Source organism: Arachis ipaensis, chromosome B01 (genome assembly GCF_000816755.2).
Source record: "Arachis ipaensis cultivar K30076 chromosome B01, Araip1.1, whole genome shotgun sequence".
Classification (NCBI taxonomy): Eukaryota; Viridiplantae; Streptophyta; class Magnoliopsida; order Fabales; family Fabaceae; genus Arachis; species Arachis ipaensis.
This window is the reverse complement of record NC_029785.2, coordinates 132,697,017-132,768,562: the sequence shown is the minus strand read 5'-3', so window position 1 is coordinate 132,768,562 and position 71,546 is coordinate 132,697,017. Positions and strand designations below refer to the sequence as shown.

General features: G+C 39.8%; 6 protein-coding genes, 1 long non-coding RNA gene and 1 other non-coding gene across 10 annotated transcripts in view; 1 reads left to right on the top strand and 7 right to left on the bottom strand.

Annotated features, from left to right (window-relative positions):
• Positions 1-7,439, bottom strand: part of LOC107615155 (abnormal spindle-like microcephaly-associated protein homolog) — an 8,661-nt gene extending 1,222 nt beyond the window's left edge. The window contains 20 exon segments of the mRNA XM_016317263.2: positions 91-329; positions 446-509; positions 595-833; positions 927-1,092; positions 1,094-1,105; positions 1,310-1,926; positions 2,013-2,189; positions 2,589-2,720; positions 3,108-3,243; positions 3,338-3,445; positions 3,765-3,881; positions 3,960-4,082; positions 4,555-4,611; positions 4,723-4,788; positions 4,908-5,096; positions 5,228-5,341; positions 5,590-5,675; positions 5,777-6,245; positions 6,410-6,594; positions 7,370-7,439. Coding sequence (XP_016172749.1) covers positions 91-329; positions 446-509; positions 595-833; positions 927-1,092; positions 1,094-1,105; positions 1,310-1,926; positions 2,013-2,189; positions 2,589-2,720; positions 3,108-3,243; positions 3,338-3,445; positions 3,765-3,881; positions 3,960-4,082; positions 4,555-4,611; positions 4,723-4,788; positions 4,908-5,096; positions 5,228-5,341; positions 5,590-5,675; positions 5,777-6,245; positions 6,410-6,594; positions 7,370-7,439 — 3,366 coding nt within the window.
• LOC110263785 lies at positions 13,806-24,950 on the bottom strand. The gene is made up of 4 exons (XR_002349588.1): positions 24,721-24,950; positions 24,367-24,640; positions 14,810-14,923; positions 13,806-13,843 (listed from the first exon to the last, which is right to left on the bottom strand). It is a non-coding gene; the product is annotated as an uncharacterized LOC110263785 (long non-coding RNA).
• LOC110263781 lies at positions 32,687-33,996 on the bottom strand. The gene is made up of 2 exons (XM_021105562.1): positions 33,114-33,996; positions 32,687-33,025 (listed from the first exon to the last, which is right to left on the bottom strand). Exons 1-2 carry the CDS (start codon positions 33,958-33,960, stop codon positions 32,703-32,705), a joined length of 1,170 nt encoding a protein of 389 aa, XP_020961221.1. The 5' UTR covers positions 33,961-33,996; the 3' UTR covers positions 32,687-32,702.
• On the bottom strand, positions 35,093-39,254 carry LOC107620226 (tobamovirus multiplication protein 1-like). Of its 3 annotated transcripts, XM_021105565.1 has the most exons (12): positions 37,252-39,252; positions 37,069-37,126; positions 36,908-36,998; positions 36,799-36,851; positions 36,610-36,702; positions 36,405-36,476; positions 36,209-36,281; positions 36,089-36,134; positions 35,916-35,979; positions 35,531-35,584; positions 35,349-35,426; positions 35,093-35,247 (listed from the first exon to the last, which is right to left on the bottom strand). In XM_021105565.1, exons 1-12 carry the CDS (start codon positions 37,257-37,259, stop codon positions 35,155-35,157), a joined length of 783 nt encoding a protein of 260 aa, XP_020961224.1. In that variant the 5' UTR covers positions 37,260-39,252; the 3' UTR covers positions 35,093-35,154. The 3 variants fall into 3 exon arrangements, with proteins under 3 accessions (XP_020961224.1, XP_020961226.1, XP_020961227.1); XM_021105567.1 differs by having other exon boundaries at positions 36,990-36,998; positions 37,069-39,254; XM_021105568.1 differs by lacking the exon at positions 36,908-36,998 and having other exon boundaries at positions 37,069-39,254.
• Positions 37,574-37,645, top strand: TRNAW-CCA. The gene has a single exon. It is a non-coding gene; the product is annotated as a tRNA-Trp (tRNA).
• Positions 39,559-42,482, bottom strand: LOC107639779 (cardiolipin synthase (CMP-forming), mitochondrial). The gene is made up of 8 exons (XM_016343384.2): positions 41,754-42,482; positions 41,607-41,673; positions 41,449-41,523; positions 41,318-41,369; positions 40,690-40,775; positions 40,530-40,604; positions 40,145-40,239; positions 39,559-40,060 (listed from the first exon to the last, which is right to left on the bottom strand). The coding sequence occupies exons 1-8, from the start codon at positions 42,239-42,241 to the stop codon at positions 39,970-39,972; spliced, it is 1,029 nt and encodes a 342-aa protein (XP_016198870.1). The 5' UTR covers positions 42,242-42,482; the 3' UTR covers positions 39,559-39,969.
• On the bottom strand, positions 42,845-43,852 carry LOC107620216. Its single transcript, XM_016322417.2, has one exon. It carries the CDS (start codon positions 43,485-43,487, stop codon positions 43,146-43,148), a length of 342 nt encoding a protein of 113 aa, XP_016177903.1. The 5' UTR covers positions 43,488-43,852; the 3' UTR covers positions 42,845-43,145.
• LOC107615140 (phospholipase A I) lies at positions 44,793-49,295 on the bottom strand. The gene is given in 9 exon segments (XM_021112421.1): positions 44,793-45,587; positions 46,314-46,403; positions 46,494-46,710; positions 46,806-47,140; positions 47,143-47,400; positions 47,535-48,011; positions 48,079-48,173; positions 48,265-48,435; positions 48,478-49,295. Coding segments are annotated over 9 exon segments (2,703 nt in total). The 5' UTR covers positions 49,097-49,295; the 3' UTR covers positions 44,793-45,146.

The window sequence follows — 71,546 nt, the reverse complement described above, 5'->3', positions numbered from 1 at the left end:
TTTAAAAAGAGGAAAGAAACATGAATAAATCAGAACAAATTAATTGAAAAATGATAAACATTGTTGGTAACAATTAAGATGCTACCATACTTGGATGACAACAATTTGGTGTCTATGAAGAACGGCCTTTCGCATGGCTATCCATCCACGAATGCAAGATTGAATGGTAATGGCAGAGTTGGTCATATTTTTTTGTGTCAAGAACCTTTTCCACCATCGTTGCAATTTCACAACAGAAAACAAGAACAGTTTAAGTTGAATACTGCAACAGCCAACTGGACTTGAAATGGAATCAACAGGAATAGCTGCACGTAGACTGGAAGCACACCCTGCATTGTAATAACAAGAGAAGAGAAGTATGAAAATGTTAAACAACTCTATCAAGTAACTACTAGCTTTAACTAGAGAGAGAGTAAAAAACACTAGTAATTTGTCAACTGATTACCTAACAGCCGATTTCTAGTTATATGCCCCCTAACAAATCTCTGGATCTCCACTGCAGCATCTTCCTGGAAAACTCAAGCACGTAGTAACACACATTAAACACATACAAAAGGAAACCAAACACATAAATAAACAGACAGAATACCATACTTGGACAACAACAATTTGGTATCTGTAAATATTGGCTTTTCTCCTGGCCATCCACCCACGAGCACAGGACTGGATAATCATGGCATACTTATTTGCCAATTTATGGAACAAGAGACGCTTCCACCACCGCTGCAATTTCACAACTGAAGACAACAGTAGTTCAAGTTGAAAACTACAAACTCCAACCGGTCTTGAAATGCAACTAATAGGAATGAGAGCACGTAATGTAGAAGCACCACCTATATCATCAGAAGAGAGATAGTACAGTAAGTAAATGCCAAACTACAACTAAATCCAGCAAAAATTAGCTACACAAAACATGCATTAGTAACCTAATAGCCGATTTCAAGCTAAATCCCCCCTGATAAAACGCTGGATCTCCAACACAGCATCTTTTTGACAATTGAGAACCTTTTGGCATGCCATGCTTCGTATAATACACTGGATCTTCACTGCAGCATCTCTTTTGAGCAAGAAGTCCCGTTTCACCAGCCAACAACCGGCAATGCCTCTATAATTATTCAAAGAAAGTAGAAGTTAATAAAATATTCAACACCACCACCACAAAACACATGACATTTATCCAAAATTCAGAAAAATCACAAGAATAGCAATTTCACACAATAATGCTATGCATTCTCTGCCCTGCACCAAACTAGAAAGCCGTTCAAATTAAAACCAGGCATAATCAAAAGAATATGAGCCAATGTCTTACTTGAATGTCAACAATGTGATTCTTGCGTGCACAAGCTTCTTTCCGTGCAATCCATCCACGCAAGAATGCCTGAATGAAAGTAGCTGCTCTTGATGTGACTTTTAAGTGCTGTAAAGCCTTCACACATCTCCACATTCGGAAATAAGATTGAACTTTTATGGTAGCTTTAACATGATTTAAAAATCTTTTTCTTAAAAACCACCTACGGAAATTACTTTGAATTTTAGTTGCAAGAAGATGCTGCTTCTGGCAGGTTGACTTGCAGCATCTGTAATTCTTCCAAGCAAGCTGAATAGTAACAGCTGCATTTGTATGAAGATCAAGTGTAATGTTCTGTTGGGCTAAATTCATAGCTTTCTCTTTTAGATCAAGCTCAAAAATATATCTATATCGTGCCATCCAACCACGGACAAATTTCTGAATAGTAATGGCAGCAGTCACAGGATCTAGTGTCCTGACAGAAGGACATCTACTGCATCCTTGCTGCTGCCTGCAATAGAGCCAACTCCTCACAGCTTGCTGTATTAGCTTTGCAGATCTCTTCAGCCTCACTAAAGAATGCCTATGAACAAAAAGCATGGCATATCTCCTATACGTTTGAGAATGCCTCAATACGTCTGCCAGAGTGAACAAGGATAAAACACCAATAAGTGACTGGCCAAAATACAAATAAATGTTTGATACTAGTTGATAAAGCATATACCACATGAAAAGTCACAGGCTTGACTGGTGGTGTATGCCACACAGACCAACTCCTGCCTTGCCCTCATCCATGCTCTGAAAACCGATTGCAAAAAGGTGACAGCATTTATCATCGTGTGAAACTTACTACGAGTGATAAATCCCCGGAAACGTGATTGTATTACTTTTGCAGCATATTCTGAAAATATTGAGTAGCGATTGTCACCAAGAGAAAAGACACATCAAGAAGACATGCGTTGCAAGAAAATAGAACAGGTGAACAAGCAACAATGTGCAAAAGTGGAAATGAACTAACTATGCTTTCCATGTCAAACACTCAAATCAAAGAAGTCTATACTTTCCCAGTCCAAAAAAAGGTTTTAGCCTAAGTTTCTAAGCCTTCTTCAATTCCAACGAAATTGAATCAGCATTTAAGGAAAGGATGATGAATGAACTACCATTACCATTTCTGAGAAATTTCAGGAACAAGTATCTATGAAGTAACGAACTAATGAACCTTTTGAGTGTTACAATAGCAGTAAACGTATGAATGGTGACATAGTAGCAACGTAAAGAACCGTGTAGTCATGTTCGTTACCCCTTTTAGTATCAGTGCCAGATTCAATGGTCCTGGATCTCTGCAAATTAGAAAAATCTGGTTTCCTGATACAGTTTCTTTCAGCCATATCCTGCCACCAAGCCTGGATGGCCTTGAATTTTCTTGCAGCATCTATCATGATAATCACAATAATTTGATCAAAAATTTATATAAAATACAATAAACAACCACCACAGAATAAAGAAAGATAAGTAAATATTAATATCTTCAATAAGGTTCTAAAATTGCTTTGGACACTGTTTCTTACTCAGCCAACTAACATGCAATGAAAGAACTACAAATCGGAGGATCATCTATACTTTAAAGATGAAGCCTATTTAACATTAGTTGATCTTATTTTCTTACCTCTATTCTTGATACTAGAGTTGTGTGAATCCAACTTATACATCTATCCTATGGATTGTTCCATTAGTAGTTTATTTATACAAAACAAGAAATATAAATAAATCCAAAGCATACAAACAAAAAGGTCACACAATTAGAGAGAAAACAAGAAACCTTCATTGCCTTGTACATATGAATCATCTGGATTTTGTACTGATTCAGAACTTGAAAGGCACTGCACCATCCTCAAATGTCTGCGGTTTGCACTTTGGCAATCATAGCCTAGGAGCTTATGGAAATTTAATTGATCCTGGAAAGAAACAAAGAAAGGGAAAAGGAATACATCACTTTGACAAATCCCAGAGAACAACAATAATAAGATCCATAATCGTTGTCCATTTTACCACATTTTTCTTGACAAATAATTGGCTTGCTAGGAAGACCAACAATATCACCACACTTCGATCACTGCGAGCACCATTATATTGAAGTAGCTCACTTATCTGAAGTACCTGTAGAATAAAATTCCCAAATTGCTTATATCACCTTCTGGTCTACAGTTAATATTCATGCATGAATAAGTAAACTTTTTCCCCTTGAGGTTAGACTATCACAATATTTGTGGATTTTTAGATACCAAAGTTATCCATCTAATGTTAGATATGCAAAAGCTGAATCTTTGACCCTCACAAAAGGGAGTCCTTTGGGCAAATTTTTATTACATGAACTTGCAAAGTAAATGTAAGACAATTATAGAATAAGAATATATAAGTTTTTATTGATGCCAGCTGAATGGGGTTTTCAATGTGTTATAAATTAGGGTACTATTACCTCTGGAAAATTCCCAAGTATTGTAGTCAACTTCTGGGATAATATAAAATTGTACAATGCATCTGAGTATTCATCAACTGACATTACTGATGCCTTGTTACTTTTCATATTAACTTCCTGCAAAAAGCATAAAATATCAACTTAATGAAGAAAAGATCACACCATGTTCCGCAGCAACCTAAACATGTTCAAGACCTTCAATGAGCAGGAATTATGGAATTTCTTCTGGAAGTAATAATCAAGTAAGCACCAGATAGCTTTGCCATCAACAAGGGAATGAAAACTGTCAATTCCACAACCATAATTTTCACAAACGGCCTGCAGAAAAAAAATTGAGACAAGGTGAATTCGAATATATCAAAATTAAACATTATTATTTAAGTGTATATCACCATCTCACAAAGTTCAATTGCATGATCTGATTCTCATGCAAGGGGATAGAAATATATATGAAACATAGTGTGGCAGACCAAGTATCACAAAATAAATTTCTTTAAAGCATACACACCAAACCAACACAATGTCATTTATCAGTCTATATCCACTGATGAAATATTACCGGATGAACTTGTGAACAAGATAACCAAAATGTAATGAATCTAGAAAATTGCCGCCCCTTTCTCTAATCAGTCCCTACGAGTTCTCATATGATACTGTAGTTTTGAATGGTGTAATAATTAGTAGAAAAAAGCATGAAGCCAAGAAAAATGGTTAAATAGAGAGTAGGAGTCTCCCATTCGGTTTCCAAACAAAATTATATAGGATATATGAAGGTATCCTATGATGGTACCTGAATCCAATTCAATAGCATCTCCAGAGAAGTCGAATTTGCACTGTTTATGAGATCCTGGGACATGAAGTAATAATAAAATCTTAAGAATAATTAAACATCAGCTTAAAAGATAAATGCAGCAAAGAAATGCTAGTTGATAACAAATTCAAAACATGAAACTGATACCATGCCGATTCCTCGAATTTTGGAAATTTCCCCCACCAAACTTGTTTTGTCAACCAAAAGCGGTAGCTGCATGCCATATGACATGGAAAATTACATTGCTGTTTTAGTTTAGACTTTCATAGTTGTAAATTCTCAGCAAATAAAATTATGGAAATTTAATGAACCAGGTATAATAGAACTGCTACCTGCAAGTGAACAAACATATTCCAGAGCAAGGAAAGTGTAAGTTCTTTATCACCACTAACAATGTCATCGGCTAAAATCATCATGCCATCTTCATCATGTAGGGACACACTAGCTTGTTTAAGATATTGAAGGGCAAGAACACAGTTTGCTAAATTTTTCTTACGAGTATCTGAGGGAACTACAATTTTCTGTCAATACAATGATGATGCATCATTATTCATAACCAATGGCATTATCCATAGAGCAACGGCATTGGAAGTTTCAAATAAGCCAATACAATTTCCAACATATAGAGTGAGTAAAATTAAATCTGACTAACCATCAGGATAGAGGGATTATGTTGCAAGAGCTGAATAGCCCGACACAGTTTCACTCCATCTTGGAGATCAACGAATAAATCTCTGACACTGAAATCATATCCAACAAGATGACCCTACAAAATCACAGAGCAGTCAGATAAAACAAAATAACACATCTTGAAGTCAATATAACAACCATAATCACACTAATCAGTTGTGGTCCCAAAAGATTAAAGTGCTGCATCTATTATAATCATATAATGCACCCAAATGATGTTGCCCCCATGCAGGTGGAAGTGCAAGTGCCCGCACATACACAATCCCAGTAGCAGACAACTTCACAATCAGACAAAAAAGCATAGCACTTGGAAGAATATCTCACCTGTTGATGAGATACTTTGTAACCTAAAATCAACAAGTGTGCTAAAAGGTTTCCTTCTCCATGCATTACATCAGATGATAGAAATTCTAATTTCCAACCAAAAAGAGAGAAAGGTCAACCTACAATGAAAACACCCGTTACAGATATATCAATAGAAAATGCAACCAAAGCATCCAAGAGGACTTGCCATGAATCAGTTGACTACTCGATCTAATCCAAGACTCTGCTCTGAATAATAAAGGGGAACCCCCATCTAATCCGTCAATGCCATACTCAAGCGGGAGGCAACTTTGACATTTAGCTTTATCCAAGACAAGCACAAGGAGTAGTATCCGCTTCAAAATGACATTCCCCAAATTCTCATAGTACCTTGCCCTATACACGCCTTCAACCATTTTGTTATAAGAGAATGCTTTAGCTAGACCCTCATGTGAAAAGAATAGCTTGTCAATGAGCATTTTCAGATACTTGACATCTTGATCAGAATCAACATCTTCACTTGACAGCAAGGAATCACCACCGAAAATTATATACAGTCCAATTCGCAGCCAAATTGGATTATAACACATAAGGATTCCTATGGCCTTATTTTTCAACCCAACATCCGTTACTATAGGGCAATGTGCCTTCATGCTCAGCCTTTCGCCATCAATTGTCTGAGAAACAAAGAAGCAGAGGAAATTCAGACAAAGCTCATTTGCTTTTCATTCAGAGCCTACTTCATTTGAAGTTCAGTTAATTATCCCCTTTCTAGTGTGTTTCTATTAGTTTATTTGAAGTTCACAACAACTATAATCAAGAGCTAGCTGATAAAACAAACCTTTGTGACTAGACTCATGACTTCAAAAATCTCCTTACAACTCCCAAGGCTCAGATAAACCCTCATTCGCTGCTTCAAATACGTTTGGGGGTTCTGAAGTTGGTGATGTCGTTCAGCAGTGAGGATGAAGATTGGCGAGGGAACGGAGATGGAAAAGGAGCTTCGTCGCCATCCATTGTCGGAAACTGGAAAATGTGAAAATGAAAGAAGGTTCCGTTAGGTTCGATCTTTTATTGCTTTTTGAGTTTTGAATTTAAAATCGCGACTGAAGGCGGGTAAATTCTGGTGGTAGCCGTTGGAGGAGGAGGATTCTGGTGGTAGCCGTTCATCTTTTAAGCCCAGTAATGATGTGGATAAATTGGGCCTATCTGGGCTGAATTGGAGATAGAGTCGGCCCAATAAATATTTTGTGGCATGCTAATGGAGTCAAATGCTGTAAAAATAGTAGTGCATATAAACTAAATTGAGTTGGTCTAGTGGTTAATTCACTAATCTGTTTAAATAAGTATTAGAGTTTGAATTTCGCCTTGTACATACAGCAAGTAATGCATATAGAGCTATAGGCTAATAATAGTGTGGTAGAGAGAAGCATCAATTTGCGCGTTCTGTTATTTCTATTTCATAATTAGTTAAACAAACAGTAATTAATAGACAGACCTAATACGATTTTTATTTTATAAAATAACTTCATTTTTTTTGTTTTACCTTTGGATTAGTTGAAAAAACCAATAAGAAATTTTCGCAGCTCATTAATTTTTAACTGTTTTTTATATTCGTTAAAATATTTTGATTAAAAGTAAATGATAATTAATTTAAAGATATAAATATGATTATTAAATAGAAAATACGAAGAAAAAAACTAGATAAAGAATATTGTAACGTAGTTAAAAGGGTAAAAAATTTGATTATGGATTTATTATTAGTGTTTTAGTTAGAAATGGGTGCAGTAACTATATTTACAAATTGGTGGGGTGTCACATGAAAGCTTCAACACGCGGGAGACGTGTTGAATGCAGCACGTGAGGAACATGATTGTCACGTGGCGAAGTCTGGTTGCATGAGATTGCAGCACATGGGGGGGAGGCGTATTACACGCAGCAAACTGTCATTGGCTGATGAATCAACACGTGGGGGGCGTGTTGAGTGCTCCCCTCTATATAAGGCAAAGCTGGTATTATTTTCATTGCGAGGAAGAGTGTTCTTTGATTGTGTTGCTAGTATAATTGAGGGTACCACAAACTTGGCAGTGTATCACAACGGTGAGATTATACAAAATACTCATGAAGGAGTGAGGTTTGTGTGTCAAAATCCATTTTCGTTTGTGGTTCCATGCACCATGACGTTGATGGAGTTTCAGAACGATCTCTGTCAAAGTATGGAGAACGGTATGTTGAGGAGAGTGAGCAGTATTTTGTACCAGAATTCAGTTATAGTTTTTGGTGATCTAATACAGTTCGATATTATGCCGATCATTGACAAAGCGAGTATGCAGAATATGTTCTAAATTCACTGGCAGACTCAGATGCGACAGTCACAAATTGAGCTGTATGTTGAGTTTGAAAACGTAGAGGTAGATGGGATTCAAAATGATTTAGATATAAAGGAATGAATAGTGATAGCAAAGAGGACTTCGAAATCACTTATGAAGCCGGCGACGAAGATGAGGATGGTGATGTGGGAGTCGAGGCAGCAGCAGAGAATGTAGTGGTTCATCCTGCAGTTAGTCAACCGATGAACGTCCCACCTTTTATGCGTAACTTGGATTTTAACGCCATGAATGCACCGGAATTTTTGGAATACGCAAACATAGGTACGTGATGAGTGAATAATACGTTTTTGTGTTTTTATATTTTGGATGGATCAATGAATAATGATTTCTGCTTTCTGTAGGTGTTGCTGACCCTGAGGACGAAGAGTTCAAGATCGGAATGGAGTATAGTTCTAGAAAGTCTGTCGTCGCAGCAATCAGAAGTTACACTATCTTTAGAGGAGTCAACTACAATGTTTTTGAGTCCGAACCACAGACATTCTATGCAAAATACAAGACGTATGGACGTGGGTGCGACTGGCTTATCCGAGCCAGCTTGATACGGAAAAAAGATTGTTGGGAGATACCGAGATACAACGATAGGCACACGTGCACCATGGAAATGATTTTACAAGATCATTCCATGTTAGACTCAAACACAGTTGCTGAGGCTATAAGGCTATTGGTAGAGACTAACCTATCCATCAACGTTAAATCTATAATTGCGGAAGTTCAATCAAGGTTCAACTACACCATTAGTTACCAAAAGTCTTGGTTGGCAAAGCAGAAGTCCATAGCCAAAGTTTTTGGTGGTTGGGAGAATTCTTACCAAGCTTTGCCATGGTGACTCTCGGTCATGGTTCAGAAGATGTCTAGCTCAATTGTCCAAATAAAAACACGACCCCTGTATAACGAGAGTGAGGAGGCAGACGATGTCAGAATACTTCACCGCGTATTTTGGAGTTTCAATCCATGCATTAAGGCGTTCAAGCATTACAAGCCTCTAGTTCAGGTTGATGGCACATACCTATATGAAAAATACAAAGGTACACTTCTGATTGTTGTTGCACAAGATGGAAACCAAAACATTGTGCCTATCACCTTTTCCCTAGTGGAGGGGGAGACAGCTAATGCATGGCACTTCTTTCTCAAAAATCTACAAAGGCATGTTGTTAGAAAAGACGGTGTGGATATGATCTTAGACCGACATGAGTCAATCCGGGCAGCAGTAAATCGTTCCAGTAGTGACTGGCAACCTCCAAGACCATGGTGGATGTTCTGTATAAGGCACATCGGTAGCAACTTCTTAAGGGCATTCAAAGTCCCGTACTTGTAAAAACTTGTTGTCAACATAGGGTATTCAAGGACGGTGGAGGAGTACAACATCAACTATAAGAGGTTGGAAGAGCGAGGCGAGGCATATGTCCGGTGCTGCGATGCCATTGGACTTAGACACTGGTATTGGCATTTGATTAGGGTCATTGATGGGGCCATATGATGACGAACCGTGTGGAGTACATTAATTCAGTGTTGACGGGTGCCCGAAACCTCTGTGTGTTGGCACTCGTTCGAGCAACGTATTATCAGTTAAACGAAATATTTATGAGGAAGAGTGCCGAGAGTCACAAGCGCAAGCGTACTAGATTTACTTACTCTGTATTTTCACAACAGCAGATAGAAGCAAATATGCAACGTGTTGGAAATATAGTTGTGCACCGGTTTGATAGACGAAACAAGGTGTTTGAGGTGCGTGAAATGCCTAATGGAAAGGTGTTGGTAGTTGATCTTACGCGGCGGACGTGTGACTATGGGCACTTTCAAGTGGAATGACTACCATGTCGACATGTTATTGCTTGTTGTGCCAACAGCGACTCGACGGGCAACTGTATATGCATGATGTTTACAAGATGACAGAGGTTCGTAAGGTCTACAGATTTGAGTTCGTACCATTAGGCGATGCAGAGACATAGCCTGCTTATCAGGGACCCGTGTTGGTTGTTAATTCCGCCTTGAAGCGCACGTCGAAAGGTCGTCCCAAATTGACCCGATACCTGAATGAAATGAATTTACGCGACATGCATGGTCCCCGGATATGCCGCCTCTGTGGTAGACAGGGTCATAGTCAGAGTTGATGTCCTGAGCGTGCTGGACCGAGTGGTGCTGGTGACGATGGTGGACCGAGTGGTGCTGGTGACGATGATGGTCCTCGATCTTTGTTGGTCTTTGTGTTTTTATGTTTAGGTTAATTTTATGATTTTGATGTTCATCGTGTTTGTATTTTTATATTTAGGCTTATCCATTCATGTTTTTCTCGTTCGTCGTGTTTATATTGTTAGGTTAATATTATCATCTAATACCTTGTGAGTTAAACATACAAAAGATTAACTAAGAATTACATTCACTTAAATCTAAAACCATACTAGATTCTAAAACCATACACAGGATTAATTAAGAGTTACATTCACGGAATTCTAAAACCATACTAAACATACTAAACCACTGCTCACTTTTTTCGAACCAACCAGTTCAGTCCCTTACTCATCTTGCCCTGACCAAACCGTGACAAAGTAAGCCTATCAGGTGGATTTTGTTTCGTTTGTAGGTCATACGGATGACCTCGGACTGGGTCATCGATAGCCGGAGTGGCCGACCCACCTGACTCTGCCGGAGCAGATGCACCGGGGTTGTACTCGTCAACAACCTCAAAAGTCGCATGCGGCTCGATGAAACCACTATCACAGGACGCCCGCCCTAACGTGTGATCAGAAGCAGGACCCCGCATACCAGTGGCCATATCTACTGATGCCCAATGTGGATCATCCAACTCTGACGGTGAAGGCATAGTGCTAAGATCTGGATGACCACCCAAACCAGCGTTGTCTCATTGCTGTATTTGTTCATCTCCATGACCGTCAACGGAAATCTGCAATGGGATCAACGGAAACTCAACACATTCTTGTCAAGGCGAAATGTACGGTGTGGGCTAATTATGTTGAGAGTGCCGACTGTGCTGAGAGTGCTGATTCTGCCTACTGTGCTGACTATAGACAGCAAGAAGCACGACGATGGTGAGCAAAGGTGAGAGACAGAGAGCGTTGGAGTTGGGGTGCCATTTTGAAAAGTGAGAAGGTGAGAGTGAGAGAATTGGGGAGGGGCGGGTGGGTTTAGATAGCCTATAAAGTTTTTGGTCATTTTCAAATGGTTAAATTACACGGTTGGTCCCTATACCTTCACTAAAATTACAAATTGGTCCCTATTGTCAAACATGTGCAGTTCATATGTTTAAAATAGAGAATATGTTGAGAATATTCTGTTAAATCAAACACTTTTTGAACTGTGGGACTAAATTGCAAATTTTAATTCTCTTTAGGAACCAAATTACAAACGACCAATTTGCAATTTCACTAAAAGCATAGGGATTGTTAGTATAATATCCACAACTTAATTAGCCCCAAGATCACTCACTCACATAAATAGCACTACCATATTTTTCATCACTCAAACTTACTAACAATCATAAGAATATAAGGGAAGATTTTTGAAACAAACATTAAGTATTTTGATTCATGGAGAGATGATTAACAACATACATATGAAGCCTTTTTATAGACAAACCTTCATAATAAAATAGTAATTTTTATAACAGCTAAACACTAGTTGTAGTGATTCAAGAAACAAGTAGAAACTTTGACTAATCAAATTTCTTGTTTAATTTTGCTTCAAATTCTTAGTCATCAATCTTGAAACTTTCAATTCATGATTCATCATTCTTCTAGTATGGAGGTGATGAGTGCAACTTGTTCATGATTCTTCCAACGTGATTTGTAGCCTCTAATTTTGACTAGAAGATAAAGTCTGACTTGTAATTCTTCTAGCTTCTAGTTTCATCACTTATAATTTTTGTAACTTGTAATTTCATGATAATTATAGTATGGTGTAGTTGTACTACTCTCTCGAATATTCTTGATTTAATTATCTAACAGGGATCAACTGTGTAATTTAATATTTTATAAATTATTATTTTATTATTTATTTATTATGTTTATTAACAATTAAAAACAAAAAATAATAACAAAATAGATCTTCTATCAATTGTGATTTTTATGAATATTTTGACAATGCGAATCAATAAATTTTTTAATCCTTTAATGTTACAATGTAACTTGTAATTTCATGATAATTATAGTATGGTGTAGTTGTACTACTCTCTCGAATATTCTTGATTTAATTATCTAACAGGGATCAATTGTGTAATTTAATATTTTATAAATTATTATTTTATTATTTATTTATTATGTTTATTAACAATTAAAAACAAAAAATAATAACAAAATAGATCTTCTATCAATTGTGATTTTTATGAATATTTTGACAATGCGAATCAATAAATTTTTTAATCCTTTAATGTTACAATTGTAAAACTTAAAAAAATCGTGTTAATTAATTATTCAATCAATTGAAAGTAATTGAATTTCGATGACAATATGAATTTTTCAAAATTCAACAGGTTCTTGTTAGGGACGGAAACAAGGTGAGTTTCGATGAGCCTAATCCTTTTGCTAACGAGGGCGAGGAAGTTGCTTCTGTGGCGTATAGGTATAGAAGGTGGAAGCTCGATTTGATATGCATCTCGTGGCGAGATGTGAAGTGCATGGTCTTCTTGAGCTGAATAAGAACAAGTCTTTCCTTACTTTGAATGCTTTGGATGATTTTGATCCAAGTATTCCGGTGTCGATTGGAGGCAGAAGTTGGAGACTCAAAGGGTAGCTGTGTTGGCCACTAAGCTCAAGAACAATGCTAATAAGCTGCCTAAATGGACTGCACAGGCTTTGTTGGCCGGTGCCGATATAATGAAATTGGGATATGTGTCTAAAATCCATCCCCGTGACTATTTCAACCATGTGATTTTTTCATCCTTATATCCGTAGGAGCTCCGCTATCCAGAAATTAGAAATTAGTAAAAAGCTTGATGAAAGATTCGAACATGGGGCCTACAATATACAAGGTCCCCTCTTAGAGTAACTCCAATGCATGAGTGCCAATTTCACTTTTTCTGACGGAGAGAAGTCTTAACCGTTGGAGGAAAAGAGGAGAAAGTTCCCACACGATTTTCAAGAGGAACCAGGCCCTCTGAATGGGAACTTTGTCGTCAACTATAGAGTTTAATTATGTTTTTTTTGTATTAATTAATTTTACAAATTAGTGTAATCCCAAATTATATATTGTGTATTATTGTTATATATGAATTTATTTAATATTAATATCTTTTAATAGTGAATTATTTTTAAATTTATAAATTTAAATTATATTATTGAAAAAAATTAATTACATTAATTTTAAGTATTTTAATTGATTAATTAAGTGGGACCACAACAGGGTCTAACGTTAGTTCCTCCTAATGGAGAAGAGAGGGATGCTTTGAGTTCCTATTTACTGTTTATGACGTAAAAGCTGATGTGGAGTTACTTTTTATGACAGATGGGCCACAAATAGGAACTGGAATGAGTTCCCTACAGGAGATGGTCTTAAACCACTCGGCCAATGTAACACCCTCACTATCAGAAGTCACGCTTCCGGCTGCGCTACTCTGATAGCAAGAAGTATTACGACTACTTTACATACTAAATATTAAAATAGGAGCATGTGACTCGATACTGTATCGCTGATTTCTATGAAAACTGAAAATAAATACTTTATCTTAAGAAAAATACAAGCAGGCATAGATTCATATACAAGACTCCTTACATAATATCTCATAATATAATGAAAAATATAAAATATACAACTCCTATCCCTCTTACAGACTTGTAATAACAAAGACGAGGGAAAATAAAATAATCTAATTAACAAAACAACATATAAATCAAACGCAGTATAACTTCTCTTAATGCTTCTTCATCTGGTTCCTGAAAAAGTAAAGCTATAGGGGGTGAGAACCTAATCACACGGTCTCACTACGGAATTTCAAAGTTGTCATAAGAAGATATTTAATAAGAAAACTATTTTCAAACTCAGTGACTATCATTGCCTTATGAATCTTTTAAAAACCAATAGGTAATCGTTCAAAACCTTTTCAAAGAAATAATGTTAAATCTTTCAGAAATCCGAAACCTTTCATTTCTTATAAGAAAATCTCAATCAGAAACCAACCACGCAATCAAACAACACAATCATTAATTCAGCACCAAAGTTCATTCTCAAATGTAGCATGCCAGGACAATCATATTTCAAAGAAAATCCTCATCAATCCTCATCATCCTTCTTTCCATCCCGTCCATTAACAATCCCAATTCAAAACATAATTCTTTCTTTGATAAATAAAGAAATCTTAAAACATATAATGTTTAAAAACAAATCTTTTTAATTAATTACTTCAAATAAAACTTCCAATTTTATAAAATTTCGGCAGCATCTCCTCTAAAACTTGGACACTGCCACCCTTTTTGGGTCCCATCCAAATATTTCTCAAACCTTTTTTTCAACTATTTCCAAATCTCAAACATTTTCCAGAGTTGAACCAGTTCCAATATCAAATTATTTTCAAATCAAACCAATTCTAACAATAGAACTCTTTTTAAAATCAAATCAGTTCAAATATTAAATCATTTATAAAATCAGACCAACTCACAATCAAACCGCTTTAACTCCAAACCAAGGAAAATCACTTCTCATAATAATCAAGTAATTAACTTTTCAAACCCATTTTCTTATCAATAGCCGTACATTACTCAAGCAATCAAACAACCAATAATCCAGTCCAACAAACCATCACATCCACAAGACAAATATAATCAAATAAGTATATCTCTTTGCATCAATATCTATTTATCACAACTCTGTAATGTAAAATATATTTTAAGGAAAATCCCTACCTCGAATAATCGAAACCCATAAACCAAACGCATCAAGAGGCCCTTTCTTTTCGGCCCGCAATCAGTGGCAGCTGCAGCCTCAGCTCCAAACCGCTTATGCAGCAACCACAACTCCTCTAATCATAGCAGAAAATCATTTTAAACACAGAAATTAATTCACTTGCATTAATCCACTAAACTCATCAGGTTCTCAATCTCAAAATACTTTAACTTTAAAACAATCTCCTACCTCAATTACTCAAGTTCGCATAAACCTATTGTAACAACTCACTTTCCTTTTAATTCATGGCATCCACTTCGACTGCCTCTTCAAACAACAGCGACGATAGAACAACACCGCGAGGCAGCTACAAAACGACAATAGCGGTAAATCTAATAATCTACTGTGGTTTAAGGCTGAGTAAGGATACAAGGGAACATTTATGTGAAGTTTGACAGTTAATTAATGAAACATTATAGCGAGACAAGGCGCGACAGAATAACCTTATCAGAGGAACATGAGACTGGAATTGCAGCAGCTCCGACGACCCTCACCGGCAAGAACAGAACTGGCGGTAACTTCAAGGGGCTGAGATAGCAAACCCTAAGAAACAGAAGTGGAATTTTGGAGTAGCAGCAATGGCACTGGTGGCCCAAAGCAGCAAGAACGCGACGCCGGCTCACCTCCCGTGACGGCAAGCTCCACCGACGGCAGAGGCGCAGCCAGAAGCTTCGGTAGCGACGGATCTAGTGGTGGTTCAGACGAAGACGATGCCGGCGACTGGGCGAAACTGCCTCCGACGGCGCACTGGTCTCCTTCCTCCTCCTCTCTTTAATCGCGTCACTTCCTCTCTCCGCGGCGGTGGCACGGCAGCAGTGACGAGCTTCAGCGGCGGCGAATCGCTGGCAACGGAGGTTTCGCAGTGGTGAACGGCTTCTCCTCCTCTGTGCGCGTTCTGCTCCTCTCTTCCACCAATCAGCGACAGCAATGCGGATAGGGTACGGCGGTGCAGACGGCAGCAGCTCCCTCTCTCTCTAACGCGTCGCTCTCTCTCCCCTTGGTTCTCTCGCGATGGTGGTGCGGCGCGACGGCAACGGAGCGGCGGCGCGGCGGTGACGACTGCACGCGGTCCCCCTCCTTCCCGGTCTCCCTTTTTCCCCATATCTCTTCCTCTCTGCCCTAACCATTTCTTTCTTTCTTTTTCTTTCTTGCTTTCTACTGTTGCTGCCGTATGTTTGATTAAAAAAGGGAAACAAGGGCGGCTAGGAGTAGCTTAGAAGGAATTAGGGATTTTTGTTTCAATTAGGGTTTTATTTTGGGAAATTAGAGTTAGGGTAAAATTCATATGAGTAATATAACAATTTTATAAAATTAAGAGTAATAGGATAATTAAAAATTTATTTTAACCCAACACTAATATTTATTATCTCAAAGTTGAATTTTGATTTGCTTGTTCATGCATCCACATCCCAACATGTTCTGACTAGTCTAGTGTGTCGACAAGTAGAGTTTGATATAGGCAGTAGAACCATGCTTTTCTTGACTATTTTGAGAAAATTGCTATTATTTGTCTAATAATTTGCATACTAGATCTGTGTCATCCCATTCTTTTTACTTAAAATTTTGTGAGAGTTATTTATAACGGGAATGAGTGTGAGGGGTATGTTTTGTTATCGGCTAGCTCAAGTGGCAGCGAACAAAATTTGGAATGGATCCGAACAGTGAAGGAACTTCCTAACATTTTTCCTGAAGACATACTAGAGTTTTCTCCTCGGCGAGAGATAAAGTTGGGTATTAATTTGATACCTAGAGTTGAACCGATCTCGATGGCACTTTATCAGATGTCACCATTGGAACTAGCAGAACTAAAGACGCTATTAGATGATCTACTTGAGGAAAAGTTTTATTCATCCAAGTGTGTCACCATGGGGAGCTCTTTAGGAAGCATTTGGAACAGAGCTGCACATGAGTATAATGTATCATTCTCAAACAGATGGACAATTAGAGCAGACAATCCAAATCTTGGAAGATATGTTGAGATCTTACTTAAAAAAACTGGAACAAGTATTTACCTTTGATTGAGTTCGTCTACAACAACATCTTTTAGCAATTGAAATGGCACCATATAAAGCACATTACGGACAAAGGTGTCAATCGCCATTAAGTTGGTATGATGGAGGGAAGGCTAGTATATTGGGACCAGACTTGGTACAGGAACAACTGAGCAGATTAAGAAGATTCATGGGAGGATTCAACCAACTCAAAGCCAATAGAAGAGCTATGGTGATAATAGAAGTAAAATTTTAGAGTTTAATGATAGTGACCATGTTTTTCTGAGAGTAACCCCTATCGCAGGAATAGGTCGAGCTCCTAGAACCAAAAAAAAAATTTAATCCTTGATATATAGGACCTTTTCAAATACTCAAAAGATTCGGTCCAATAGTTTACTAGATATTTGTTCTCCCTTTTTTGTCAAATCTTCATAATGTCTTCTATATCTCGCAACTAAAGAGGTATAATCCCGACGAAAGCTATATTTTGTAACCAAAAATGATGCAATTTCGAAGTAACTTGATACATCTTGCCAAACCGGTTTGAAAATTAGTCATGAGCGACAAGCATCTACAAGGCAAAATAGTTTCTTTAGTCAAAGTAGCTTAGAGACGAGATGAGGAAACAGAACACACCTGAGAACTAGCAGATTAGATAAGGGCCGATTATTCGCACCTGTTTACAGGTAAAGGAAATTTTGAGGACAAATTTTTTTTTAGGAGGGTAGAATGTAACACCCCGAATTTTTATACCAACACGATGTTTTTTTGAAAATTGTTATTTTCAACAATCAATTTTAGTTCGATGAGTCAATTCCGAGTTTCATAGTAAAATAAATGATAATATAATTTTATTATTATGTTATTAATTTATTTTACATGCTATAGTTATAATAGAGCCTAGATAATAATATTGCTATTATTATCAAGTCCGATATTTGCTAATATAAATAATTATCGGTATTTCTTGATGAATTTAGAGTTGCTAATGCTTCATTAGATATCTTTTATCTTTAAGTTACTAATGTTATTTATGTTAGTAACTCATATATATTTAACCCTATATATATTATCACTTGTATTTTAATATATTCAGTTTTCATAATTATTCGTTTAAGATATTTATAACTTGAATCGTTGATTCAGCAGCTCCAGAACTTGACAACTAGCCACTAAATCATTATTAATTATTGTCATTACCTTAGTTCTATTCACTTTGCCCGAAGCCATTAAGGGAACAAAAGAAAGAAATGAAATGTGGCTTATATGCATGTATACATATATATAATCATGACACATGCCTCTTTCATTTATTAACTATAAGAGCTAATGATACTTTATCACCACAAATTCTCATTCATCACCATAAGTCTTAATCATCTTCCTTTTTCCTCATGCATCACCGAATTGAACATGAAAAAAGAGAGAGAGAGAGACCGAGAGTGTTCCTTGAGAGAACTGTGACCTCCTATGAGTTTTCAGCTTAAATTTCTTGTGATCTGTAACTTTAATAAAAAATATAATCTAATTAAAGTGTTTGTATCTTTCTTCTTTACATGTTGACGTTACTTTTGTTTGATAAAAGTTGACGGTGACGTAGCTCCCCTTCCTCTTGAGTTTAGCCAATTGAACTTTTAGGAAGCACAGACGATTACAGCTCGGTCAAAAAAATTTTCTATAATTTTTGTTGTTTTGATTTTGTACGAAGTAGGGTTTTGATAATTTCTTACCAGTTAAATATGTATTGGATAAGTGAATTGATATTGTGATTAATTGTTGATTTATTTTAATTTAATTTATGTTGAATTTTTGTGATATATTGTATTTGTTATAAGCTTGAGGTTCGATCGGTTTAAGTGCAGCTAAGAATCAAATTATTTTGATGAATCCAGAGCTAGGATTATTTTGAAAATCAAGTAAAATTTTGTGTGATTAAAAGGCCGAGAGATTAAATTATAAGCTGTGAAGAATCGGCAACCGTAAAACTCGGAAGCGGATTTAAAGTTATATATATATATATATATTTTCAAATTCCGGTCAAGCCACAATACTTATATATAAGAAAAGTAAAGCAAAAATTGCAAAAATTATAAGATAGACTCAAAACAGAGAGGTTACATGGTGACAACATTAAGGGCTTAACATAGCTCACCATCGCGACTCCCAACTGTACTTTATCGCAGAATTCATCTGAGAGTTTTCAACTTCAAAAACCCACACATATATATATATATATTTTCAAATTCCGGTCAAGCCACAATACTTATATATAAGAAAAGAGTGTGGTGTAAAGCAAAAATTATAAGATAGACTCAAAACAGAGAGGTTACATGGTGACAACATTAAGGGCTTAACATAGCTCACCATCGCGACTCCCAACTGTACTTTATCGCAGAATTCATCTGAGAGTTTTCAACTTCAATTATTTCTCAAACCCACACTCGGTCACAAGCATAACATCGACAAAACTCTTTCGCATAGAACACAGCTCCATAACATTTTGTGGTATCGCACATTTACAAGTTTTACCGTTCGCATTCACAAACCGTGTCCTACGAATTAACGTATTACTTGCCGTATCTAAGATCGCACGTGACATTGAGACAAATTTTGAGTTTACTCATAAGGATACAAGACCTCAGAAAGGAAGGATAAGTGACAAGGACAGCACTCACAAGGATTTGAAAAACTGCTGAGATCACAAGTACACAAGGATATACAAGCAATGAAGGATGTTGGGACGAAAATCAAATTACAAGTTTAAGAAAAGATCTCAAATCAAAAAAATTCAACAGAAACATTAAGGAGAAAACAGTGCAGCAGTTTGAAACAAAACTAAACCGAGTCAAAGAAGTATGAGATCGTAGGAGAAAAATAACTAAATCCAATGATAATGCTCACAAAATTTTAAAAGTATGGTTAGAAACGTCTTCGAATACATTGTTCATAACAAATGAAAAACTTAAGGAAAAATCATTTCATGTTCTAAAAGAGAAAATGAGTAACAAACATCCTTCAAAAGATTAATAAAAACGTAAATGTGGCATTATTTCAATATAAATTCAAGTGGAAATAGATTACACAAAGTTTGTAAATGGAAAGATTAATTTGGGTAAAAGAAAAATTGTATTTTCTCTTCTTTTTCAAGTATGCATGAAAACTATGATCTTGTTGGAAGAAAACCTGAGATAAAGTTTTGCTTATAAGAGGAAAAGAAGATGCATTACAATGAAACAAATTTAAATCACATACAAAAATTTTCAAAGTAAGGGAGTGTAAACTAAGTTAAAAGCGATTTTATTAAAACTTCAAGAGATGGTTGTGTCGCTCCAAAACAAATTCAAGTTACAGCAAAGAGAGGCACTGCTCAAGTAAAGGAATGCAAAGTCAAGAACAACCTTGCATAAAAATAAATCAAACCTTGTTTAAAAAGGTTTTAAAAAAAAAGTTTAAAACAATCCAAGAATATACTAGAAATCACACTTTATAAGGATATTCAATAATATTAAGGTGCATTATGTATGTTCAAAGAGATACAAATTGCAGGAAGAGAAGAATAAGAGACAAGGATAAGATTCATCTGAATTTGGAAGGAGGTGTAGGATTACAACTAAGCAACAATGTATAGACATAAGAAAATGTTGCAGAAAGTGTTATTGCTCATCCTAACAGGAAGTATTGAATCTAAGAACTCCAAAGAAAACAAGAGAAGGGTAGTGGTAAATTAGATCAAAACAAACTGAAACCAAATTAGAGAAGCACAAAGTTCACATAAATATGAAGGAATGATTCTAGTCACCAACAAACTAGAATGGTCAAAAGTCGTGAAGTATGTCAGAAGAAAGAATTGAAATACAAATAGGAAAGAATTTCGATTTCAAAGAACTTCAATAGAAATCCTAAAAGAGAACAGAACGATTATTTAAAAATTCAAAAGAATTGGTAAAAATATAAATATTGCGTCATATTAAAACAATTTCAAGTCGAACTAGATTATGCAAGATTTGTGAAATGAAAATTAGTTAGGCTAAGGATAAAATATTTTCTGAAAAACCTTAAAAGACATTTTACATAATCAAATAAGAATTTGCATTTGCATAAAAATAAATGCGAGGTTGGTAGGAAATCAAGCTGTAATTCTAGGGAGGAATTTGAATTTAAGAACTTCAAAAGGAACAATCAAGAGGAAGAACGGTGCACTTTTTTTAACCAAATCTAAGCTGGGTTGAAAAGAATACTAAAAATCAATGGTAGCGTCCACAAGGAATGGATAAACTCAAAAAGAAATGAATTCACTTTTTCAAAAAAAAAATATAAAAGGTATTGTATCAAAACAACTTAGATTAAAATTAGATAAGCAAAATTTATAAAATAGAACTTAATCAAGTTATGACCAGAGATATTTTTTTCAAAAATCTTGAAAAAAATACTTAGATGCAAAATCTCATAAGAATATGTATAAAAATTGTGATAAAATTAGAAGTAAATCAAGTTCTAGTCAATGAAGAAAATCCAAAATAGAAATTGTTTTCACATATCTATAGAAAAAATAGATGGAGTATTGCAGATAAACATAAAAGAGTCAATTCAAAACTTTTTCAATCTAAAACAAGAACCTTAGGAATAGACTGTACGGGATGATGCATTTCACCAACACAAGCTCAGTTTACGTCAAGGAGATACACAGATCACAAAGCAGTCAAGGTTAGGAACTATGATGTCGAAAATTTAAGAGATAATCAAGAATATGATCAAATCAAAGTATACATTAAGTATAACGCAAAAGAAGCAAGTTACATAATTAGCTTAGTTTGAACCGTAACTTTCAAGGTTCAAACCGCTCAAGACTTAAGGATCATACATCACACCAAAACAGGTTTAAGATCTGATCAATGAGAACAAGATTTCATGAAGATGAACATAGTCAATAATAAAGATGGATATGTTTTGAAAGTCTCAGGTAGATCCTCAGGAATACAACGAAAAAAGGTTATAGACGAATAATAAAATATGGTTAGAGAATGGTCAAATCATGGTTCAAAAAAGAAACCCGAGTCAAGGAACTTCCATGAGAATAGTAAAGAAGAAACAATATGCCAACCTAAGCAACGTGAACAAGAATCATTAGTTGAAACCAAGCACAAAAAGCGCAAATTCTAGTATTCCCGAACCACGTGACTCGTATTATCTATTACTTATCAATTCCAATTCGCCTATAATTACTTATTAACTTTCCCGTTCACATAAGTCATCAACATTAAGTTGGCCAGACTTAACATTAACAGATATGCAACGGTAAGCTAACAGTGTTAATTGATAGGCAATCATGTGCATAAAACTTTAATTCTCGTTATCTAAACGAGACCTATTACATGACAGATGCTCAGAGTATCCAATTGAAGCATAGTCGGTCCATTCCTCAAGCTCTACAAGAAGGACCGCTTTGATACCATAATGTAACACCCTCACTATCAGAAGTCATGCTTCCGGCTACGCTACTCTGATAGCAAGAAGTATTACGACTACTTTACATACTAAATATTAAAATAGGAGCCTGTGACTCGATACTGTATCGCTGATTTCTTTGAAAACCGGAAATAAATACTTTATCTTAAGAAAAATACAAGCAGGCATAGATTCATATACAAGACTCCTTACATAATATCTCATAATATAATGAAAAATATAAAATATACAACTCCTATCCCTCTTACAGACTTGTAATAACAAAGACGAGGGAAAACAAAATAATCAAATTAACACAACAACATATAAATCAAACGCAGTATAACTTCTCTTAATGCTTCTTCATCCGGTTCCTGAAAAGGTAAAGCTGTAGGGGGGTGATAATCTAACCACACGGTCTCACCACGGAGTTTCAAAGTTGTCATAAGAAGATATTTAAAAAGAAAACTGTTTTCAAGCTCAGTGACTATCATTGCCTTATGAATCTTTTAAAAACCAATAGGTAATCGTTCAAAACCTTTTCAAAGAAATAATGTTAAATATTTCAGAAATCCAAAACCTTTCCTTTCTTATAAGAAAATCTCAATCAGAAACCAACCACGCAATCAAACAACACAATCATTAATTTAGCACCAAAGTTCATTCTCAAATATAGCACGCCAGGACAAACACAGGCAAGACAGACAAGGAAAGCACAAGTAGGTAGCAGTTACAGCAAATAGTTCAAGTAGTAGTTAAGAACAGTTTAACAATTAGGCAAACCAAAACAAGTTCAAACCCAAGCAAAGCATACAAATGCATATGATGCATGCCTGTCCTATGACTGATGAGGCTCATCTGTCGGTTATCTAGCCAACCCGACAAGTCTGAATTGTCCTTAGACTGTCCCCCGACGTGCATCCCCAAGAGTCTATGCATAGCTTTTTCTCAAATAATCAATATTGCTCAATGGGGGTAACATTCCCGAGAATTTATATAGTGCCCGGTCACACTTACGTCGTAGAGTCAACAGAGTATCGAGTTTTCAATCTGGTACACGTGGTGGCAAGCCACGGCACTTAATCCAGGGAACCTCGTATCTCAGATATTTCAAATTTATAAGCCATATGAATAATTCAAAGATCATATCTCAACATTCTCAACATCATAATCATTCATCAATCCAAATCTCATTTCCAAATTCATTCAAAAATCATATTTCAAAGAAAATCCTCATCAATCCTCATCATCCTTCTTTCCATCCCGTCCATTAACAATCCCAATTCAAAACATAATTCTTTCTTTGATAAATAAAGCAATCTTAAAACATATAATGTTTAAAAACAAATCTTTTTAATTAATTACTTCAAATAAAACTTCCAATTTTATAAAATTTCGGCAGCATCTCCTCTAAAACTCGGACACTGCCACCCTTTTTAGGTCCCATCCAAACATTTCTCAAACATTTCCAAATCTCAAACATTTTCTAGAGTTGAACCAGTTCCAATATCAAATTATTTTCAAATCAAACCAATTCTAACAATAGAACTCTTTTTAAAATCAAATCAATTCAAATATTAAATCATTTATAAAATCAGACCAACTCACAATCAAACCGCTTTAACTCCAAACCAAGGAAAACCATTTCTCATAATAATCAAGTAATTAACTTTTCAAACCCATTTTCTTATCAACAGCCGTCCATTACTCAAGCAATCAAACAACCAATAATCCAGTCCAACAAACCATCACATCCACAAGACAAATATAATCACAGAAGTATATCTCTTTGCATCAATATCTATTTATCACAACTCTGTAATGTAAAATATATTTTAAGGAAAACCCCTACCTCGAATAATCGAAACCCATAAACCAAACGCATCAAGAGGCCCTTTCTTTTCGGCCCGCAATCAGTGGCAGCTGCAGCCTCAGCTCCAAACTGCTTACGCAGCAACCACAACTCTTCTAATCATAGCAGAAAATCATTTTAAACACAGAAATTAATTCACTTGCATTAATCCACTAAACTCATCAGGTACTCAATCTCAAAATACTTTAACTTTAAAACAATCTCCTACCTCAATTACTCAAGTTCGCATAAACCTATTGTAACAACTCCCTTTCCTTTTAATTCATGGCAGCCACTTCGACTGCCTCTTCCAACAACAGCGACCATGGAACAACACCGCGAGGCTGCTACAAAACGACAATAGCGGTAAATCTAATAATCTACTGTGGTTTGACAGAATAACCTTATCAGAGGAACAAGAGACTGGAATTGCGGCAGCTCCGACGACCCTCACCGGCAAGAACAGAACCGGCGGTAACTTCAAGGGACTGAGATAGCAAACCCTAAGAAAAAGAAGTGGAATTTTGGAGTAGCAGCAGTGGCACTGGTGGCCCAAAGCAGCAAGAACGCGATGCCGGCTCACCTCCCATGACGGCAAGCTCCGCCGATGGCAGAGGCGCAGCTAGAAGCTTCGGTAGCGATGGATCTGGTGGTGGTTCAGACGAAGACGACGCCGGCGACTGGGCAAAACTGCCTCCGACGGTGCACGGGTCTCCTTCCTCCTCCTCTCTTTAATCGCGTCACTTCCTCTCTCCGCGGCGGTGGCACGGCAGCAGTGACGAGCTTCAGCGGCGGCGAATCACTGGCAACGGAGGTTTCGCAGTGGTGAACGGCTTCTCCTCCTCGGTGCGCGTTCTGCTCCTCCCTTCCACCAATCAGCGACGACAACGCAGATAAGGTACGGCAGTGCAGACGGCAGCAGCTCCCTCTCTCTCTAACGCGTCGCTCTCTCTCCCCTTGGTTCTCTCGCGATGGTGGTGCGGTGCGACAGCGGCGGCGCGGCGGTGACGACTGCACGCGGTCCCCCTCCTTCCCGGTCTCCCTTTTTCCCCATATCTCTTCCTCTCTGCCCTAACCATTTCTTTCTTTCTTTTTCTTTCTTGCTTTCTACTGTTGCTGCCGTATGTTTGATTAAAAAAGGGAAACAAGGGCGGCTAGGAGTAGCTTAGAAGGAATTAGGGATTTTTGTTTCAATTAGGGTTTTATTTTAGGAAATTAGAGTTAGGGTAAAATTCATATGAGTAATATAACAATTTTATAAAATTAAGAGTAATAGGATAATTAAAAATTTATTTTAACCCAACACTAATATTTATTAAAAAAATACTATTTAATTATCAACTTACAAATTATTTTTAAATAAATATTCTATTCGATTTTAGAGATAATATAATTAATTTCCTTTATTCATAAAATTAAAGTATTAAGTTCTCAAATCACAATTATTTAAATCAAACCATGTAAATTCTTATTATTCTACAATTTCTAAATTTTATAATTTAAATATGAAAATTATCCAATAATTATAAAATTAGATAAAATTAATTATCAAAACTTGATTTAGTTAGCTTTAATAAAATAATTTCTAAAATTAAAATCTTTAATAAATAAATAAACTGAAATTGACTCATAACAAGATCTTTCAAAAGTTTTGGATCTTACAGCCAACACGTTCCTCATTAACATGTACAACAAAAGATAATTATATACTAACTTTCAATGAATTTTATTTTTTATTTTTTTTAAACATGAATTCTCATTGATACCAAATTTAATATATTAATTGTGTTATGTTTTTTTTTCTCTCTTATTCTTTTAAATTAAACAAGTATTTTATACTAATAATTAATTTATTATCTTTTTTACATCATAAATTATATCTAAGAATTGATATTTAATTGTTATTAATATATTTATTAAAACATATATTTTAAGTTTTAATTTTTAATTTTATTTTTATAATTTTATTTAATTATGACCGGGTCAACCGAGTGAACTAGCGACTCACCGGTTGACCCAGTGACCTAGTCATATGACCGAGTTAATTACCGGTTCGATTCTGATAACTATGGTTATAATTTCAATTAATTGAATCTTAAAAAAAGTAATGTGAAATTCAATTACTTCTAATTGATTGAATTATTAATAAATATGATTTTTTTTATTTTTACGGATATCAAACTCATTGATTATCATTGCCAAAATATTTATGAAGGTCATTACTACTAATAAATATTTTATTTCGTTATTTTTGTTTTTAATTATTAATAAATATGATAAATAAATAATAAAATAATAATTTATAAAATAAATAACAAATTTTATAATTAAAAAATAAATAAAAATTAATTTATAATTAAAATTAAATAAAAAATTATTTAAAAATTATTTAAAAATTTAAAAAATATATTTTATTATTAAGACTATTTAATAGTCTAAATATTATGGGATCCTCCAATTCTTTGCGGACAATCTAATACGCGGATGTCCAACATTAGCTTTCTTAGTTATTCTTTGATTAACTAATTATGAAAAAGAAACGACAAAACATACAAACTTGATGCTTCTCTCTGACACACCGTTATTACTCCATGCACTACCATTTTTGGCAACATTATGTCACTCCAGCAACTTGCAACAAGTCCTCACATGTAGATAATGTTTGTGCCGATAAAAATGCATTCTAATTATTTTTGTGTTGATTAAAATATTTTTAAATTTTATTATTGATAAAAATATTTTTAAATTATCTTAGAATATGACAAAAATATTCATGTGACAAAAAAAATAGAGTAGGTCTCTAATCACAAGTTCACAACATAACAGTTTTTTAGATTTTTAAATTATTTGAAGACATTTTGATCAATAATAAAATTTAAGTATTTTTTTTAATAAAAAAATAATTCAATTGCATTTTGTTGGTTTACCTAAGTATTATTATTTTATTTTGACTGAAAATCATTCTTTTTGACAATGATATTGCAGCATTCTTACAAGAAAATTGCCATTTAAAAATGGATTTCTACTATAAATTGGACTAGCGATTGCTATATATTCTCGTTCAAATAAAGATACTACAATTGGAACTTGTTACGGCCTGGCCCAAGATCCCCGCGGGTCAACCCGACCCGAGTTCCACCCGGTCCGGCCACGCATCCTGTAACCGACCCGGACACGCGTTCTGTACGGCTCGCACTCAGCTATGGGACAGCATCTTTTAGGGTATGGGCTTGTCCCCATGGGGCCCACCACTGACATGTATATAAGGGGAAGACTGGCTCTTCCCCCGAGGTACGTCACGTTCCTACACCACCCTCTTTCCGCCTGCACATATTCTGACAAAAGCGTCGGAGTGCCTTTGCAGGTGGCATCCCCCCCTTTTTCCACACGAAGTGCTCGGTACCTCGCACCTCCCGGACCTGAAGACCGTGACCAGACGAGCCCCTTCCATCACTCCGAATCCTGACCCGAACCGTCCGGTAACCGACCTACCGAACATTGGCGCCGTCTGTGGGGATCTCGTCCATGGACTTCGTGCTAGTCCAAACTGGGACAGGCTGCGAGGCAGCGCCTCCCGTGCCTGGGGGAGGCGCCGTTGCGGTGGAAACTCGGCAACAACAGAGGTCGGCCCCAAGGGACGCGACGCAAACTCACGAGAGACGCCCCTTCGGGGGGACAGGCGACAACCACGCCAGGATAATGCAAGAGCTGCGCCATAGGATGCAAGACTTAGAACGCAGGCTAGCAGAAAGAGAACGCGACCAACGCTTCCCGGAGCAGAGCCCCACCCGCTCCCATTCAAGGAGCCGCTCGAGGCGCACACCCAGCCCCCAATACGAGTCGGAGAGCACTGGGGGACGGGGGCGCGCCAGAAGAAGAACTCGGGACCCCATCATTTACGCCCGACACTAAAGGCGGCGTGCGTCAAACAGGGGCGAAGAGGACGCCCGTCGGGAGAACGACGAGTCGAGAAGAACTACCCGGGGACCCGTGATAATAGGAGCGACCCCTTTCCACCATTCCGTACTCGAGGTCCGGCTGCCGAAACACTTTGACAAGCCAACGGACATGAAGTATGATGGAACACAAGATCCCCTGGAACACTTAACGGCCTTTGAGGCCAGGATGAACCTAGAAGGGGTGGGAGACGAGGTCAGATGTCGCGCCTTCCCGGTCACCTTGGCGGGCCCAGCGATACGGTGGTTCAAAAACCTCCCGCAGGGCTCGGTGACCCAATTCTCCGACATCAGCCACGCCTTCTTGGCTCAATTCACGACCAGGATTGTCAAAGCCAAACACCCAATCAATTTGCTAGGGGTGACACAGAGACCCGGGGAGCCGACCAGGAAGTACCTGGACCGTTTCAATGACGAGTGCTTGGAAATTGACGGTCTGACGGACTCGGTGACAAGTTTGTGCTTGACGAACGGGCTCTTGAATGAGGACTTCAGGAAACACCTTACCACAAAGCCCGTTTGGACAATGCAAGAGATCCAGTGCGTGGCCAAAGAGTACATCAACGACGAAGAAGTCAGCCGGGTCGTGGCTGCCAATAAACGGCAGCCCGCCTACAACCAAGCCTGGCACTATGAAGGCAGAGAAAAACCAAAGGAACACGTCAGGGACGGCGGTCCGAGTAAAGCACCCAAACCGTTCCCCCGAGTTGGGAAGTTCACCAACTATACGCCCCTCACGGCATCAATCACCGAAGTTTACCAACAGATAGCGGAAAAGGGGATACTGTCAAAGCCCCGACCTCTGAAGGACAGGACGGGAGGAAACAAGAACCTCTACTGCGAGTATCACAAGGGTTACGGGCACAAGACCCAAGACTGCTTTGACCTAAAAAACGCCCTGGAACAAGCTATCAGGGATGGGAAACTTGCCGACTTCTCCCACCTTATAAGGGAGCCAAGGAGACGCAACCGGGACCACGATAGCGAAGACAGATCCCGGTCAACAAGGCGACGACAGGAACCAGAGGGTGACGACCACGGCCTTACGGTGGTAAACGTGGTAACGGCCAGGAATACCGCCCCAAGGTCAAAGTCGGCGCAGAAAAAAGACGCTAAGGTCCTAGCGGTCTCCACCTCGTCTGTTAGAAGTTTCCGAGGTCTCCCACCCATCTCCTTCGGCCCAGAGGACCAATGGTTTGACGAGGCGCCGGAAAGTCCGCCCATGGTCATCACGGCCAGGGTCGGAACGGGCCTCGTCAAACGAATCCTGGTAGATACGGGGGCAGACTCAAACATCATGTTTCGAAACGTTTTCGATGCCCTGGGACTCAGAGACGCCGACCTGATGACCCACCAGCACGGTGTGGTAGGGTTGGGGGACCACTTCATCAAGCCGGATGGAATCATCTCACTCCCGACCTCTGTGGGACAGGGGCAGAAGCGACGAACAGTCATGGCGGACTTTGTAATATTACGAGATTCCACGGCTTATAACATCATCCTGGGGAGAAAAACCATCAACGACGACGGATCCATAGGATCCATCAAAGGCGACTTGGAAACGGCGGTCGCTTGCGACCACGCCAGCCTTTCTCTCAGGAAAAAGTCCAAAGAAGCATCTGGGGTCTTCCTTGCCGACATGGACGCCAGGATAGACGACAAACCCAGACCAGAGCCAGAAGGAGACTTGGAAAAGTTCAGGGTCGGCGAGGAGGACGATAAATTCACATTCATAAACAGAAACCTCCCCCATGAGATGAAGGAGCCTTTGATGGAAATGATCAGGACTAATGCCGACCTCTTTGCCTGGACGCCTGCCGATATGCCCGGGATAGATCCCCAGCTCATATCGCATCATCTGGCCGTCAAGGCGGGAACCAAGCCAGTGGCCCAGAGGAGGAGAAAAATGTCGCAGGAAAGGGCAGAAGAGGTAGCCAGGCAGATGGCCAGCCTCCTAGAAGCATGGTTCATCCGGGAACTGGACTATTCGACCTGGTTGTCGAACGTGGTCCTGGTTAAAAAGCACAATGGGAGATGGAGAATGTGCGTGGACTACTCTGACCTCAACAAGGCGTGTCCCAAGGACTGCTACCCCCTGCCTAACATTGACGCACTCGTCGATGCAGCGGCGGGGTACCGGTATCTGAGCTTCATGGATGCCTACTCAGGATACAATCAGATACCGATGCACCGACCCGACGAGGAAAAAACGGCGTTCATAACGCCAGGGGGAATCTATTGTTACAGGGTAATGCCTTTTGGTTTGAAAAACGCTGGGGCCATGTACCAAAGGCTGATGAATAAGATATTCAGTGAACTCATAGGCAAAACAGTAGAAGTCTACGTGAATGACATACTCGCGAAGACCAGATATGCGATCATACAAGGACAACTGTTCAAAAAGGGACTCAGCCAGCCCCTATTGAAATGTTTACACCCCGACCAGACGGACTATGTACTTAGAGAAGTCCACGAGGGGTGTTGCGGGCACCACATCGGGGGTAAAGCCCTAGCGAGGAAGCTCATCTGAGCCGGGTACTATTGGCCGACAATGATGAAAGACTCAAAGAAATTTGTCAAAAGGTGCATAAAGTGTCAACAAAACGCCAACTTCCACAAGGCACCGGCCTCCGAGCTGAGTTCACTAACGACCACTCGACCTTTCAGTCAATGGGGAGTGGACCTCCTGGGACCTTTCCCAGTCGGCCCAGGACAAGTCAAATACCTCATTGTCGCCATTGATTACTACACCAAATGGGTAGGGGCTGAACCACTGGCCACAATATCGTCCTCCAACTGCCGGAAGTTCATGTGGAGGCAGGTGATAACCCGTTTCGGTATCCCAGAGGTCGTCATCTCGGATAATGGGACACAGTTCACGGACAAGAAGTTCACGGAATTCCTCTCTGGCCTGGGGATAAAACAGAGGTTCTCCTCGGTAGAGCATCCCCAGACGAATGGGCAAGTAGAAGCCGCAAACAAAGTCATCCTACTTGGCTTAAAGAAGCGCCTAGATAACAAGAAAGGAGCATGGGCCGACGAGCTCGCTTCTGTCCTATGGTCCTACCGAACAACCGAGCAAAGCGCCACGGGCGAAACCCCTTTCCGCCTAACATACGGGGTCGACGCGGTGATACCCGTCGAAATCGACGAGCCAAGCCCCCGGCTACTACTCGCAGGTGTGAACGAAGCGGTGGAAAAGGACCTGGTGGAGGAGACAAGAGAGATGGCTCACTTATCAGAAACGGCGTTAAAACAAAGAATAGCCCTGCGTTACAACACTAAAGTCCTCAGAAGAGATTTCGAGGAAAGAGACCTCGTCCTACGACGCAACGACGTCGGCGTGCCGACCTAGGGAGAAGGGAAGCTGGCAGCAAATTGGGAAGGTCCCTACAGGATTAAAGAGGTGCTCGGAAAAGGTGCCTACAAGCTCGAAAGACTCGACGGCAAGGAAATACCTAGAACATGGAACGCGGGTAACCTAAGAAGGTTCTACTCATGACCAGACGACTCACCGACCTGAGAACCTAAACAGATAGTAAATACTTGCTCTGTTCGCATGATAATTTACCTTTTTATTTTATCAAATACTCGCCATATTGATTAATTTGCCTATCTAACGATTAACTCTTACTTGTCAAAAATTTTCGTACTTGTCTACCACTTCCCTACGTGTGCCGCGGACGAGCGCACCTTAAAACGGCAAACCGGGACTGATCACCCCGGGGGCCATCTTCCTTACGGCCAAAGCCAATGACGGCGACAACACGACCACGGCGGTCCAAGCCATAACAAACATAAAACGGGAAAACGGGCGTGAGCCCACCCCCGAGAGAAATAACGGCAACAAATATAGTAAACGGCAGCCCGGGCAAACGACTGAATAAGCATAATTTATAAAGTGTCAAAACAAAAAACGAGCAATAAGTTGTTCAGTAAATGCGCGACAAAATATCCCAAGTTACAAGATCTCACTTCCTCGGCATGTCAACAATCTTTCCGTCCTGGATAGTCTTGAAAATGCCAATTGCCGACGTGTCGAAATCAGGAGCTACGATCTTTAGCTAAGCCTTCAGGGCATCTTCGGTCATGGAGATCGCGTTCTTCCCTTGCTCCTTGGTCACTTTGAGCTTCTTCTTAAGCTCTGCGGCTTCAGCTTTAGCGGTTTTTGCCTCTGAGACGGCTTGTTCCCGCTCTTTCTCCAAGGCGGCAACCCGACCCTGAGCGGCATTCAGCTGACCCTCCAAGGTCATCTCACGTTCGACCAGTCGGGCCACGGTCTCATCGGACGCCTTCAACTTCTCCGCAACGGACGACGCTTTCTCCTCAGAAGCACTGAGCTTTTCCCCCATCTCGGACAGCTGGCCCTGGAGCAGTTCAACTTGGACCTTGAAGTCATTGTTCGCTTTGACAGAGGACTCGAGCTTCCTCCGGAGCGCCTCCATTCCCGACAACTCGAATTCAGCCTTTCGAGCTATCACGACTCCACAAAGCAAGGTCCGGTACATCCACCTCGCCTGCCCGGACAGCTCAGTCCCATGAAAATGCTCCTCCGTCCCGGGTATCAGCTGCGAGTCAATAAATTTGGTAGCATCAAAGTTCCTTTCCATTATAGTGAGGGCCCCTTCCGGGCTGGAAGACATCCTCCGCCTCTTGGGAGTATAGATGAGCTCCACATCACTGTCCGGCAGGGGGTAAAGGACGCATGCCCTTCAACGAACACCTCCTCACGAATAGGAGAAGCCTGGGCCCCTGTAGTCTGTTTCTCCAACACGCCGGTATCCTGGGGAGAAGGCACAGCCTGATTCTCCTTCTCCCCAGAAGGACCCTCCGACCTCCCGGCATCCTTTTCTTCGGCATTCTCGTCGTCCCTCGCTTCAAAAAAAGTCTTCATCAAATTCTCAAGTCCGGTCACGGTAGCGGACATTTCCACTGCAGCAAACAACAGACGCATTAGTCGTTAGATCGGGTAAAGAAAACAACAATAAACAAATGAAGGCAAGCAAACAAGACAACTCACGGATATAGCTCCTAGCGACCTCCCGTTCACCCATGAGGAGATGGGGGTTCACGGGGTTCTTCTCAAAAATAGCAGAAAGTACATCAGCTATTTGCTTATCTACGGGCGACAACCTTTTATACGTCACCTTAATGAAAGAGTTCGACCCCGCCCCAAAACTCCAATAAGTTGGGATAAGGCGCTCCCCCTCTAACGACAACCAAAAGGGGTGGCGACCTTTGACGAGGCGAACTTTGAAGTACTTATCTTTGAATCCATGGTAGGAGTCCTCGAAGAGGCCGAATATTCTCCTACCCTGGGCAGATCGGAAAGAAAAGAACCCTTTCCTAGCTTTCCCTTGTTTGGAAGGATTAGTAAGATTGAAGAAGAAGAGGAAGACGTCCACCGACACCGGTAGCTCGAGGTATTCGCAAACCAATTCGAAACAGCGGATTGAGGCCCAGATGTTTGGATGGAGCTGTGAGGGGGAGACGGATATCCGGTTGAGGAGCGCCATTTGGAAATCAAAAAGCGGTATCCGAACGCCGACTTGTGTGAACATGGATTTGTAGAACCAAATCCAATCGGGGACACGAGGAGAGTGGAAATTGATCTCATAAATACGCTCGTTGGGGGCAGGAACAGCGGCCTCATAGTTGACCTCCTCGTCTGTTCCCCCACACAAGTAACCGGCTTGCCGGAACTCGGTCAACTCCGCCAGATCCATTTGGTTGGGCGAGTCATTTATATCGGAAGTTACCCAGGCATACGGGTCGTAGGCCGCGCCAGATGCAGAAGCCCGGGAGACAATGCGAGGCATACCTACAGCGGGGTACCACTCCGTCAGTCTATGAGGTCGGGAGCCCATAAAAACCCAAAAACTACACCTTTTCAAACTCAAATCATGGCCAAATACGGTTAAAAGCTACGCCTATCACGCAAATCACCTAAAAACCTACCCAGGAATGGTACCCCTCCCTTAATTCATCTACCCCAGCATTGGAAAGTCATTCGGCAAAAGTAAACCAAGCATGCAACAATCACAAACAGCAACTACGCAGCAGCAAAACATAGTGTGAACACAAGAGAATAGGAACCAAGAATTACCTGAATTGGTTGCAAGAACTTGAGAACCAAAAAAGAGGTACGAGAGGGCTCGAACAAGAGATTTTGGATATCAGGGAGAGAGGAAGGTGAAAATAGCAGGAGTAGGAGAAAAAGAGAAAGAAACTGTTTAAAAACCACCACTAGGAGCGCGAAAAGAAGCAGGGGCAAAATGGTCTTTGCGCACGGAATTTTTTAACTTATTATGAGCATTTAATGCTCAGCGCGAAGAACGAAGCGACAAACGGACGCCTCAGCAAACCAAAAGACACGCGCGCAAGAGACGCGTCTTCTCCACGGTCAGCCGATTCGACAACAACACACGAAACGGGAACATCACGCGCCACCAATAGCCCTCACGACCATCACTGGCGCGTCGGGGGCACTGTTACGGCCTGGCCCAAGATCCCCGCGGGTCAACCCGACCCGAGCTCCACCCCGTCCGGCCACGCATCCTGTAACCGACCCGGACACGCGTTCTGTACGGCTCGCACTCAGCTATGGGACAGCATCTTTTAGGGTATGGGCCTGTCCCCATGGGGCCCACCACTGACATGTATATAAGGGAAAGACTGGCTCTTCCCCCGAGGTACGTCACGTTCCTACACCACCCTCTTTCCGCCTGCACATATTCTGACAAAAGCGTCGGAGTGCCTTTGCAGGTGGCATCCCCCCTTTTTCCACACGAAGTGCTCGGTACCTCGCACCTCCCGGACCGGAAGACCGTGACCAGACGAGCCCCTTCCATCACTCCGAATCCTGACCCGAACCGTCCGGTAACCGACCTACCGAACAGAACTTTACTATCCAATTCCCCTCCAATATTTTGCAGCATATACTATAAAACGTCCACTCTACTCTCTACATTAAAAATTTGTGATTGGCCTGAACCACAACAATGAAACTTATCCTTCTCCTGATGAAGCTGAATCTCACAAGTGTCTTAACTCTTATACCATTACTGAATAGGATGATACTGAGCTGATATCCTCCTTGGTGACAATTTGCGCAGTATGTAGAGGACTAAAGCTGAAGGTAGCACCTCAACCACCTATATTTTCAAATATGAACAAGCTAAGTGAGTTCCCAATTCTTAGAAACTAAAATTCTGGCAGCTATCAATAAAAAATGGGATCATGCTCAGCAGTGTACCAAGTAGTAGATCAAGTCCAAAAGAGGATGATAGAAAACATCAAGAGATGCATCTGAATCGAATGCAGATAGAAAACCCTGCGTGTGCATGCATAAGTGTCATTAAGAAACAAAATCGTATACTATATATACTGCATTATTCTATATGGTCCATGTATGTCAAGAAAACGGTTATCACTTACCATAACACATCTTATCAGAAAACAGGTGAAACAAATAGCTGTGACAGATCCAACCTGCAATATAATGTCACAACTTAATTGATATGAACAAATCTTCTTAGATTCATTTGTTAAATGAGTAATTTATATATCACAAACTACAGAATTCGATATTGTATCGATCAAAATGTCTATCCTTAAAAAGGCTCAAGTCTTAATTTGTTGTCATTTAAGAAATAATTACTTTGAAGCACAATACAAAACAACTGCATGAAAATGCACAGGTAAAACTCATTCCTCCACATCATTTGCTTGAAAAGATTTTGAAGTGAAGTACCATTTGAATTTTAGAAGTGAAAGCTAGACATGACAAACAGAAATTGTTAAAGGAATAAGGTAAGGATACCTCATGAAGTTTCTTCCTTCTCCCTCTAGATTCGATAGGGAAATGCTTCAGCATGATAAATAATCTAGCAAACATTTCACATATTCCAGCGTCCCATGTCAACCACAAATCACCAGTGACTAAATGAAACTGAGGTGTACAAGTATTCAAATAAGACAATGCAGAAACCTCACCTTCCTCCATATAGCAAGAAGCCTAATGCAGCCATAAATGACACAACTGAGGAAAAGAAAAATCTCACTTTAGAAAATGTATATGCATAAACCAACCAACCATTCATACAGAAAGCTAACCTGCAATAAATATCTTTCCGATGAATATCACAACAGTGTTGTCATCTATCCAAAGGTATATCCAAATACAAATCTGAACACAGAATCACATTTTAGTATACATTCCTTTCAGCTAAAAAACTGGAAAAAGATTTTACTAGCTTCACATAATTATGCAGAAAATACTTGAAAACAATAGAATAAGATAGGTATCTACCTGAATAAAATACAAGGCACCATTTATTGAAATATAAACTATCTTGAGCTTATCGGTAGGTAAGCTCCTTGCCTGTTTAATCATTGAAACAAACTCAGACACTCTTTTCTTTTTTCTTTTTGTTTCAGCATAACTTAATTCTGTTAATTGTTAATTGAACTAAAATGCCTGATCAAATTGAAGTAGAAGAAGAAGCTAGAGTTGCCTGGTGATAAATTTCTGCCCAGAAAAGAACAAGAAGTGTATAGGTAGAGAAGAACAGTAGGCCCGGCAGATCTAACAGCACCAAAACCAATACCTAATTATTCAACATTGAACAGTAAACATGTAAGTATAAAAGGCAGCATTGGAGCAGAATAGACCTAAAGTTGAAGCAAGCATAAAAAGAAGAAACCTTGGGACGCAAAAGAAAAACCAGCTTGTGTAATCCAAAGACGAGTGCGCGAACTGTGCATTGTGAAAATGGCAAGAGAAAGCAAAAGATTAAATGCGAGAAGAAAGACCTCCGTTGACAATGAAGTTCATAAGATGGAAAATCTTTTGGGTAGTCCAGCCATATTGAGGAACTCTGAGTTCAATTCTTACCAATTGAATCTGCAGACTGCAGTGTATGAGTGTTGGTCAAAGAAATGGAGGAAGAAGGAGGGCGGAGAGGGGAACTTACGAGGGCGAGGGAGGAGACGAGAGCATAAGCAGCGCAGAGTATGTAGAAAAACAGCGTCCTGCCAGAGAGTTGAGTTGCTGTTGTTAGCATGGTGATGGTGCCATTGCCACTGGCGCCACCGCAAATACAAAAAGGATGCAGTGTCCATGGCAGCTTAATTGGAAAGGGAAAAGGAGGGATTACGGTTTCATGAATAATGAATTAATGATGATGCAATCTCTCTACCAAACAGTCTTCTCTCTCCCGCTCTCTCAGCTACCAACTGCTTTTGGCGCTCTCTTTCTTAACGCTCAACTAAGCTTCAATTCTTTGCTTTGCCAATTTTCTTTCTTTTAAAACCAACAGATTAATAATTGAAAACGACAACAGAATCATCCCCGCCTGTGGGAGGCACTTTTTTATTTTTCTGACTGTAGGTTGCTGAATGTGGCGCCAAGATAAGTGTTGATGTTGACCCTTTTAATTGTTAATCATATCGTTTTATCGCAGAGAAGCATCAACAATCGGATCCGTGGCGCAATGGTAGCGCGTCTGACTCCAGATCAGAAGGTTGCGTGTTTGATTCACGTCGGGTTTAATTCCCAGGATCCATTAATTTTGGTCTTTTTGTTGTTTTCTTTCCGACCCTTAATTATTGAGCATGAGGGGAAACTGTCGTATGTTGAGACCCTTTATTCTAAAACCAACTTTTAATATCCAGAAACCCAGCTTGAATAGATGAATAGATGAAAAATGAAATAGTTGCTTCAAATTCCACTTTTATGTTTGTACCTTTTGTTTACCCCGCATAATAGCTTCCTAAATTAAATTATCTTAACATATATTACTTTTACTTCAAATTATTTCTAACTAAAGTCAAACTCAAGCTAATTAGTCCCATCCCAATAATTTTCTTTCACCTCACATAGCTGTAAAGTTGGACACTAGAATGCATATTCGAACAAGTTTGTTAGAGTTTAAACTATGAAAAACACTTTAAAGTTTCCATTGGAATAAGTATACATTTATAAATTTTGTTTTCAAACATGCTCCGAAAGATGATAACGCTAACATATGTACCCATGATAGATCGAAACTGATCTTATACCCACGAGAGTTGCCCTCCGTGTGACAAAAATACCATGTTTTGGTTAAGTGCTTGCTTCGTTATTATCCGAACCTACATGGCACCCCAACCCACCAAAACCCTATCCCTCTTTAATTCTATTTCTAATTTCAACCACCTATTCCTCTTTCATGACGGCAGCTTCCTCCTCCTCTGCCGCCACTGTTGCTCTTCCGTTACTTGGCACTATCGCTTCATCCCCGCGCTTTTCTTCCCAAATCCCAACTCTCCCTCTTTTCCAAACCCCCCTCCATCAAAAGCAAGCTTTGGAATTACTTGGCACTTTTGTCCAAAGAAAAAAAAAAGCACAAAGTGAATGTGAATAATATTACTCTCAAGAAAAGCACTTGAACTCCGAAGGCAAAAACTCGTGTATAAATAAAAGTTGGTTTTGAACAACAAAAATACGAACACATATCCTACTACTTTTACACTACTCTAGCAAATAATAATGGCTTTGCTTAATCTCTTTTCCATCTTCATGCTTTTACCCTCATCATTTGAGGCTTCACTTTCATCAACATCGAAGCATCGAAACCCAAGATCTGAACCCCATTATGCTTTTACCCTCATCATTTGAGGCTTCACTTTCATCAGCATCGAAGCATCGAAACCCAAGATCTGAACCCCATTATTGCACAAGCCTGCATGAACATCGAAAACCAAAACTCAGGCCTCGCCAACATCCAAAACGAGCTCGTCAAGATCGGCCCCCAAGCCCCACTTCTGTGTTGAGCGCCGCACTCGGTGAGAAAAGTTCACCACGTTCTCCGTGAGCAACCGCGAGCAACTAGACATAGAGGACTGTAAGGAGCTTCTACACTATTCCGTTTCGGAGCTGGCAAGGTCCATGGGAGGGATGAGAAGAATCCGTAGCGGAGATACAAGCACGTAATAGGGTTGATAGATGGTGGTGATTTTGCGGAAAGTTGAGCGCCAGCGATGGAGAAGGGTTTGAAAAAGAGGGAGAGTTGGGAAAGAGAGCGTGAGGATGAGACGAAGGTGCATAGGGACGGAAGAACGGTGGTGGCGGCAGAGGAAGAGGAAGCTACCGCCATGAAATAGGGATGTGTGGTTGAAATTAGAAATGAAATTGAAGAGGGATAGGGTTTTGGAGGGTTGGAGTGTCACGTAAGTTCGAATAATAACGAAGCTGCCACCATGAAATAGGGATAGATGGTTGAAATTAGAAATGAAAATTGAAGAGAGATAGGGTTTTAGAGGGTTGGGATGCCACGTAGGTTCGAATAATAATGAAGCAAACACTTAACCAAAATAGGGTATTTTTATCACACAGAGGACAACTCTTGTGGGTACAAGATCAATTTCGATCTATCATAGGTACATATGTCAGCGTTATCATCTTTCATGAGTACAAATAGTCATTTATTCTAAGGGGTTTACTTGCTTTATTTTTCATAGGAAAACTAGCACGTCTACAATCGAATTGTAGCGAGTGATGTTTCACGGTAGAATTATTAACACCTGTCTCTAGTTAAATTGTCTCCTCACCAGATAACGTTAGCACTATAACAAAAGAGGACGGGAGAGTCAAAAATGAAAAAAAAATCAAAAGTTGCTAAAAATTCAAGACCAGACAATGAGGTTGATTTTCTTGTGATGAACATTGGTCAGCCACTTTGTTGAAACTGTATCCTTAACCCAGAAGCCAGTCTATGAAAAGTGAAAGCAAACTCGGCCTAATATTACCATAATTCACTCTGTTCCATCTATCATCCCTCTGCAGCACCAGAGTGCAGGATGCTTCATGATCCTTGGCTTCAACGAAACATCAACTAGACCGACTTTGAAACTATCACGGAACTCCTAAGATACTGTGCTCCATAAGATGCCGAAGATGCAATTGTTGTTGAAGCCACTAAATAGCTGCAGCAGGACATGGGTGAATTAACAATCTGGGAAGGCATGCTACAAAGGCATAAATAAATAAACAAATGATAGCTTAATTACCTCAAATAATTAATGTATGATTGAGTTTCTAGTGTTCCAAACTCTGGTTGCAGAAGGGCTGCAGCAACTAATGCTAATTGGAGCACTGTATTCACCTGTTAACATTGGTATTCTTCCTAAATAAACAGGATAGGCAGAAGGAAAATTCATAGATAGATCTACTCTGATATATAAACCTTTTGAGATGCAGCATAAGTTAACAGACAAATTGGTTTGGGGAACACACAAATGTTCTATATTTGCACGCCTCAATCTTAATCCTAACTTCAACTACGCAGAGCCACACCATAAAGTTAAAGTCATAAAACTAATATACATAAGTTAGTATGAACTCAAGGTCCAACAGCATGCAGAGCAAATAAACTCCCGCATCTATAACACTTACCTTGCTTATAAAGAGTGGTTCAATCTTTTGGCGGGATGTCCCATCAAGGTTAACGAAATCAGACCAGCTTTTCCACTGAGAAGTACAAAATGAATGTTTCATCTAGCAGATTAGATAATAATCAAGCAAATGGAAAACTTAAGATCTAAATTGTTCTCACCTTCCAACCCAAACTACTTGCTCTCAAATATACTGCACCACCAACAAGGAAGACATCTCGGAACACAACAATACCAACAAGTGCAGCTTCAAAAAAGAGAACAAAAAGACATGTTCAACACCACATATATACCTAATGTATACAAAATAATGCAACAATTGTCTAAACATAAATGCATAAAGTTATTCAACACACATAAACATAAATTGTGTGTATATATGTATGTTCTCTAAACATAAATGCTAAATGATGCAACGATTGTCTGAAAATAAAATGCTTGCGCACACATTTTCCAGCCACAAGAGTCATCAAGCCCAAGCAGCATATAATTACAAGGAAACATAAACCATTGCTGCACCAATTACTATACAAATAAACAGCTAGTCACAATATCTGATATCACTTTTGGAACTAGGCATGGGACATTATAAGGTTGAAGGGCTTCTATGGTATATTAATAACACAAAATGAGGATGAGGCTTATCCCTACTACCTTCCTTTTAGCATCTCACTCTTCATTAATCATCACAAAATCACAAATACCTAAGCCAAGCCATTAACCATTATCATTCGAAAATTGAAGAAGGTTACATAAAATAGAGGGATCAGAGAGTCTATAACCACTCACGATGCAGTAAATCTTGATGCACCATTGCAAGAGCGACACAAGCAATAAGAACCTGCACCACGAATTGGAAAACAGATTATCAAAATGCACACAAATTCTGCAATGACACTTGAGCAGATAGAGGCTTTTACCTTGTCAGCAAGGGGATCAAGGTAGGAACCTACTACAGAATCAATCTTCATCTTCCTAGCCACGTATCCATCCAGCTACAATCAACCATACCATAAATCAGAACATAAATATAATCATGCTTATCATGTCAAAAATGATTACTTTTCAATATTCATACCCAATCACTGGCACCAGATATTGCCAACCCGACCATTGCTGAAGTATACATCTCATTCATGATCATCCTACACAATTCCCAATCAAACAAAGCATTATGAAAAATATATATATTTTTTTTCTTTTGGAACGGAAAGGGTATACTTACCATCCAAGAAAAGGACCCGAAATTAATCGAGAGAAGGAGATGAAATTGGGAGTATTGACGAAGCTATCGAATAGGCTGTTAGTGGAGGAGGACCGGTCCGGATTCTGGTCAACCCGATCGAGCAAATGGAGCGGCGGCAAGGGATTGGTCCGGCGGCGGCGAAGCAAATCCAAGGGGTTCTGGACTTTGGGAAAAACGACAGCGTTTGCGCGGAGGTAAAGAGGTGTGGCGGACTGTGAGAGCTTCCATGGCGGCCAGCTCAGGAAGAGAGGGCAAGGCCGCCGCTGAAACCGAAACGGAGAGACAAACCTGAGCGGCGAAGTGCTGAAGAGTGGGTGGTTGTTGGTGGTGTTGTTGCTGTAACTGTTGCGGAGAGGAGCGTACGATGGCCACAATGGGATTGCGGTTGTTGAGGTCACAAAGGTTCGAGCTTTGTTCTTGGTTTCGTTGTTATTGAGAATTAATTTTAGGGATCTGAAGAGAACCATTGTTATCGAATCATTTTGAGCTGAAAAGACAAGAAAATTCGGGGGTTTTGGGTTTAAGAGTACAGAAGAGAGAGATACGTGCGTTGTTGCTAGTTGAAGCAAATGTCGGAGGTTGATTCAAATACGCGCTTCTTCTTCTTCCACGTTGAATTTGTGACTTTTCCACCTGAACGGGAAGTCGTTTTCTCCCCTGGTTGATCAAAACGCAGAGTCGTTCGGGTCCGAGGAAGCATGCCAAAAACAAAAAGGCCTAAAGGATAAGGATTGGAATGTATTTTTTTTAATTAAATATTCGTTTGGATTAACTTTATAAAAAAATAATTTTTCTTATTCTTTTGTAAGTAAAAAGAAAAAGAAAACAATTGTTCATAAACAGAAAACATAAGAAATATATTTGTTACATTTTCTTTTTAAATTTATAATCAATTGTGGTTGTTGGCTTGTTGCTCTCACCTGAAATGGACAATAATCTCTTTCTCTTAATTATAATTTATAAGTATGTAGTAAATGATATTTAAAAAGCTTTGGAATAAAGGATAAAAATATTTGATTGGGGAAACTCTAAGCTGAAAGCATATTCATGCCAGCAATTATGAGCATGTATAATAAATCATTTATAGTTCATGCGTTGTTTAGTATTAGGTTTGATGAATATTGAATACAAATTGGTCACATAAACGCAAGATTCATTAATCAACAGGCATGGCATTCCTTCCCTGTCCTATGATATGATCTGATTATTCATTTTTCTTCTTGGCCGTCCCAAAACACCAACGAGATTGCAGAGAAATAGAAATACATGAAGCTCAAGATAACAAGAAAATGGCTCAATGTGATAACAACACGTGACAAACATAAGATGAACATGCATGCATGCTTCATCGCATGTAATGCAGAAAGTCAATCAGAGTTGCAAGTTATCGATATCGTTCTTGAGGATCCTGTAGTTGTAACCAGGAATTCTGTTCATTGGAATATTGCTTTCTGCCACTTGTGAAACAGAACACATTCTTGGGAGGAACCCATTTGTGCTTCTTCGCTTCCTCTTCTTCCCTATCATTAGCAACACCCAGAAACTAGTCCTGAACGTGGTGGAAACCATGTCCACGAGGTGTGGCTGATGAGGCTTATGTGAAGTCCCTCGTTTATCTAAATCAAACTTTGTGAAGTACTCAATTTCCTTCTTTACAAGAGATCCAATAGTGCCTCTTGTGCCTATAGCAACTGGAGCTGCAGGAGCAGACATATTCTATGTGAGAATTTGGTTCTACTGAAGGAGGTTTAATTTATTTCTATATGAAGAAAATTGTGTCATGGTTCTCTAAGTTTCAGTTTCAATAGAAGCATCCCCTTTTGATCATCCCTTATTACCACTATTGTAGACGATAAAAAGCTTTATGAAAAGCAAGAGCTTCCATGATTGGGAAACTCGCTTGTGTTACGGGCATCATGCTTTACCCTTTGACTTCTGAGACTATAATAGCTTGCTTCTAATGGACACAAGTCCTAAGTACAAGAATTACTGATAATCATAAGAAATTGGCTGTGTTGTTTTTACCGTAAAAATCATAAAAAAGATTTGCTGTATTAGAGTTGAGAGTTGAGACTACTACAGTCTACGGCGCTCAACTTAATAATGATTTCATTATTTATGTGTGCTGATCCAAGTTACCTTCCGCCAATCATGCCTTGGCTAAAGGAAAGGGGAAGAGATTGATCTTTCGCTGTCTTGTCGTATCCTTTTTGGGTACGAGGGTCCTGCTGTGTTTGCTCATAATCATAATATCCCCACTATTTCAATTTTCAACTTTCAAGATTCTTTTTCTATCAATAATTGTTGTTTATTATTCTATTAATTTGAAAATTAAAATTATGCACATTGTTTTGCTAAAAAGATGAACATTTTGCACATTTATTCACCTCAATGACAGAAATAATATTAGTCAGCTGGTAATGGAATAGGACACTCATGTTAAAGCCACGAAAATTAATTATTAAAAAAAGTTGAGAGAATAAAGTGTGATCTTTAACTTTTTAATGTTCTCTCAATTGTTAAAAAAAATTGAAAAAATTTATTTCCGTTACACATGCAAGTAATTTAAGACCCAAGTAAATCAGAAGTAAATATAGTATAGGAAGGTTATCAGGTGTACTGGGAACACCGATGTTCCAGTTGTTTTAACCGTTGATCTTAATTATAAAAGATATATATAATATATATTAATTGAAATCAACGGTTAAAACAACTGAAACATCAATGTTCCCCGGTACACCAGATAATTTTCCTATAGTATAACAAGTAACGTGTTCAACAATCTCTAGTATCTGAAATTCTGTGTCAGCAATTTGATTATGATGTTTGGAAAAAATATATATATTATTAGGATCAACCTCCTCTAAAGTGAAGAACTTAGTAAAGTGAAAATTTGATAGTCTAATCACTCTTAAATTATTTTATCAATTTACAATTCTCCTCGTCTTTAGAGGATTTTTTCCGTATTATTAATATGCTCCAAGGTGTCTATGTAGGAACTGATGGAGGTTGGAGAAGGACAGCAACCTTTGTTTGATAAAAAGGTTCTTCCGAAAATAGAAACGATTTGCTATGGAACATGTAAAAAGTTTAGCCAGTATTTATAAGAGTACTTTAATTACAGACGATCTGGCTAGCAAAGCTTTACCAGGAGTATTTGAACAATTGCATCTAAGAACATCTTAACCAGCGTCAAAATTGAATGTAGAATGTAATTCTACAGGATCATGTCTCCAACTCCACAGATGCTTCGCATCCTCTGTACATGGGTTGATGTATATTTCATCTGTGTTTGTATTTATTATAACCGTTCATGTCATGCTAATATCTTATTATCATTATAATTAGTTTTATTAAAAATAATTAAACAAATTAATCTATACTGGGGAGATGGCACGCATACCCCAATCTTCGATGCGAGGCCAGAGCTTCTTGGAAAGCAACAAGGACACTAGCACCCTCCCTGAACAATGATTTATACAACTCACAGATAAATTGTGACAGTTCCTCTTCATCATTGTCAAATAATGATGAGATCTTGGTCCCGTTTTTCTCCACGTCACTATCTTCCCAGTCACTTTCTGGACTGGCGGGTGTGACATCATCATCCCCTTCATCCTCTCCAAGTTCAAACCTTCCATTTTCCATCACATTCAACTCTCCGTTATCATCAAAGGTCACCTGAGACAGTGGGGGTTCATTTGAAGGACATACAACAGCTTTGGCACCGCCATCCATAAAGGCCTTAACAAGAGCAGGAGTAGGTCCATATGTCCCTGTGCATATTATGATTCTGTCTCTCCAAGCTCCAACCTATGCAGAGCACCAGTTAGAATGTACAAAATGTAAACTAGTTGGAAATTTTCCAATATATGACACAACATAATTTAAAAAGAAATCTACGGGGCCATCTGAATTTATGACTTTTGGTCATCACCTAACCATCAACTCAATTTATTTAGTCTAGTTCCTTTAATCTAGTAATTCAACAACGTACTTTATTCCATATTTTTAAATATTAATGGCTAAGTAATGGCCAAAAACATAAATTCTGATGGCCTACATTCCTCTAATTTAAAAATGGTTAGCAATTTATCTGCTCCCTCCCTGTAGCTAGTAGCTACCCCGGTGAAAGTGTGGTTATGCAGTGGAACACACATATCACACAGCACAAACTCCACTGCATCTGGGAAAAGTATGCCAAAAGATAAACGTTTGGCTCATAGAAACATTCACCATAATGGTCGAAATTATGGCTGTACAAAATTAAATTCTACTGACTCACACAGTACAGATGCTTTACCAAAATCAGCCCGAGCTCATGTCATGGTAGACTTATATCCAGAGGGGATTGCTCAAAATACCCCCTTTTTAATAATTAATGAATTAATATCAAAGGCATATTAAGCTATAAGAAAGCTGTCCCAGGCCCAGCACAACATAATGTGACAGTTGCCCTTAAAGACCTCAAACTTCGTAAACATAAAAGTGACAAATATAATGACAATATGAAAATGAAAGTGAAAGCAATGCACATACCATCCATCTTACATCGTTCGCTGATAGTTGCATAGACGGTACAGTCCTACGAAACGTATATGAACTAATTTCTCGATCATCTTCCACAACCTTCATAAAGATATCCAAACTCAATTTTCTAATGGATGCACTAAGTTGATTTTAAGAAGTTATGCAAAGGATAAGGTGAAGAAAACATACTATGGTTTGACAGCCTAGATAGCGGTGGACAATGCCTCCTATGTGGAAATAAGACTTGAAGGCAACAAGATCAGAAACAGTGACTATATTGGCCAGGAGAGCTGCTCCCTTTCTGCGGTGATTTCTCATTGTTGACAACAAACTGAGTTTAACACTTTCTACAAACTTCGTAGCAAGCTCTCCAGGTTCAGCAACCACAAATACATCATTGTGCCAGCTAAATGAAAAGCCAGTAACATCATGCTTCCATCCACATATAGAAGAATAAAAGGTGATCATGAATAGAAAAACATTAAAAATAATAACAAAAACCTCATTATCAAGCCATCTGAGTTACTCTGAAGAGCCAAATGTACAACACCCACTTGTGGTGTATTTTGCAATTTGTCGTGCAATTGTCTGACAGGTGAAGATAGCAGTCTAAGTCCTCGAGGAGAAACTGGAGGTGATGTAGTTGGTTTTCCTAATTGACTGTCTAAACTTAAAGCGGGGACCAGATCAATCCGTCCAATCCTCTGAGAATCAGGACTATACCGACGTGGGCTAGAAGGGAAAACAGGAGATGCATATGGAGATAGATTTGTTGGCGATGGCACTTTCTTTAGAGTCTCAGACAGACAAACCGCGCATAAGGGAAAATCTTATTCCAGACATGTCAATAATGAAAACTTAAATACAACCAACTGATGTAAACAATAACAGAGCATTCAGTACCATCTGAGAAATCATCAAGATAATAAGGAGCAGCTGAGGAAGCTCTGATAGCCTTCCATATTTGATGCTTACAACTTCCAATGAATGCACTGCGCTTATAAGTATAGCCAACTTGTGCATCTGTAGGTGACACTAATACGACCCCAGAGCTTTCTGACATTGCAAGAGTCACCTCCGGTGTACCAGTAGGGTACTGCAATTTAGATAGAAGTAAAGACATAGGAGGCAAGATAATGAAAGATTATTAAGAAATAATACATTAACAGCCACAAACAATTGTAGGCCAATAGCCACAATAGACAGCAATGAAAATATTAGGCCTCATACCTGATAGTTGCGAAATATGAAAGGCTGTGCAGGCATCATGCTCACCAAGGTTGACACAACAAAAACTTTGGGCACATTTTTCACAGCAGAATCTATCAATAGATCACCATCCTCATCAGCGCACATTTCCTTCAATAAGCTCTCATACAGATCTGCACCGTGCTGCAAGACAATTAAGTCATGATTCTCTTTTAGGGTAAAATTACTCTGAAGAGCCAAATGTACAACACCCACTTGTGGTGTATTTTGCAATTTGTCGTGCAATTGTCTGACAGGTGAAGATAGCAGTCTAAGTCCTCGAGGAGAAACTGGAGGTGATGTAGTTGGTTTTCCTAATTGACTGTCTAAACTTAAAGCGGGGACCAGATCAATCCGTCCAATCCTCTGAGAATCAGGACTATACCGACGTGGGCTAGAAGGGAAAACAGGAGATGCATATGGAGATAGATTTGTTGGCGATGGCACTTTCTTTAGAGTCTCAGACAGACAAACCGCGCATAAGGGAAAATCTTATTCTGTTACGAGCACAAAATGACTCTAGCACCCGGGCATGGTTAATCACACTTCCGGAATCTGGACTGTGTGAAGCTTCAACAAGTAGTACATTACGCCTCCACCCTAAAGTGGGACTACTGTTACCTGATAAAAATAGAAAATAAAAAATCTTAAATTTTAAGGGGGTCGAGGGAAGTCAAACCTTACAGAAAAGACAATACATAAGCAACTATACCCTCATTAGACTCATTTGTCAGGGATGATTTGGATCTCAAATTTTCTAACCACTTCCGGTCATGCTGAGAAGGAAGAAGCAATCTCTCGCAGGCATTTCCAAGAAATGCCTGACGATTCTTTTCTATGTATTCTTCAACGCAAGATTCCAACTTCAGCCAGATAGTTGGATCTAGCAAAATAAAACCACCATATTATTGTCTTCAAATATTTTATGGAAATTTTTTAAAATATAACTTGACAAGAGACTTGCAATAACAAATACTCACTGACAAGCCACAGCCGGAAATTGTGAGCACCGAAAAACTCTTCCAATGGTCGCCGTAATCAGCAACTCGCGGTGGAAGCGGGGACGCTTCAGGAGGAGACGACAAATCAGAGCGAAACAATCGAATCAAAACACCGGTGCCATCGCTCTGCTGGCCGGAGCCAACAGCCTTGATCATCGTGACCGCCCTGAGAGGATCTCTCTTCTTCACAACCTTCATATCCAAATTCACAGTATTATATGCATCATCTTCCGGATCCCGAGGCCTCAGTTCCACCACCACGGTGTCCTGCGTCATCGGCAGAGCCACCATGAGCTGCGACTGAAGCTTCAGCGCTGCCTGCTCCTCATCCTCCGTTGCCGACCAATCCAATTCAATGCGGAACCCTAGCTCCTGATCCTTCAAGGCGGTAGGAGAAGAGGAGAATGACGAAGACGTCGAAGACGAGGCCGAATGGTACGTGCTCGAGTCGCGGCCGAGATTTTCCGTCAGATCGTCGTTGCCATAGTTGAGAGTGAGTCGGAAAATCTCCGACGGCCTCTTCCATCCCAATCCCCAAGACATTGTTGAGGATCGCAACCGCCGATTCGGGGATTCAGTTATGCCATCGCGAATCGGTGAAGGAAACCGAAATTACGTTGCTGGTTCTTACACAGAATTCGAATCCGATTATTGCTGAATTCCAAATGCCGAAATTGGTTATTGATGATTCAACGAAACGATAATCTCAGAATGAATTTTGAAGCGGCAATGTTCGGCAGAAAATGAGAAAAACCCAAATCAGCCCTGACAACTATTTCGAAAGACAACGAGGCTCTTGACAAAAAAAAATTTTAACCCCGGCTCCTGATAAAAAAAAATCCAATTCGGTCCCTGACAATTACCGTGAAAGGACAATGAGGCCAGGAGCTGGATTGAGTGTTTTTTTTTCTTGAGGGTCTCGTTGTCCTTTCGAGATAATTGTCAGGGGCCGAATGGGATATTCACTCGCAGAAAAAGTGAGCTGACTTCGTCAGTCGGTCCACAATCACCCAGATAGCATCAAAACCAGCCCTAGTCCTTGGCAATCCCGACACAAAGTCCATTGCAATACTTTCCCACTTCCATTGTGGAATCTCTAAAGGTTGCAACATCCCGGCAGGTTTTTGATGTTCAATCTTTACCTTTTGACAAGTTAAGCACTTTGAAACATATTCCGCCACATCATTTTTCATACGCGGCCACCAAAACATCGCTTTTAGATCATGGTACATCTTAGTACTTTCCGGGTGAATGGAGAATCCGCTTTTGTGTGCCTCTTTCAAAATATCTTGCCTCAAAGTGCCAACATCCGGCACAATGATCCTACACTTGAATCTCCATAACCCATCTTTTTCTTCCGACACTCTCCAATGTTTTCCTTGCTCAATAGCCGGTAACACCTTCCATAACGCTTCATCATTTTGATGAGCCTTTAGGAGTTCGGACTTAAAATCACTTGAGATTTCTAATCGGCTCAAACGCAAAATTCCGGATACTTCTCGAGTACCAATTTTTAGACTCTCGAATCCCTTGAGTAACTTCTCCTCTTGAAGCATCATCCAAGCCGCATATAACGACTTCCGGCTTAACGTATCCGCCACTACATTCGCCTTTCCCGGATGGTAATTCAACTCAAAGTCGTAGTCCTTCAATAATTCCATCCACCTCATTTGCCTCATATTAAGCTCTTTCTGATCAAAGAGGTACTTCAAGCTCTTATGATCAGAGAAAACTTGGAACTTAACCCCATAGAGGTAATGCCTCCACACCTTTAGCGTAAACACGACCGCAGCAAGTTCCAAATCGTGCGTAGGATAATTGACTTTATGCGGTCTCAACTGCCGTGAGGCATACACCACCACATTATGATGCTGCATCAGCACGCACCCTAGACCCTTCAATGAGGCATCACAGTACACCTCAAATGGCTCGTTCGGCTCAGGTAACACTAACACAGGTGCAGTGGTCAACTTTTTCTTCAAAGTCTGAAAGCTCTCCTTGCACTCAGGAGTCCAAACAAACGGAGTGTCTTTGCGGGTCAACTTTGTCATTGGCAAAGCTATTTGTGAAAAGCCCTTGATAAACCTTCGGTAATAGCCAGCTAAGCCCAGAAAAATCCTTATCTCTGTTATGGTGGTTGGTTGCTTCCAATCCATCACAGCCTCCACCTTAGTTGGATCTATGGCTATTCCCTTTTTACTCACCACGTGACCCAAAAACTTCACCTCACTCTTCCAAAACTCACACTTAGACAGTTTTGCATAAAGTTTCTTCTCCTTTAGAATCTGTAACACGGTCCTCAAATGTTCCGCATGCTCTTCTTCAGTCTTGGAGTAAATCAGTATGTCGTCAATGAAGACAACAACGAATTTATCCAGAAACGGACGGAAAACTCTATTCATGTAATCCATGAATACTGCTGGAGCGTTTGTCAACCCAAAAGACATTACAGTGTACTCGTAATGACCATATCGAGTCCTGAAAGCGGTCTTAGGGATATCCTCACCCCTCACCCTTATCTGGTGATAACCGAATCGCAAATCGATCTTGGAGAAAACCCCAGCTCCTTGTAACTGATCCATGAGATCATCAATTATCGGCAATGGGTACTTATTCTTTATTGTGACCTTGTTCAGCCGCCTGTAATCCACACAGAGCCGCATACTCCCATCTTTCTTCTTTACCAGTAACACTAGAGCACCCCATGGAGAGACACTTGGTCGGATAAAATTCTTACCCAACAAATCCTCTAACTGAGACTTTAGCTCGTCCATCTCTAATGGTGACATCCTATAAGGAGCACTTGAGATTGGTCCCGCCCCAGGCACCAACTCAATAGCAAACTCAACCTCTCGGTTAGGTGGAAACTCATCAATATTATCGGGAAACACTTTCGGAAACTCACACACAACCGGAATCTATTCCAACCTTTGATCATCACCCGAAACACCCGCGGTTAACAACAGGATACCCAGACATTCAGTTCCAGAACAGTTCACCACCATCAAATTCAAGTAATAATTATTCACCACGACCGACCCTTCTGTATCCTCAGGCATAAAGTATACCGACTTTGTAGAACAATCAAGCAGGACATGGTTCTCGGATAACCAGTCCAATCCCAAGATAAGATCAAGACCGATCATCGGCAAGCAGACTAAATTATGAACAAAATCGCGCTGCTTGAACCTAAAGGAAACTTTCGGGCATCCTAGCCTAGTTACCATGGCTTCATGGGTAGCATTGTACACTCTTAGATCATAACCTAAGGTTACAATCTTCAATCCTAACTCATGGGCTTTCTCAAATGCAATGAATGAATGCGATGCTCCCGAATCAAATAAAGCATTTAAAGTTTGACCACCCATTTCACAGTTACCTCGAATAAGTGTCTCAGATCCCTCAGCACCTACAGCTGAAGTAGTGAACACCCGACCAGTCTGTTGTGCCTTCCCAGTACCTTGCTTCTGCCTCTCCGGACAACTTGCGGCTTTATGCCCCGCCTTTCCACAATTGTAGCACAAACCCCATCCGGCCTTGCATGGTGCTCCCGAATGGTGACTCCCACATCTAGTACAAGCTTGATCATTCTGAGGCTAAATCCCAAACTTCTTTTCTTGGGAGTTGTTGTTGTTGGGCCTCCTAAAGGAACCTCCCCGCTTGAAAGACGGACCTCTAGGTGCAAAGCTCTTCACTCGGTTTTGTAGGAATGATCCTTTGTGACTTCCTCTCTCAGCGGTTTCCCTCTTTACACACTCTTCAGCAACCCTACACTTGTTTACCAACTCGGAGAAAGTCCTAATCTCCATTGGTCCCACTGAACTGAAAATATCACTCCGAAGTCCTCCTTCATACTTAACACACTTCCATTCCTCATATTCCATCGGAGTCCCTTGACACATACGAGAGAACCTGAACAGCTCTTCAAACTTGTTGGTATACTTTGATACGGACATAGTACCCTGCTTCAGCTATAATAATTCAAGCTCCTTGGCCGTCCTAGCAGAAGTCAGAAAGTACTTCTTATAGAACTCCTCTTGGAAGACATCCCAGGTGATATAATCATCACCCTGCTGCAGGAGGCGTCGGATTCCTTGCCACCAATGCGACGCTTCACCGGTGAGCATATAGGTAGCAAACTCGACACGCTGCCCTTCAGGTACCACCTGCGCTTGCAGTGCTCGTTCCATAGCCTGAAACCATGTATCAGCTTCAGTCGGCCTAGTAGTTCCCTTGAACTTAGGTGGATTAACCTTCAAAAAGTTTGCCAGTGTCATCGGGCCCTGAGCTCCACCTCTATTATTACCATGGTTGTTCATCTATTGACCAAGAGCCTCAGCAGTGGCTTGCATAGCAGCAACCATGTTCTCCAACGCAGTCATAAAGTTCACCGGGTCATTAGGGTTATTCTCCGGCGCACGAGCATTCGTATGACCTCTCACATGACCTCTACCGCGTCCACAAGGCGCCATCTGGTTCCTATACACACCAAACAATCGATATTAAGTTGATCAGTCTCAATATCGGAAGTCTAGTGCTTCAAAGTCCCAAATGCATGCTCATGAACGTTTATGCCAATTATATCAAGCAGATATACTAATAGCACATAACACACACACAGAGAATGCACAGAAGCATAGTCAGTCGATCCCTCAGGCTCTACAGGAACGAACTGCTCTGATACCATAATGTAACACCCTACCATACAGAGTCTTATGCTTAAGTCATAATTCAGAGATGGCAAGGTATTACGACCTCTAAAATAAAAAATTTAGTACGTATAGTAGTATGAATGATTGATTATAACTAGGAGCCTTTGTAGAAAAAGGGGTAAACAAAAATCGCAACTCGAAAGCGCAACACTCCGATCAATAACGTAACGAACAAGGATAAACCAATGCGAGATTATATATATACAAAGGAGTGTCAAAAACAGGAATATCAAGACTCAAAATCCGGCTGCGAAGATAACCGGTCCGAGCATAGCAATATATACATATAATAAAATAAGGAAAACCCCAAAGGAAACCCATAGGGACACAAATACAGAAACCTATTCTCCAAAATCTCCCATAAGAGGAGTCATCACAGTTCGTATTATTTAATGGAGATAAAAGTATCTAAGCAAAACATATAAACCAAAACATAGCCCCGAGAACAAGGATCTTCGCAAATCTAGAAGTCTCCAGCATGTCTCAGTGGGAAACCTCACGTCCTGCATCTGAAAACCACAAAATCCGCATGGGTGAGAACCAGAGGTCCCTAGCATGGTAACAGCTTCCACATATATAATACATAATAATAGAGGAAAGCAGAAAGCAATCCTAGAACTTCCTCCAGATAATATCAAAGCTTATAAACAAGCTAAACCATAAAGGGCATCTGACTAAAGATTCTTCAGTCTAAAATAATACTTTCCTTTCCAATCCCTTCAGACCTCCCAACCACCAGCAGGAGCATAATGTAGCAAACACAGTTATATCAAACAAGAGATATACAAATAGGAACAAGTAAGGCATTTAGACAAATAGCAGCTAATATGCAGTCAAATAGGCAATCTCAATCAATTCACATAGTATGCATATGATGAATGCCTGTCCCTAGTGGCTGATGATATCATCTGTCGGTTATAGAGCCAACCCGACAAGTCCTGGTAGCTAACCATTGGACTGTCCCTCTGTCGCGCATACCCGGCTCCTGACAAAAAAAAAATCCAACTCGGTCCCTGACAATTACCGTGAAAGGACAATGAGGCCCCTGTGCCAAAAAAAAATTAATGTTATTTTTTTTGGCACAGGAGCTAATCAGTCTCAAAAAAAATTTATCAGGAGCTGGATTGGGTGTTTTTTTTTCTTGAGGGTCTCGTTGTCCTTTCGAGATAATTGTCAGGGGCCGAATGGGATATTCACTCGCAGAAAATCACTGACCAATCCTACTTTTTAAGTCTTTTAAGTTTCAACGATGTTTCAGCATTTAATTGTTTCTTTTTCTAAATTATAAAAACTTGGAATACAAGCTAGCAAAATATTAAACATTAGGCAGCGCATTTGAATTTGAATTCGGTTAACTACACTCGAAGGAAGGGAAGCAATGGTCGTCTCTTCTGCAAAATGCGAAAACTTCGGTACCAAACTTTTTATTTAAATTTAAAAAAAAAAAGATGTTTATTGTTATCAAATTCAAACCATCTCCCTCCCAAACTCAACCCCTATTACAAGAATTCCTTCTGCACTCTACTTCTATACTTCTTCATTTTCACACATCATAACCACCTAAAACCCCCTTAGCCGAATCATTCACACACCTCCATCTCCTCCATCTCTTTTTTCTCTAATCCTTTCTTTCTTCTTTTGCTCAAGGATGAACAAACCTTTTAAGTTTGGTGTGAAAAAAAGCTCTGCTTTTTGTTTTTCCATAATCATTAATGGCACCTAAGGCCGGAGAAACCTCTAGGAAGAGGAAAGGGAAGGCAGTTGCTTCCAACATCGAGTCATGGGAGATCGAGAGATTCATCTCAAAAGCCCATCACTAGAAAAAAGGATGGAGCAAATAAGAAAGCCCACTCATGGACCTCAACAAGAGCATGAGGAAGTCCCTCATCAAGAAATCCCTGAGATGCCTCAAGGGATGCATTTTCCTCTACACAGCTATTAGGAGCAACTCAACACCTCTTTACGAGATTTGAGTTCCAATATGGAGCAAATAAGGATGGAGCACCAAGAGCACTCTATTATCCTCCATGAAATCAGAGAGGACCAAAGATCCATGAGGGAGGAGCAACAAAGGCAAGGAAGAGATATTGAGGAGCTAAAGCACTCTATAGGATTTTCAAGAGGAAGAACTAGCCGTCATCACTAAGGTGGACCCGTTCTTTAATTTCCTTGTTCTTATTTTTCTGTTTTTCGATTTTTTATGCTTTATGTTTTATCTATGTTTGTGTCTTTATTACATGATCATTAGTGTTTAGTGTCTATGTCTTAAAGCTATGAATGTTTAATGAATCTTTCGCCTTTCTTAAATGAAAAATATTTTCTGAAAAAGAAAAAAGAAGTACATGAATTTCGAACTCTATCTTGAATTTAGTTTAATTATTTTGATGTGGTGGCAATACTTTTTGTTTTCTGAATGAATGCTTGAACAGTGTATATTTTTTATAGTGAAGTTTATGAATGTTAAAATTGTTGGCTCCGGAAAGAATAATGAAAAAAGAGAAATGTTATTGATAATCTGAAAATCATAAAATTGATTCTTGAAACAAGAAAAAGCAGTGAAAAACACAAAGCTTGCATAAAAAAATGGCAAAAAATAAATAAAAAGAAAAAGCAAGCAAAAAAAGCCAATAACCCTTTAAACTAAAAGACAAGTGTAAAAAGGATCCAAGATTTTGAGCATTAATGGATAGGAGGGCCCAAAGGAATAAAATCCTGGCCTAAGTGGTAAAATCAAGCTGTCCCTTACCATGTGCTTGTGTCATGAAGGTCCAAGTGAAAAGCTTGAGACTGAGTAGTTAAAGTCGTGATCCAAAGCAAAAGAGTGTGCTTAAGAACTCTGGACACCTCTAACTGGGGACTCTAGCAAAGCTGAGTCACAATCTGAAAAGGTTCACCCAGTTATGTGTCTGTGGCATTTATGTATCCGGTGGTAATACTGGAAAACAAAATGCTTAGGGCCACGACCAAGACTCATAAAGTAGCTGTGTTCAAGAATTAACATGCTAAACTAGGAGAATCAATAACACTATCTGAATTCTGAGTTCCTATGGATGCCAATCATTATGAACTTCAAAGGATAAAGTGAGATGCCAAAACTGTTCATAAGCAAAAAGCTACTAGTCCGCTCATCTAATTGAAACTAAGATTCATTGATGTTTTGAAATTTACTGTATATTCTCATCTTTTTATCCTATTTTGGTTTTGGTTGCTTGGGGACAAGCAAAAATTTAAGTTTGGTGTTGTGATGAGTGGATAATTTATACGCTTTTTGGCATTATTTTTACATAGTTTTTAGTTTGTTTTAGTTACCTTTTATTATATTTTTATTAGTTTTTATTCAAAAATCACATTTTTGGACTTTACTATGAGTTTGTGTGTTTTTTTGTAATTTAAGGTGTTTTCTGGCTGAAATTTATGGACTTGAGCAAAAATCTTATTCAGAGGCTGAGAAAGGACTGCAGATGCTGTTGGATTCTGACCTCCCTGCACTCGAAGTGGATTTTTTGGAGCTACAGAAGCCCAATTGTTGCGCTCTGAATTGCATTGGAAAGTAGACATCTTGGGATTTCCAGAAATGTATAATGGTATTTACTTTGCCCGGGATTTGTTGGCCCAAACTGGCGTTCAAACGCCCACCAGAGAACTTTTTCTGGCGTAAAACGCCAGAACTGGCACCAGAACTGGAGTTAAGCGCCCAAACTGGCATCCAAGCTGGCGTTTAACTCCAAGAATGGCCTATGCACGTGTAAAGCTCAATACTCAGCCCAAGCACACACCAAGTGGGCTCCGAAAGTGAATTTTTGCACTATCTGCACTTAGTTACTCATTTTCTGTAAACCCTAGGTTACTAGCTTAGTATAAATAGCACTTTTAACTATTGTATTTCATCTTTTGGATCATCTTTTGATCTTTTGATCGACTTTAGGGGAGGCTGGCCATTAGGCCATGCCTAGACCTTTCTTTCTTATGTATTTTCCTATAGTGGAGTTTCTACACCTCATAGATTAAGGTGAGGAGCTCTGCTAATCCTCATGAATTAATGCAAGTACTATTATTTTTCTATTCAATTCACGCCTACTTCTTCTCCAAGATATACTCTCATACTTAATTCAGTTAAGTCAGAATGAAGGGTGACCCGTGACAATCACCCACTATCTTCGTTACTCGCTTAGCCAAGATCCGCGTGCCTGACAACCACAAGTGGTCTACATGATGTTCAACGTAGTCATTGGACGACAGCTGGAGTATAATCTCTTGGATCTCTGATCCACGAATCTGAATCGTCTCTCCTGACAACAGAGCATTTGAATTCATGACATTAGAACCTTTGTGGTATAAGCTAGAACCAATTGGCAGCATTATTGAGATCCAGAAAGTCTAAATGTAACACCCTACCATACAGAGTCTTATGCTTAAGTCATAATTCAGAGATGGCAAGGTATTACGACCTCTAAAATAAAAAATTTAGTACGTATAGTAGTATGAATGATTGATTATAACTAGGAGCCTTTGTAGAAAAAGGGGTAAACAAAAATCGCAACTCGAAAGCGCAACATTCCGATCGATAACGTAACGAACAAGGATAAACCAACGCGAGATTATATATATACAAAGGAGTGTCAAAAACAGGAATATCAAGACTCAAAATCCGGCTGCGAAGATAACCGGTCCGAGCATAGCAATATATACATATAATAAAATAAGGAAAACCCCAAAGGAAACCCAAAGGGACACAAATACAGAAACCTATTCTCCAAAATCTCCCATAAGAGGAGTCATCACAGTTCGTATTATTTAATGGAGATAAAAGAATCTAAGCAAAACATATAAACCAAAACATAGCCCCGAGAACAAGGATCTTCGCAAATCTAGAAGTCTCCAGCATGCCTCAGCGGGAAACCTCACGTCCTGCATCTGAAAACCACAAAATCTGCATGGGTGAGAACTAGAGGTCCCCAGCATGGTAACAGCTTCCACATATATAATACATAATAATAGAGGAAAGCCGAAGGCAATCCTAGAACTTCCTCCAGATAATATCAAAGCTAATAAACAAGCTAAACCATAAAGGGCATCTGACTAAAGATTCTTCAGTCTAAAATAATACTTCCCTTTCCAATCCCTTCAGACCTCCCAACCACCAGCAGGAGCATAATGTAGCAAACACAGTTATATCAAACAAGAGATATACAAATAGGAACAAGTAAGGCATTTAGACAAATAGCAGGTAATATGCAGTCAAATAGGCAATCTCAATCAATTCACATAGTATGCATATGATGAATGCCTGTCCCTAGTGGCTGATGATATCATCTGTCGGTTATAGAGCCAACCCGACAAGTCCTGGTAGCTAACCATTGGACTGTCCCTCTGTCGCGCATCCCCAACTCGAGTTATACTCATCATAAACTTGATCATAATCATGATCCATATCCATCACCCTCACTGGTGAATATTTACGGGGGCGAGCTCATCCGGGTCTTTCACAGTGCCCGGCCACACTTACGACATAGGGTCAAAAGAGCTTCGAGTCTCAACCTGGAGCACGTGGTGGCTAGCCACTGCTTCCTTCCAAGGAAACTCTCATCTCCAACAGTGGAAGTGCAACATTCACAATTCATTCAACAGCATATATGCATTTATACTTAGCCATAATCATGGCTCCGCCGTAACACGGTAATAATCTAGCCATCCGGCTCACGGTTAAATCCATAACCAGCCAATTCATCAACAATTACGGCCTTTCGGCCCATGGCATAACAAGCACTTCCACCACCATCCTCCGCATCTCACATAATCATGCTTTATCCTCATTGATCATTCATTTTTCCCTTGCTTCACTCGCAAGTTACCACATCCCCTAGCTCCTTTTCTCATTTCTAGGCATATCATAATGATTTAAGACATAAATGGTGAGATCGGAGGCTTAGAAGTATGAGATTTGGCTTTTAAAACTCAAAAATCAACTTTGGGATGAAAACAGGACCACGCGTACGCGCACTCCACGCGCACGCGTGGATGGCCACAAAACTCATCGACGCGTATGCGTCATGCACGCCAACGCGTGGATTGAAAAATAGCCAAGCGACGCGTACGCGTCCGCCACGCGTACGCGTGGGTGCTTTCGTGCCCCAGGCACAATTTCTGGCACAACTCTCGGGAAAATGGCTGGCATTGGGTGCAGCACATCGGCGCGCCCGCGCACACCACGCATACGCGTGGATGGCGCTTTCTGGAAGAACGGCGCGTACGCGCCAGGTGCGCCTACGCGCGGGGGATTATTCTGCTAAAATTTTTCTAAGTTAAAAGCTGCAGAATTCACAGATTCAACCCCCAATCTTCCGACGGACATAGCTTCCTCATTTTAAATCATTTTTCACCTGTTCTCTGAACAGCATGGACATCCCGGATCCAATTTCATTTCTAAATAGATTTGGCTCAAAACAGAGATCCGGAGTTCAAGTTATGTCCCGTCACAGTATGCCCAAAAACCATGTTTTTCATACAAAACCACAAGGTGCCATTTTCAAAACAAGTCATTTCCAACTCTTTTCAAAATCAACCAAAACATGCCAATTTCATCCCTTTTCTTTGAAATCAAACAAAATATATCAAACTCAACATCAAGCCTCCTCAACTCACACATTGACACATTATCTCAATTTACCAAAATCACTATCTCATCATTTTAACCCACTTCACCCAAGTGGCTCAAACTCAAACACATTGACATATCATATACTCTTCCTCACGCCAATTTCCAACAACACCAATTCCAATAAATCATCGTTGTACACAATCAATATCATACTCACCATCAACATGGTTCCATCCACAATTTCAACCATAACTAATCATCAAGCATATATCACAACATGCATATTTCTCATACATCATACCATTAAGGCATCAATAATCATCATCACATATATGACCACATCATATATATCAACCATTCAATAACATCAACCATTCAATGCCTATCTTAGGGCCTCTAGCCTAAGTATTTCCTACCACATTACATATTAGATAGGGGAAACCGAGACCATACCTTAGCCGATTTCCCAAGCTCAACCGGAGCACTTCCAAACCACTTTTTCCTCAAGCTCTCAAGGTCTCAACACCTTCAAGAACGGATTTTTCACCACCAAACCCTCTTCAAGCTTTTCAATATCACCAATCAAGCTCCAATATTCACACATACACAACCTAAGCCACAATCATCATACCCATACACAACATCTCAATACCCAAACATCATAGAACAACAAATTACACTAGGGTTGAGAATCTTACCACACCCAAGGTCCAAGGAGACAAGATTAACCTTCTCCTTCAAGAGAGTTGGGTCCTATAACATCAAAGAGCTCAAAATCTCAACATTTTTGCTCATAAAACTCGAAAACAAGGCTGGAATTTCGAAGAACAAAACGTGGCTTACCTCAAAATTGGTTATATGGGTTTTGTAGAGCTCTCCGCGGTGAACGCGTGGTCGCAAATGGTGCAGCGATCGGAGCTCTAGATCAAAAGTTATGGTGGTTTGAAGATCAAGGGAGAGATAGAACTTGAGAGAGTGTTCTTCCTCCCCTCTCTTCAATTTTCAGCGTGTATTAGTGTTGTGTGAGGAGAGAGAGTGCTGAAAACTAGGGTTTTGGTTTAGTTTAGTTGGGCCAAGGGCCCAATTTGGGTCCAGTTGGCCCGGTTTGGCCCGTTCGGTCCAATCTTGGTCCGAAATCTATAAAATTGGTACCGAAATTCTTGTCTCAATCTCCTCTATCACATTTAGCCATAAAAATCATATTTTTGGCTTTCTAGAATAAATTCTCATTTATGGGTTAATTAGCCGTTAATTAATCGGGTTTTACACTAAACCTTGTCTGTGGTATTTCGAGTAGGATCTGGGAGGAGATGACTGTGACGAGCTTCAAACTCGCGAATGTTGGGCGTAGTGACAGTGTGCAAAAGGATAAATGTATCCTATTCCGACACAAGTGAGAACCGACAGATGATTAGCCCTACAAAAACCGTAGTTGGATAATTTTCACTGAGAGAACATATGGTAGCCATTGACAACGGTGATCCACCAACATACAACTTGCCATGGAAGGGAGCACGCATGATTGGATGAAGACAATAGAAAAACAGAGGTTCAGAAGCAACAAAGCATCTCCACATCCAAGTACAATGCAGACCCAATTCAAGAAGAGAAAGAGAGTATAAATAGGAGGCTCTCTGGTAGAATTAAGGGGGCTTGGGTAGTAAGAGTAGGAGTAGGATAGATGGTTCTGGTAGAGAGCTTAGCTTAGAATTTCTTTTTCTTTACTGCACTTTTAAATTTTAGTTGTAATTAAATTTAGCTTGGTTTATGCAATTTCCATTTTCTTACACTTCTCTTTTGAAATTTTACATTTGAGTTTGCTTGAGCTGAGTTTAATTTCTATGTAATTTAAATTCCCTGCATCTTTGCCTCTCTACCAATTTACTTTCTACCAATTTAGTTTCTCTACACTTATTCTTTGAGCTAAGATCCACTGAACCCCAATTCATTAGGGGGAGGAGCTCTATTTTAATTCACATGATTAAGTGAACATCTTCTTCTTCTCAATTCATCTGTATAGCTAAGAAATAACTTCCGTTTTGATTGAGATTCATTCACTCCGGAAGGGGGTTTGAATCTGTGAATTTCCACGTGAGCCTCGGAAGGGGAATCATGGAAATTAGAACTGAAGCTCTGTTTCTCGCAACTCTCTTGATCAACACCATTCGGGAGGAATTGAGATCTAGAGAGTTTGTGTGGCTTATGGATGAGAGAAAATGCTTAACCTCTTCTCATGACAATTAGATCAAGGAATTGGCAAGATTGATTGTGATTAGAGAGATTGGATTGCCAAGGAATTGGGATCCAATCAATTTCAATCCGCCGTAGATCTATTCATATGATTGAGAAAGAAGTTGAGATTTATTTGATTCATGATAGATTATGATACCTCCAATCCCTGATGAATTTTTCTTTCTATTAATTGTCCTTGAGTTCACTTTGAGTACTTTGGTTTACTGCCTCTTTAATTTCCCTGCACCCAAAGCCCTTTACATTTCCTGCAATTTATTTTTCATGCAATTTAAGTTTCTTGCCATTTAAGTTTCTGCCAATTTACTTTCAGCAATTTACAATTCTCTGAAATTTACATTCTGTTAATCAATTTTCACCAAACTCATCTCAATATTTCGCTTAACTAGACTAATCACTTCACTAAAGTTGCTTGATCCATCAATCCCTGTGGGATCGACCTCACTCTAAGTGAGTTATTACTACTTGATGCGACCCGGTGCACTTGCCGGTTAGTTTGTGCGGAACTTCTAATTTTTCCTCATCAAGTTTTTGGCGCCGTTGTCGGGGATTGATTAGATCAACAATGATAAAGTGGGTGATAACTATAGATTAAGCATTTTCTTTGTTTTTGTCAATTAAGTTCTTTTAATATTCTATTTTCTCTTGATACTATGAATTTCAATTTTCATTGGTGATTGTGTTTTACAAAATTCAAATGGAGTTCAACTCATCTTTTGATCAAACAAATTTCATGGGGTATTGCCCACCACCACAAAATGATTCATGTTATTATGCTAATGGGGGCTGGGAATACCACCAAGAAATGATAGAATATGAGCAATCAAGAGATGCTCCAGGTCTACTAAGTGATCAAAACATGAGATATTTTCCACCATCACAATATGATTTTTGTCATGATCTTAATGGTGGTTGGGAATATCAACAAGAAATGATGGAGTATGAACACCTCCCAGAGACACAGAATGAACCATATTCTGATGAATCTAACAACTACTCATGTTGTAGCTGGGAAGGTCAAAATCAAAGAGCATTGATAAACCACTTTTTTATGATAAATCTTGTACTTAGATTGAATGATTTATCAACTCTTCACCTACTTATTCATATGAATTTGCATGATTTTACAATTCCTTCCATAGGATATGATATATGAGAAAACATGTTTCCTATGCTTTAAAATTATCAAATTTAATTATCCTTTATTACCATTCGATGCCGTGATTTGTGTGTTGAGAACTTTCAGGTTTTATAGGGCAGAAATGACTTAAAAGATGGAAAGGAAACATACAAAAATGGAAGGAAAGCACAAATTGGAGTCCTTGGAGGAACTGGCAGTGACGCATCCGCATGGACGACGCGAACGCGCGGTTCGCGCAAAAAAAGAATCGACGCGATGACAAACCCCAATTTGACGGTTTGTTTTGCATTAAATTCAGAGTATTTTGATAACCTTTTGTCACATTTAGCCTAGGAATTAGCATGATTTTGTTATCTCTCCCATATTCGTGCTTAAGTGTAAAAACATGCTTTCTAAGCCTTATTTTGATGAATTCTAGTTCTTCTTTGATTCCATAAGATGCCTTGAGGTGTTTGCTAGTGATTCCAGGATTGAAGTAGGCTAGGCATGGATCAAAGGAAGCAAGGAAGGAAGCATACAAGTGGAGAGAAGCATAAAAAGTCAAAGAAGCAAAGTCAGCCATGCACGCGCACGCGCACATTGCAGAATCGACCAGGGACGCGCACGCGTACCATGCGCGCACGCGCCGATGATGGCACATGACCTCATTAATGCAACACGTGCCTGGCGATTTGAGAGGGTTTCTGAACCCATTTTTGGCGCCAAATTGCTAAGGGAAAGGAATAAAAGGATGAAGGATTAAGGGGAAGGCATAAGGACATCATAGGGAGAATGATGATGATCATTCCCAACTAACTAATCACTTTTAGCTTAGAGTTTTAGAGAGAGAAGCCTAGTTTATTTTCATTGCCATTTACTTTTCATGCTCCTTATCCAAAACCCCAAAATAACTCATAACCAATAACAAGACACTTCATTGTAAATCCTAGGGAGAACGACCCGAGGTCCAATACTTCGGTTTATAAATTTTAGGGGTTTGTACTAGTGACAAACAACTTTTTGTATGAAAGGATTATTGTTTGGTTTAGGAACTATACTTGCAACGAGAATTCATTTGTGAAATTCTAAACCATCAAAAATCCATTTATCACGCGAGCGCATGGATGAGGCGAACGCATGACTTGCGAAATACAACTGACGCGGGCGCATGACTCACGCAACCGCGTGGAAGAACAACACTCCAGATGATGCGACCGCGTGACCCACGCGGACGCGTGACGTGCGCGATCTACAGAATTTGCAGAAGTCGTTCCCAGCGACTTCTGAGCCCCTTTTTGGCCCAGATCAAAGCCCAGAGAACACAGATTGAAGGACTATAAATGAAGGAATACATCCATTCATAAAAGGGGGACTGAATACTGGATTCATATATAGTTTTTAGGATTTAGATGTAGCTTTTAGAGATGGAGGTTCCCTCCTCTCTCTTAGGATTTTTAGGATTAGGAATATTTCTTCTTCATCTCAGGTTCAATGTTCTTCTATTTATTTTCTCTTTTATTTGTTTAATGACCATTCATGTTATGATCTTCTTAATATAATTTGAGGTATTTCAGACTCATGATTGCTTTTCCATATTTATAATTTAGATTATTTACTATTGGTTTTGGTTGATTAATTGGTAACTCTTGAGTTATCCAATTCATCGTGGTTGATAATTAATATCTTTACTGATTAATTTAGATTCCTATAACTCTAGTCTTTCCTTAAGGAGTTGACTAGGACTTTAGGTATTAAATTAATTTGTTCACTTAACTGACCTTCATAGTTAGAGGTTGACTTAGTGGGAGCAAAAGTATAATTCTCATCACCATTGATAAGGATAACTAGGATAGGACTTCCAGTTTTCATACCTTGCCAAGAGATTTCTTCATTATTAATTTATTAATTTCTGCAAACCATTTCTCTTGCTCAAAACCCTTTTCAAAACCCAAAACACTGTTTTCCATAATCAATAATAAAACACACCTCCCTGCAATTCCTTGAGAAGACGACCCGAGGTTTGAATACTTCGGTTTATAAATTTTATTAGGTTTGTTACTTGTGATAGCCAAACGTTTGTACGAAAGGATTTTCTATTGGTTTAGAAGCTATACTTACAACGCGATCATATTTTTATAAAATTATTTACTAGCAAAAATCCTAACGTCAAAATGGCGCCGTTGCCAGGGAATTGCAAACGTGTGCCTTATTATTGGTTATTGTAAATATTTTTCTTTTACTTGTTTATTTGTTTTTATTTTCCCTTCTTATTTCTGCTAGCTACTATGAATTCTCACCCCTCTCGCTTTGAGTTTGGTTCTACTTTTGTTGAAAGGAATGGAAGCTATAACAGGACTATGCATCAAGGTCTAAGCAATCAAAGATGGATGGAGCCAAGAAGATCTGATCACCCTTTTAGGCAACAACACCCTCTAGATATCATGGACAAAGACCATTCTACAATGCATACCAAGCAGATAGATATGGTGGACTGCCTTGTAGCTACCAACAAGCCCCACCCTATGCTCAGAGACCATCCTTTCAACATAGCCTCAACCCACCATACTCACAAGCTTTTTTTCACCACTCGCCACCGTATGATCCTTATCTACCCCAACGCCTATCCAATCACTCCCAAGAACCACCACTCCCTTATGCACCATGTCCATATCCATCAGGCCAAGAATCACAGGTTCGCTTCGAAGAATCAGTAGACCAATTTCAGGTAACCCTTCATCAACTGGAGCAAGCAATAAATCAATTATCTTCTAGACCTTTGGACACTCAACAAACCCCCATGGCTTCATGTGGAGAATCTAATGAAGAACGTAGCACGAAGGAGACACTAGAAACTCCAGTGGACAATATAGAGCATAACTCCGTACTAGAACAAACAGAGGAAGCTGTCATTGTAGAAGAAGAGTTGGTCGAAGATTTAGGATATGCTGAACCTTCACGGGAACACAGAGTCATGGAAGGCTCCGTCAAGGATGTTACAATTGACGTTAAAGAGGATTTTGCACAGCCTCCAATGCAGATATCTTATGAAGAACTGGACGGAATAACCCAAGACGCAAGTTTCCTTGATCATGATAATCACAAGTCAAGTTCTCTTAGCAATGAACTTGCATCCGCAAGTGAATTCTTTGAGACAGAAGAATCTTCCCCAAGTGAATACTAAGATGATGCAGAGGTCGACTTTTCTCAACATCCCAATTATGACTCAAGTGATAAGGAAGATGTCGAAAACTTTGATCAAGCCATGGTTGAAGTTGAAGAAGTTTGTAAAGAAGTGGAGGAATTCACTGAAGACCACAAGGGAATAAAGCTTGCAGAACCACTGGAAATACCTATCCCAAGGCCATTACCACCTAATACAGACTTCAAGTGGGTAAAATCCTTAACTTTCATTTTTACTTTTCCGCTTGAATATGGTTTACTTGAAACAGATGGCCAGCTTAGAGCTCTTTGCGGCTTTAAGAGTAAAAGGGAAATGACTCGCACTCAGAGCTGGTATGCAAGATTCAATGAGGTTTCACATTTCAATTTGAGGTGCAAGGATTGGTGTCAAGCTCAATTGAAAGGATCTCGGAAGTTGTTTGGTCACTGCAGTGAGAATTCAGATTACTCATCACCCGGCTGGAAAAATACAGATCAAGACAAAGATGGGTGTAAAAGTAAAGTTTGGAATTCTGGGATCTATTCTGGCATTCAACACCCCGGGAGCCTTGAAGCCTGTTTGAACTCACCTAAGGGCTTTACGAACCTTGTTTGGGACCCTAGAGGATGCTGGCATTCCAAGCACTGGTGGAGATTTTTGGACGAATTTAAGCACAAGCCACCATAGCAGGAAGCCCATCAAATGTCCAACTTAAGGACTTTAACTAAAAGTGCTAGGTGGGAGACAACCCACCATGGTATGATCGTTCCTTCTCCATTCTACTCTGTTTTTGAATTTTGTTTGAACCTGAAATTTTTGCATGACATTCATTGCATTTTGCATTCTGCATACTGCATAAAAAAAGAGAGAAAAAGCACGCGACGCGACAGCGTCACTGATGCATCCGCGTCACAAGTGCATTAGGAAGAAAAGGAAAGTGAACAGAAAGTCGCGCGAAAGCATGGCTGGAGGCGTGCCTTTGGCACAAATTATTCCATGCGACTGCGTGCCCCACGCGATCGCGTTAGTTGCGGAAAATGCCACCCACGCGTCCGCATCAATCACGCGAACGCGCGATCTAGATATCGGCGTAAGGATCCAATGCCCAAAAAGTTGGGCTGGAATCGTGCGGCTGGTGTGCGTTTAGCACAACACAACCCACGCGTGCGCGTCCCTGACGCGAACGCGTCACTTGCACAACACCCATCCCACGCGAAAGCATGAGCGACACAATCGCGTCGTGTGGATATTTTGGCCCCCTAAATGGAGACAGAGAGTTGCACTGAAACGACGCTGGAAGCGTGCGTCTAGCACAAATTCCAGCGACGCGTTCGCATGCTTCACGCATCCACGTCACCCATCTTTTACCCAACCCACGCGATTGCGTCGACCACGCGTTCGCATCAACCCTATTTCACCCTTTTCACGCGATCGCGTCCTCCACGCGTTCACGTGGATTTGTGATCACTAAACCCAGATCACGCGAAACCCTACCCATCGCGCCCCCAAACCCCAACCCCCATCTTCCTCTCCTCCGCAACTCTCTCTCCCTCAACCACCCCCAGCCACCACCAACAACCACCCACTTCCTTTTTACTAACTCACTGATTTTCGCTTTCTAACCTCTTTTTCAATTTTACCCTTACCCCCTCTTCTTAACCATACTCCCCAACCCTCCACCGCCGTGCCGCCGTGCTTCCCCCGGTGCCGCCACATCACCACTGCCTTCCCTCTGCCCTATCCCTTGTTCTTACACATACCAGGTTCCGCCATACACCAATTTCTTTTTCATTCTTAATTAGTTGCATATTTCTCCGAATTTGTTCAATTTAGGATAGTTAGAGATGCATATTTGTAGTGGATTTTAGGTGGTTAGGTAGCTAGGATGTGGTTAGTGGATTTAGGCCTGATAATTGTGTCGTTCTTGTTATCTATTTATCTGTTCTACAATTTTAAATCTGGATGTAATGTTAATACTATTCATATGCTATTCTTTAATGTTTCATGCTGTTGTTAGACTGTTCTTTACTACTCCTACTGTTTGTGACTCTTTGCAGCAATTGTTACTCTCATATGAACTGTTTTTTCTTGCTGTTTATTTCCCGGGAACATCCAATTTTAGCCGGGATGCTGCCCAATTTTCTGTAAATTGTTTCCTTTTTACATTCAAGTATTGGTTTTGGCAATTCTCAATTTTGCACTACTCCACAAATACCAAACCAATTCTTGAATGCTCGGGCCAGCATTCTTATTACTTTTGATTTCCTGGTTAATAAATTGGATTATTGATGATTTTATTTTACTTTTTACTCTTTCTATATCTATATGAATCATCATCAATACCCTGTTATCCCTGCTTGAATATAAGTGGATTATTCTTTTAATTTGTGAATTTATTGTTACCTAGGAAACATTCTCATGCCACTCACTTTAACCTTCTTTTCACTAACTCACTCTTTAACTTTCTAACTTCCTCTTTACTCCTAACCATTTTAACTTTCAAAACCTCTCCTTTCTATTTTCCTTTACTTACTTTAACTTTCTAATTCAAGGCATGATTACTGTTTTTCCTTATTAACGTGGATTCCACTTAGCATGTATTTTGGATTGTCATTTTTATTTTCAGACTTTTTCCTTAAACACAATCCCGAATACTCACATCTTTCACTCAATTCTCGCTTCTCTCGCTCTTTTGCCACTCTATGCTTATATTGCTATTATCCTATTTGCCTACTTGTTTTCCTGCTTTTATTCCTCAATTTTATCTTGGAAATTCTGTTTTTCAGGATGTCTGACTCTCAAGGCAGGGGAAAGGGCAAAGTTACCACTGGCAAAAGGAAAAGAGGCGAATCCTTTGGTTCCATCCTTGGCATCTTACATGATGATTCCTGGCGGGAGAAGAACTTCACTCGGCAGGAAAAAGCTGATCAATTGGTACCTGCGGCTGACCCGGTTAAATTTGCAAACAAATACTGTGAGCTAAAGTACCCAGTTTTTGCCACAGCCAGGAACCTATACCTGGAAAGGACACTCAAAATTCCATAAGAACTCAAGAAGTACACTTCAGATCAGATCAAACAGAGAGGCTGGTTCTTCCTGGAGAGAAACTTGACTGAAGTCAACTCATCCTGGGTCAGAGAATTCTACTGTAACTACTTTCTATCATCCCTGGATGCAATACAGCTCAGAGGCAAACAAGTTCTGGTCACTGAGGAAGCAATTGAAGACATTCTCCAGCTTCCACCTAAATTAGATCAGCCAAATGGTTACCAGAAAGCTGAGGAGGATATGAGATTCATGAGGTTTGATTGGGATGCAGTGAAACGGGATATCACTCTTGATCCTACTGTTCCTTGCGTCATGGGAACGAGCACAGTGGTACCCAAGGGAATCAGGCTTATATATTTGAATGATGAGGCTCGGCTATGGCAACAGATTCTGAGTAACTATGTGATGCCGAGCACTCATGAGACGGAGGTGCCAGCTGCTATGATTACCCTCATTTGGTGTATGATGACGGGTAAGGACCTATATCTACCCCGCTTCATCCGGCATTACATGGCCAGGGTCCATGTTAGAGGCACCCTCTCCTTTCCATTCCTGATTACTCAGTTGGGTCGCCGAGCTGAAGTACCTTGGGAGGTTGCTGATGAAAAGCCATCTGCCGCAGAATACCGGAAGATCATTCCTCACAGTCGAAAGTTTCAGGCTTTCGGCTACCGCCCTCCATTTCTCACTGACACTACTGAGGCAGCCACTTCTTCAGCTGCTCCTTCTGCTTCCACTGGCCCAGCACCACCCACTGCACCCCCACCTGCTCCTGAGCCCGTCTACCTTCTGGTGCACCGACTCTTTGACCGCCTAGATCAGATGGTGCACCATCACCAGCAGCACTTTGAGAGGTCTGAACGTCGCAACAGGCGACGTTATGAGAGGTCTGAGCGTCGCCACAAGCGACGCTATGAGCACCTCAAGCTGATGATCCGCTCTGGTGGCGACATCCCCTCTGAGCCCGACACGCCCTCCGACACATCTGAGGAGGAGGTGAGCGATCATGAGGAGGAGGCACCTACCCAGGCTGAGCAGGGAGGTCCCGAGCACACTGCACCACATCACGAGGAGCACCACCAGCTACAGGCCACAGATCCAGAGGTTCCTCTACGGACAGAGCCCCCGCTTCAGTAGACCGCTCCTTCTACACTCACAGAGACTGCAGACCCTCAGCCTACAATCGAGACACCAGCAGCCCATCCTTCCGGAGATGACACTTCTTCATACCCAGTTTGAGTGAGCATCGAGGACGATGCTATTATTTAAGTGTGGGGAGGTCGCCATCTCTGGCATCTATTTCTTTTGGTGAACCACTACAGACTCTTATCTTATTTTGTCCATTTTCTGTATTTTTGCACATTTCTCTCTTTTGCTTTTGCTGTACTTTTGCATTCTGCACTTTGGGCTGTATATATCTTGGATATTTTAGCTTAATTTGCACCTTAGTTTACTAGTTATATATTAAGTGGATTAATTAGCATAGTTTACCCTTTTTAGCATATGATAGTTGATTTGATTGAAAAATAAAAAGAGTAAGCTAGGAACCATAGTATAGTAAAACAATCCACACACCTTGTATATATAGCATTACATGTTAGTTAGTTAACAACATTTCTCCAAGGAGAAACACTAGGATTTTAAGGGGCACCTTAAAAGATTTGCATTGAGTTGAATGAAAACTCTTAATTTCTACTTGCATGACATACATAACTGATATATGATTTATGAGCTTGAGAACACACAGCCTGTGAGTTTTGAGCTTAATTGTATGGTTGCATTCAAATCATAAATTTCATTCCTGTGTGTTTTGCCCTTCTTTTTCATTCTGATCTTCTTTACTTTGCTTTAATCTATATGTCCAATATAGAATATAGATACATACCAAGAGATGATTGAGGCCATTATTTGTATTTGTATCCACTTGTCCCAAATAAACCTACCTTTTATGCCATCTTTGTTAGCCCCCTTGAGCTTTTTAATCCCTCTTCATTTTATAACCACATTACTAGCCTTAAGCAGAAAAACAAAATAAAAATCCCAAGTTGAATCCTTGATTAGCTTAAGATAGATAGTATGTAAAAATTTAAGTGTGGGGAATTTTA

Bases quoted from the DNA above. Each gene is read 5' to 3' on its own strand.
- LOC110263781 (XM_021105562.1), bottom strand. From the start codon at position 33,960: ATGGGCTCCCGACCTCATAGACTGACGGAGTGGTACCCCGCTGTAGGT. The intron at 33,026-33,113 runs GTGAGTTGTCTT...TGTTTGCTGCAG, and splicing joins GGTCGCTAGGAGCTATATCC to TGGAAATGTCCGCTACCGTG.
- LOC107620226 (XM_021105567.1), bottom strand. From the start codon at position 37,216: ATGGACACTGCATCCTTTTTGTATTTGCGGTGGCGCCAGTGGCAATGG. The intron at 36,703-36,798 runs GTTTCTTCTTTT...TTGAATAATTAG, and splicing joins TTTTTCTTTTGCGTCCCAAG to GTATTGGTTTTGGTGCTGTT. The intron at 35,427-35,530 runs GTAAGTGATAAC...ATGCACACGCAG, and splicing joins TTCTGATAAGATGTGTTATG to GGTTTTCTATCTGCATTCGA.
- LOC107639779 (XM_016343384.2), bottom strand. From the start codon at position 42,241: ATGGTTCTCTTCAGATCCCTAAAATTAATTCTCAATAACAACGAAACC. The intron at 41,370-41,448 runs GTAAAAGCCTCT...TTCGTGGTGCAG, and splicing joins TTGATCCCCTTGCTGACAAG to GTTCTTATTGCTTGTGTCGC. The intron at 40,240-40,529 runs GTAAGTGTTATA...CAATGTTAACAG, and splicing joins AACCACTCTTTATAAGCAAG to GTGAATACAGTGCTCCAATT.
- LOC107620216 (XM_016322417.2), bottom strand. From the start codon at position 43,487: ATGTCTGCTCCTGCAGCTCCAGTTGCTATAGGCACAAGAGGCACTATT.